Below are 65,395 nucleotides of genomic sequence, written 5' to 3'. Positions count from 1 at the left end.
TCTATTAAATTTAGTATTTACATTCACCTTATGCTCAGATAGATTAAACCGTTTATTGACAAATCGTGAACTTTTCGTTTAATAGATAATATTTCATTTTAGACGACGGGAGAACATTGGTCGAATTTCCTTTCTTGCTCTTTTGAGAGAATATATACTTCTACAATAGCAATCGCGTTCGGAAACCGTGAAAAAAATGACTTGTTTTTGAAAGACAGACAAGCTTGGTAGTCTAGCTTGCTCGCGATCAAAGTGACTCACTCACGCTATTCAAGGCCGCTTATTATCGCAAAACACTGTGGTTCGATGCACAGTGTCTGCACCCAGCACGTTACAAGTGACCAGAGTCGAATTTTAAAGAGAATCTGAAGAATGGTAGATTTCATCAGAGGCGGCTAGGTAGGCACCAGCTCAACATGCAATAGTTTAAGTGATAATTCCTGACAAACATAAAACCGTATTGAATAATTATTGGGATAGTAATACGTGTATCCGCTCCTTTTTAACAATGTAAGCTCGAAGACAATCTGTATTCCATTTATTTATATTGGCAACTTGGTCAACCGGAGGTTATTTTATCGCCTTCGATGATCGAATTGTCTGATCGATTATTTTTTGTTTACATGCCCCATAGGAGATTTCCGAGACCGGGTTACGCTACTCACTCGTAGCTCCCCAATTTCTTCACGATGGTGGGTTTCTAACGGTCCCATACACAGGCCGAGAACCTAGAGAGTGAGCATAGGCGGACTCGAATCCATGCCGTCCTGCAGTCCGAGTCCAAAGCACAGCTCCTTTGACCGCACGGTCACGGAGGAGGACTTTTCTTATCTTACCTTTGGCTAATCGCGACGATGAGGATGAATTATGAATAGAAAAATAAAGAAAGTCACGCACAAAGTAGAGGACGATCTTCAACCTCTTGGGATGACGAGTTCAAGCCCTTAATATGAGGATTTTAACCTTAGACGACCTCAATTTCAAAATTATAAACAAAATGCCTACTTACACTAAACTTCTCATCAAGGCCAAAATAGTTTGTAACTGTGAAACTACCCCTGAATACAAATTGACATTTTTTTTCCATGTGAGTAAGAATTCAATGTGTGGCATACAGACATAGATGATACCTTTTGAGAAACAAGTAACCGTACCCTGTCCCAGGATCTCTGGAGCAAAGCCGCGCATAGCGGAAGAGAAGTGGGGAGAGGGGATCGAGTGGACAGAGCGAATCAGTGCACGCTGCTGGGAAGGCTGGTAACTGCAGTGGTTTTCCTCCCTCCACGCAATCCCATTCCTCTCTCACGTGTTCATCGCTGCTCAGATACTTTTTTTCGTTCACCTGCTCCAGAGATAAGTGGGACAAAGTGTAGTTCGCATACATGTAGCAAGTAACGTATCCCAGAATGAAAATTCCACGTAGTTTTAAAACGTTTGTTTAAGCAATGAATGACTGGAAACGGATCACACATAATTCCCTTGACAAAATCTAGTGGTCGAAAATTAATTTCAAGACATTTCATATCTATTCACCATATTCCAAGTTATAAGGAACTATTTCGTAGATGTTCATGAAACCGTTATATAATATAATATATAAAATATATTCACAAGCTTAGATATACCAATACGAAGAAAGAAATTCAGAGTTAAATTTCAAATGCATGTGTATAAAGTAATTCTAAAAGTACAGAGCTATATCTGAGTATTTAACTTCTTTTTTGCAGATAACGTTTACAATATTGAGGCGACAGAATAATTAGGAACTGTAGCTCCAAGAAAACAAAGGGCGTAGTGTATTGGTTAGAGTTCTTGAAAGCATTGCGGTCCCACGTTCGATCCTCCATACTAGATGTTCCTTAAAAAAGAATCCCTTCCATTAAACAAGAGCATGGTAACATTATTTGTAAGAGCAGTATATAGTGGCTGCATTGTTCTGCATATGAAATTTATAAAAAAAATAATAAACAAATAAATGAATTGACACACGTTCAACGGGATATTTTTATATATAAGATCGTGAATTATGCTACTCTAACGATAATTGTGTACTGCTTCAAAGACATTGACAAATATTAATGAAATAACTATTTATATGTGTGGCAATTCAGGACATGCTTATTTTACCCCTTTTCCCACTTGAGTTCAATGCAAGGATACCTCCGCAAATATCGAATGAAAAGTTCTCACCATGTGCAATTCTCCATTAAATGTTTTCGCCGAGTCTTACTACTTTCGTTTTCATTGTTACAAACAATACTTGTTTGCACGTTACATGCAGGAGAGTTGCATCTACATTTCACATTGGTTAGCTACTTCTACCTGGCTTAAGGAGTGAAAGCTTGTAGGGTAGTGGCTACCGTTCAGGATTGTAAATCTGATGGTCGTAGGTTCAAACCCTTCCGGTGGCAGAAAATTTTCGTAAGTTTTAGACATATCCCATTGTGTTCATTGTCCACGCCGTGTGAAACGGAATGATTCAGTTTGGAATTAACGATGGGGGGAGGGGAAACATTGAATTACAAAATCTCAATTTCAACGAATCGAGAAGTGGAGAAAAATTGAATAATTCTTATAAATATTAAAAATTACGTTCATTTGTTTAGTGGTGTAATCGCAGGTAAAATCAAAGATCTTACATGGAAGATTTTAATTTGCTCTGAACTCAGCCAAAAGGCATTTCGCACCGATCTAATATATTCTCCAATACATTTCAAAATGTTATTGAATGTTTCATGTCGATAATTTTACCAGTGCATCCATTCTTGACGCTCAGACGATAATTTCTGCAACTACCTCTTCTCTCAAGTTCCTTCTCCTTCTTCTCTCCCCTCTATCTGTTCTGCTTTTATCTCATATCGCCTTCCCTACTTTTCTCGCATCTTATCTCCATCCCACTCTTCTTCACTCCTCTTATCTCCTTTCCTGTCTTAGATTTTCGACTCCACTGCACTCTCTTTTTTCGTTCTTCTCTTTTTCTCTCCTTTACTCTACTCTCCACTTCCCTCTTCTCGTCTCCTCCTCTCCTCTCGTTTTCCTCCTCTTTTCTCTTCTTTGTTCTTTTTCCTCATCTCTCCTCGAATCTTTTTCCATTCTCCTCACTACATCTCCTCTCCTCGTCTATCCTATCTTTCTTCTCTCCTCTACCTTTCCTCTTCTCCTTTCGCTTTCTCTTTCTCCTCTCCTTTGTAACCTTTCGTTTCCTCTCACCTCTTTTCCTTGCTGTAGACTCATCAGCGATAACATACTAGAAACCTATTTTTTTCTTTCAGAAAGAATTTTGTCATTTGCGATATAATAGTGATATTTTTAATAATTTCATAATAATTGTTTATATTTCTTTCGCGTATTTTATAAATACCTATTGTGCACGTGGCAACCCTGAAATTGAGCCTAACTCTGCATGCAACCCACCAACGGCTTATGTAAATTGGGTTGCCTAGTTTAAAATGTCGTTGTCCTAAAACTTTTGAGAGACACTGTACAACTTTGCTTTTAAGCAAACTTGGCATAAAGTAATATTTCATTCTCACAGGCAGTGGCGTGCCCAAGGGGGAGTTGGTGGGGGTTATAACCCTGCCCGTTGGCCTCGTATTCCTAAAAAGAAAGGACGTCAAATGTAGGAAAAGATGGCAAAATGAGGGATGACTACCAAAAATAGTGTACGTAACTCCTCCCTTTCGAAAATCCTGAGCACGCCACTGCAGTCTCAGGTTAACATGCAAGGGCACGTGTTTTCCACCTTTCGATGTGTAGTCTTTAATTTCTGCAGTAGAAACCAAGTGTGGCTTCTTACCGATGTGTAAAATGATTAATACAACTTTCGTGTCGGTATTTTATAAGCACAACATATACACGAAGTTTTGTTCAAAGCTAAGTTGCGTTACTGCGAAGCCGTAATTAGATTTTGATCAGCTGTAGGAGTTTAGCTTAATGGTTTAATTTTTGCTTTGTAACTTGGCCATAAGGTAGAATTCAGATGCAGAAGTATTGTAGTTTTTAATATCGCTTATACGTTCTATGAAATAAATGTTAATGTGTCTGTAATGGTCTTACATAGTAGTAGTAGTATACATTTTAAGAATACTTCAGTAGTAGTATAATTGATGCTACAATAAGGACACTTATAGCGTAGAAAAGAAGAGCTCATATAATTAAACAGCCTGATTTGCCCACACTTAAAACAATGACAAGAGGGGCATATACCCCAAATTCTTCAAGTGTGATATGCTCTTAATCCCAAGAATCTTGAATCCTTGTGTAGAAAAGAAGAACTCCCCTCAGACAGATTTGCCCATGTGTGTAAAAGCTACATTTCTCAGTTTGTTGTCCATAAACTTGACAAAAATATGCCTCTTCTTGATATTGTTTTGGCTACACTTAAAAACTAAGGCAAAAAGTCACTCTCACCCACCCACACCCATTTATATTTACTTCCGGTCCGGTAATAAGCAGAGCTCTTCTAGAATTGCTCTGTGACTCTCTCATTTCTTACATCATAAACATATGATTTTTCACCTATGAGAATAACACTACATATGATGTCATCAGGGAGTGTATCGTGGAATTCACAGATAATTTTAATGTTTGTCCTGTCATTAACCACAACTTGTTTCCTTTTTGAAGTGTTGATGACAAACATGGGCCTCTGTGCTTTGAATTCATCTGGTGTGTAATACATGTCAGTATTGCCAGTAGTGACCCTTTTGTATGCTGAAAATGCTTCATATAATTTGAGGAAATCATCCTTGGACATGTCTAAATTATAATTTTCTCTAGGAAATACCTCATTTCTGCCATTTTTAAGATATATGTTCTTGATGTTGCAGTTATCAAATCTACTTGAATTTCTTTCCTGATTATTGTGTCTTCCAGTCTGAAACAGTACCACCACAAAATCTGGCATGTCATATTGTATACTGGAGAATGAATTTGTAGCATCAAACTCATAATAAGTACCAGTGGCAGGCTTCTGTACACATTGATATGTATAAAATTGTAAAGGTACTTGTGGATTTTTTATTATATCTGCTTTGTATTTAAGAGCATAACTGGCTTCATATTCAACAACCGGGATTCTTAGCTCCATAGTCTGAATAATGCATTTGTCTTCATCAGGTAGGGTATTAGGCATAGCTTCCCCTGTAGAGTTTATTGCACTGTACCTCATCAAAGCATTATTATCATTGGCAGCTCTTCTAAATGTGATTCTTAAACCACCCTTCCACATAATATCTTTGTAATCTGAGAAGAATCCTGGCAACAGGCGCATAGGGAACAGCACTGTGTGGCTCTTAGATATAATTTTATCACCAGCCTCAAATCCACCTATTTTGTAGTAAGAAGCCTCGGTTTTGGATAATTTTAGTGTGGCCAAAGCTGTGGAGGTAATGCCGGGATAATCCACTCTGTTTATAACAACACCATGCTTTCTGATCTCAATTTCAGAGAACAGATGCGGCACAAAATTGTCTACCAATCTTATATTTGAATTTGCCGGATAATCTGTTCCATCGAGCTTTACAACATCAAATTTGATGTATAGATCTGCTCTGTGGGTGTGTATAAAGCCATCCCCTACATCAAGATCAACCTCAATCTCTGTGTTGGGTTGATTTAAATTTGCAAAGGTCCTCCTGTTTGGGGGGGAATGATTGTAGCTCATAACTCTCAATATTTTCCATTTTTTTCTTGTATGTATTTTTATTTAAATATTAATCTCTATGATAGCAGTTGTTGTGGCTCCAGCAAAATCAACTAATTCTTCTTTTTCATTAGTGACCATCAATTCAATATTATCTATTCTATTATGGCACACAGGAAAATATAATGTTGGGGATGGAGTGTAGATGATGGGCTCCATAAATTCAGAGTTAGGTTTGAATGTTGCAATGATGCCAGTTTGTTTGTGAGTGCCTATGCCATTTGATTTGGTGATCATACCCTCAGCCACATTACAGTGAATATTCAGAGTCTCTATGGCTAAGAATTTAGGTATATTAATAGCAGTGTGTTTGATGGCTGGTTCAAGTTTTGTGTTGTTCTCAAAGCCTAACAGCTCTCCTATAGTACCCAGATCCACTGTTTCTGTAGCAGATACAATCTCTACTCTGTGAGTGACAGAATTTTGAGTTAATACTATACCTCTGGGTAATTGAGCATTTAGAGTGGACAGATTATACTGCCCTGGAGTGATGACAATTTTTTGATCCCCTACTGCAATTTTGTTGTTGTGGTGTGTAATATTAGGGATCAAGTACATGCCATAAAATGCTCTGAGAGCTATTGTTTTGGGATACACTATATCATCATGTAATTTGAGTTTCAATATTGAATTTTGGCTGGTGAGATGGAATACCCCTATGATGTTTTAAATACCACAAGGCTTTTTGAAAATTTTCAATTGATGGTTTATTTATTTGAGACATATATCTAAGAACAGATAAACACAAATGTCCACAATTAACATCTTTGAAATTTTGAACACGGGCATTATTGTAATAAAGATTAGTTGATTTTAGATATTTTACTAAATTTTCAGGTGGAACACCTCCAAATGAATCAAACACAAATGCCTCATTGTTTAAATATTTAAGATAGCAGATCCAGTGAGTGCCCTGATTTTTGTACTTATCCAAATTAACTATGCCACACTCTTTGTTGAGTGGTTGCTCTGGTAAAGAATCAGACATGTACACACCTCTAAAATTTTTGATGCCCAGTGGCTTGATTAAAGCTTCAATATCTTGGTTTGTAAGCGGCTCTTGTTTTTTTTAAACTTATTCATGGCTCTCTTAACACCTTTGCCTTGTTTCTCAATGGCCAGGTTATGGCGCCTCTGCTCATCTAATTCTGCCTTATTCTTCTTGGCATCTATTACTGTTTTTGCTATGGCGGCTGATTCCCCAGCCAAGCTCCCCACAGCCCCGAGTGCTGCTAAGATGGCAGGGATAGTAAATATAAATCCACCCACATGTGATTTTTTCCTGGATTGCTGTAATTTTTTTAATTGGGGGTACTAAGTAACAATTTCATACCATGGCCCTTGGCAAGACAATAATTTTTTTTCTTGCGCTGCTTTTTGGTTAGAAGATTATTAATAGGCCCAAGAGATTTAAGACCTGCATAAGGTATTTGATACATAACACCCTTGGCCTTCATTGTAGGTTTATTATATATATATTCACAAACCCCACCCCAATTTTTGTTTGGTATTCATAGCTATGGTGGTCCCCAATGCTGTTCTTTTTTCACTTAAAGAAGCATCTTTGCTTACAAATCTACCAAATGCAGCCTCTTCTAATTTCTTGTCTGCAACATGTCTCTTGTCAAGATCAGAATGTGTGTTGTATGCTATGTCATGGTCTCTACAAGCAGCATCTAGGGGATTAACACCAGGATCACCTCTGTTTAATCTATGGTCCAATTTTGTACCTGGACCACAATACTGATAGCCTGGAATATGTAGTTCAAATGGCAGCTTGTTTATAATGTCATTAACCAACCCCCGACCCTCAGAAATATTCCAAAATTTAGGTGGTAGAGTATTAATAATTTTTATAACATATCCAATCCCCTTAGTGTCATTCACTATAAAATTAGACAATTTTGTGCTTATCATGTCCATAATTCCAACCTTTTCATTGTAAAAATTGTGGTTGCCAGCATTTTCCTCCCCAGCTATCACCAATAACCTATCTACAAGTTTCCTGACATCATCAACCCACACAAATTCTTTAGGCAGGGTGTTGTATTGTTTGATTCCACTGCCTGTCTTAATTTGTGACCATATGGGCTTGATTAAATTGTTGTATTTTGCTGCACTGCTATACTTGACTCCTTTTTGTGTGGGATCATTGTTCTGGTATAGAGCATCTGATTTTATTAATATTTCTTTGTAATGCTCATAATCTTGATCTGTATAGCTGCCAGGCCTTTTCCTAGTCATCAGTTCCCACAATCCAGGTGTGCCAGGATATTTAACAAAACCACCTTTTTCTCCAAGATGAGATTCTGAATATACAATGAGATCATCTCCCATAAATGTTACTCTGAAATTGCCAATTCTATGTATGATGCTACCATCACGCTCTGTGTCAGCATATAAGCCAAAGACCTCATCTTTGTTGTCTTTAGGTGTGCTTAAATATTTTTGAGCAAGAAGACCCAATTCAATAGGATCCAGAGTAGCTTCAATTCTTCGAGGAGCAACAGGACTAGGTGTATGAATACTAGAAAGTGGGGTGATTGGATAATCTAATATGTTCCTTGCAGCTACAGGTACAAGCTCTGTGATCAAATTTTGATTTTGCTCTGTAACAGTTTTGATATTTTTACCTAATTCACTAATAGCATCAATAATAGGCTGTTCTGTTTGTTTGTGTTGTTCATAAATTCCTCGGTTCTCTGATTTCCATCCCTTAAATCTTTTTACAAGATAATCTCTTAATTTAAGATCATCAATGATTGGCCTTTTCATGGTTATTTATATATGTTTCAATGTCTAGAAAATTGTTGATTTTATTTCTGTATTTGCCACTATTGGGTTTTCTTGTCATATCAATTGTGACAAACCCATAACTGTCCTGGTTCCAGCACCTACTTCAAAACTTGGAAAAATCATTGTAGCTCAAGTCCCCACCTACATATTCATCATGTATGTGTTTGAGGTTGGTATGATCTTGATGAAACACACATATAAAATTGCTGTTGTCTCGGATCAGCTGCTTGGGTATTTTTGAAAACGTCTATGCAAGGTAGAAGCAATCAATGTTTTTGTGTCGGCCCTGTGTAAAAAAATTTCTAACCTTGTTTTGATTATCCAGTATAATGTCATCAAACACAACAACAGAATTATCGAGACATTCATGGAGTGGCTTAACATCTGATTCAAAAGTAGCAATATCCAATCCATCATATAGCTTCATCAGCTGCTGATATTTTAATTGTTCCAAGCTCTTAGAGAAGATATACAAGTGCCTGTTTTTCCAGTCTAACCAGTTGGGTGCCAATAAAAAATTATCAATCATTAGTGTAGTTTTACCACAAGCTGATGGCCCAACAATAAGACATCTAATATTATCAGGCAACAACTTGCCATTTCTCTTAATCTGCTGTTCAGGTTCTGGCAGCCTTTTTATAACATCCCAGGTGCTCATATTATCACTTTGTCTGCATCGATCCAGCTGTGTTCTGGAAGTCCTAGCCATTTGACAAATAACTTGTTGCCTTTTCTGCGGATGATTTTTTCTATGAGATATGTGTCAGGCTGTTTAGTTTTGTTGAGTTCTTCTTCATAGAATCTGCCTTTGAGAATTTCTCCTCGGTGGTCTTTTATTATATATGTGTTAAGGGTCCCAGGTTTAACTTGAACCACTGTAAATAATTCAGTGCTCCAGTTTCTTGTAAAGCCTCTTTTGAATAAGTGCTTATATTTGCTGATTCTTACTTGATCACCCACCTTGTATTTGGCCTTTCTTCTTGTTGGCTGGTATCTAGGATAATAAACAGTCCTGATCAATTTTTGCTCATCAGATGAAGTTACTTCAGAGGGTTTCATGTTGATTGTGGAATGGACCGAGTTGTTATATTTATGTAGAAGTTCTGGAAGAATATTAAGCCATTTATAATTACCTTGAAGTGTAAATTGTTTATACATAAGATTTTTTAGGGTTTTGTTGAATCTCTCTACAATTGAGGCTTTGAGATCACTGTAACTCGAATAATGTTGTATTGACTGGCTTTTAATAAATTGTTGGAACACAGAATTATAAAATTCTTTGCCATTATCTGTTTGCAAATAGCGCGGTGATCTTCCACTCTGATTGATGATTGTCCTGATGGCTTCTGTAACACATTTTCCAGTCTTGGATTTGAGTGGCACAGCCCAGGCAAATTTTGAAAATGTGTCTATGACAGTAAGTAGATACTTGTAGCCCTTGTTGATTTTGTCTAAGTTTTTCAGCTGTCCACTTGCCATCTCAATCAAGTCGCTCTGCCATAAATCATCTATGCCTTTTGTAACTACTCGCAGTCTCTTATAATTATGTCTGGCTTGTCTGTGTAATTCAACAATAATTTCTCTAGACATAATATGAAAACAAGAATATTGCAACTATGGGGTGTTCAGCAGCTGATACTACAGGATTTTCTAAATATAATTTGTCCCCTATTTGTATTTTAAATTCCAGAGAGCCATCATCTTCAGCATAGGCTGTTTCTAATGTATTGGGGTCTGTAAAATCCTCTAAATCTACACTGGTGATTTTTACTTTGTTATCAGCATTTGTTATTGATAAGGTAGGGTAGTGGTGTGCCTGTGGTTGAAGCCAATATTTGATCTTGATTGGTCTCAGTGTGCCCCCAACAAAAAACTGGTAATAAAATTGTGCAGGGGACAGCATATATATTTTGCCACCTGGTGTAAATGGTGAATCATATTCTTTGTTGGGGATGCTGTACAATTCAAGAATTACTGTATGTTTTGGATTCTCAATTATGCCTGTTATTTCTTTTTCTGCTGTAAGCAATCTGCTTGTTACAGATTCAAGATGCTCATTGATGGTCCTAACAACATCATCATGGCCTGGCTTGATTTTTATGTCCACAACAAGTTTTTTGTATTGTTGCACAATCTCTTGAAGCTGGGTGGCAAAAACAGACAAAGCATTTGCTTGATTGGATTCCATGGTCCCTAGCTGTTGCTTGATATTAGCTACAATTTGTTGCAAATTTTCAATAACTGCCAATTTTGAATTTTGAGCAGTAAGATCATGGACCTGTCTTCTGATATCCTCAAACAGGGCATGCAGTTCATTAATATGTTGATTAGTTGATAGAGTTGCCACTGTCTGAGTGAGTTGTTTGATCTCTGTCTGGATATTCTTGATATCCTCTGATTTCAATATGCGATTCACTGCTCTCTTAATATTTTTAAGTTCCTGTGATGTAGGCAGATTTGTTACAGCATTTTCCAAAGATTCAAGTGCCAATTTCACATCATTTAATTCAGAAGCATCAACCACACCACGCATAGCATTTTGGAGCAGAGCTATATCTGCCTGAGTGGGTGTTGATTGTTGTAAAATTTCAAGTTTTGTTTGGATATCATCGATCAAGTGATGAAAATGAGATAGCTCAGATTCAGTGTTGAGGTTTTCAAGCTTTGTGATCTGTTGCTGGACACTTACAAGAGTGTCTACAATACCGGGCAGGCGGGATTCTTGTACATTTGTCAAATCACTTTGTACTGCTGCTATTGTACCCTCAAGATGGGTTATGGTACTTTGAATTTTTCCAAAATCTTCATATGTTTCAAGTTGCAGCTTAATGTTGGCAACACTCCGAGTTATTGCACTCATAGCATCAGAAGATGGCAAGTTGTTCATAAAATTTTCAAGTGTCTCAATTTTTTCTTTAACCTCGGCTATGGCATTGTTCAAGGGGTCTAGATTAGGTATTTGGAGTGATTGAATCTGTTCTTTAAGAGTGGAAATCACTAGATCAAAATCTTCTTGTGATTTTATGCTTTTGACAATTGTTTGGAGCTGTGTCTGGACATTATTTATCTGCTCTTCCAATTGCTGTTTCAATTGCTCAGAGTTGGTGGCCTGGGTCTTAAATTTGGCTTGAAGAGCTGCTACAGCTTCTTCTAAACTTTGAAAATTATCCAATGTGGCCAAATCAGTATATTTCTGAAGCAATAATTTGAGTTCTGAGTCAATTTTAAGAAGAGGGTCCATGCATTGTGATTGTAAATTTGTAATTTCTAGTTGAAAACTGGCATTCAGTGTGGTTTGTAAAGCTTGCAAATCACTTCTTAATTTCTTGACTCTGACATCAAGCATCAGAATCTCATCACTGTGATCTTCATGCCTTGTATGGCCAAATATATCATTAGGCATTTTTGTTTTAGCGGTTATTTATTATTGAATATCTGATTCTTAATTCTATAAAAAAAGGTATAAGCTTCTCATATGATCCAGGGACCTCTATATATAAGCAGTCACCAGCAGAAACAGTATATACAGTGCCAGAAACCATGTTTGAGTGCTTAATTCTATAAATATTTCTCCCTATTGAAATCTTGACATTACCGTCAGGGATTGTAATAAATTGCAATTGACCACCTACAGGTAACTGGTAATGATTTAAATTATTGTTAAATATGTACAATGTTTTACCTGTTTCATCATCAACATCTGTAAGTATGCTGTTCAGATGAATAATTAACAAAGCACTTAGTTTAGATATCATATCAGAAGAGGGTTGTGGTGTTGGCAGGTCCATAATAGCCTGTTTTTTGAACCCAAATAAGTTCATAGGCATGTTTATTTATTTCAAATCATGCTCTGTAATTGGGCATTGTTTGCCACTTTTCAAATCACAATGACCCCATGGTAGAGTATGTATGCCACATGATAAAATGCATCTCTTATCATCATGTGGATCCAGAGCCACTTTTCTTACAATATTTGTAGTCAACAAGTGATCCACACTCTGAATTCTGGATTCTGATGTTCTGATTGTGCTACATAATTTGAGGCAATTTTTGTAATCTTCAAATTCAAGCTCTTTGTCTACAGTCACTCTGCCAATGCCCTTGGCCTTTTTGGCAACAGCGCCACTACATGTTTCAAAACTGTACATCTTGGCCCTTAACCCAGCAAATGCCACAATAACATCACCAAGTGTCTCATCTTTTAACTTGCCACGCACCTTTTTGTTGTGGGGTTTAATTTTTGAATGTTCAGTGGTATCAAAATATTTAAACAATTCAGGCTGTGCCATATCTTGATAAACATCTTCTGTTTGAATATCAAGAACAAAACTATCTGTGTCCATGTACATCAGTTTTACACGATCCTTATAAAAAGGCTTCAACACATCATAAAACAATTTTAACATGTGTAATTTGGCCAATTCCAATATCACAGCCCCTACATAAATAGGCTTATCAAACTTAATCTTTGTTTTTTTAATGTTGAAAAGTGCCATATTCTCATCATAAATTCTTCTGTAATTGAAGTTGGGCTTTGCTATCAATTTTTTGCTCCGGCTGGGGTCAGTAATTATTTTAACATCAATATGTTTTCTAACATTTTCAATTGTTTTGCCATACACTGAATTGACCATCAATTTAAACAAGGTCTTATCAAATTGGCTCAATGCAGATGTTCGAAGCTCTGTGTTTGTATCAATATATGGCTTCAACCATCTTGAGTGCCTGAACCTCAAAACTTTTCCAACTTTGGTCACTTGAACACCATGATTCATCAGGAACTGGAGGTTTTTGTAATATATGACATAATCCTGTTTCGGCTCTAGAGTCATCATCAATTTCTTCTGTTTAGAGCCAGGTGAACACTCAACCTCAGGAATTGGGGGCAGATCAGAAAATGTGTTGTGTAAATTATCAGGAATTGTCAGATCAACCTCTAAGAACAGGCCATAGTTACTGTCATCAAAATCTTTAAGATCTTCAATATTGAAATTTTCAACCCACTCAAGCCCTGTATATGGCAATTTATCCATCATAGCATAACCATAGAGGCTGTTTGCATCTACATACAGTATATAATTTGATGGCAATGCTGGATCATAATCAGGAATATATTTGTTATTTGCTCTGGCATATCGCTGAGAACATTGCACCATGCCTCCTCTTATACATTGTTCCATAAACAGATACATATCTTGATCCTGGATCAGATCCAATTGCATTTTAGTGTTTAAAAACATTGCAGACCATGCTAGGCCCGGAGCACTGTAAAAATACATTGGATCCAGCTTATAATTTTGCATGGAAGATTTTCTAAATGCCTGAAGTATATCAGCTAAGAGGGTCATATTAAGTTTTAAATAAGCCTTGTGATAATCACCAAATGTCTGGCATTTTAAATTGTTCCACATCAACTGGGCATGGTGATAATCTTCATCAGTGATTCCAGATCCTCTGATTTTGCTGTAAAACTCTTGTTGTGGTGGCAGAGAACACTCATCAAATTTAGAAAAATCTGTAACATAATCATATGGATATACACCCTTCCGCCTAATTAATTTCAGGTCCTGATTTGGAAACAAAGCACATGTGATTTTGAATTGATCATCAGATAATTGAGTGGCCAGTGTGGCCAGGCTAGCAGACAGAATTCTGTATGAATCAAGAAATCTTAAGTGAATAGGAACACCATTAACTTTAATTATTTTGCTAATGGCAATATATTTCTCATTATTTTCAGCTAAAATATTTAAATTCTGCTTGTCAAACCCCTCGTACCTGATCAAATGATGAAAATCATAATTGGATGCACCATGGCAAAATATAGGGACAAATTTTGGTCTCTGGATCTTAATATTGCAGCTATTACACAGGGCCATTAAGAATTTACCATCTGTATGAGAATGGTGATGAACCTTGATATTTGCGTCTGAAAATTCAGAATCACATACCGGGCATTTTTCTGCATTGTTGAAATCTTCAATCTGTTCCTCTGTTAAAGGCAACATGGGTTTTGATTTTAATAAGATATTAGATGCTATGTCATGGCACTCATTTTCTATTCTATGTGCAAATTCTTTGATGGCATCTGCTCCCATGTATAAATATTCTTTACTAACAACACCATCCTGTACAATCACATAATAAAAACTAGAAGGTTCATGTAGCTGGTATGATGTACTTGAAGATTCATCAGGATCTGGGCTGCAGAATGCAAGAGGTTTGAGGTTTGATTCAAAATCACAGACTATATATGCTGGGTGTTCCAACAAGGCTTCAAATTTTTTGAATTTGGCATTTTCACTTGGATTGGGCATCACCATATGAACAGGTTTATGGTTGCCACAGTATTTCAGATGCTCAATTAACTTGTTTTTAGCAATTTCTGCATTTTTTCCACGAATCCCATTTACCATTTTTTGACCATCAAATACAGTTAAACATCTTCGGCACAACTTAAATGTTCTTTTAAATTTGTCTAGTTGTGTTCTGACTAAAGCTTCAAGAATATGTATCAGAGTATAATGGCGTGTATCATCCCCTTCAATTAAGAGCAGATCAATCGGAACAGCAGAATCATCATCAAGTGTACTGATTCTGAGAGGATCTATCAAGCAATTGCCACGGCCAGTAGAACAAATAAATACATTAATAGATAATTGTTTACCATTGATATTCCTGGCCTTTTTTTCAAATTTATCAATATTCTGAACAGACATTGGATATTCTAAACCCTCCATTGCTTCATCAAAATCATTTTCATGTTGTTTATAATAACTTATTCGCTCAGGATGCCTTGAAACTGGATACAAAGCAGCTAAAATACACCACAAAAGCATTTCTGGTCGGTATTTTCTATATTAACCACGGCTCTTTTGTTTTTAATATTGGCAGGTAATGGCAAATATGTAGATCCTTGTAATGGGCTGAATTCAGAAATATTAACATAGAACTTGTGTGAAGTTCCGCATAGGCTCCATCCTGATTCTTTTGCAGCAAATTCAGAGTGTTTAATATTCAATTGATCTATCAAACTGCTTATTATTTTGTCTGAATTTGCATTTGAATATACCGGTACAGTTTCTGTTATGTGGGGCTGTGTAAATTTTGTGCCATTTGGCTTCTTATATTGTGTAAACAATTTGAGGGACAGCTTATAAGAGCCATTTTGTGCATTTAGAATTGCTTGCACATCTGGTTTTATACTGTTCAAAAAATTCTTAATATCACATTTTGGCTCTGATACAAACCGGTAATCCCTAAGTTGGCCATTAAAACTGCTATGGATAGGTGGTGCATAGCGTGTCTGCTTTGCCGGTCCAGCATTAACAGGTGTTTCATGCTTCCTTTTCAGACCAGATGTAGATGGTTGTGGGGGCAATGTTGATGAGTGTTCATAACAAATACACTTATGCCATTTGTAATAAGCCTTGCTTAATATTTTATGGCATCTTGGACACATTTTTGTAGCCTTTCTGCATTTCTTAGGGCCACAAATATGGCGATGCCTAGACCAATTAGAACTAGATATATTTTTATTACACTGATTGCAATATTTTTGATTTGGCATTTTTGTTGTTTGTTTATATAAAATTTATTGGTCCAAAAAAACAGAACTATGGACAATATGCCAAAACAATTATAACAGCAGTTAGTGGCTGAGCTGGTGCTTTTATACCCAGACAACAGCAATAACTAGGCTCTGGTGATCCCCAATATAAAATAGTTTTGCTCTTTTATGCTGTTGTACAACACACTTTACCAGGTTTCAAACCTCAGCTGTATATCAGCTAGCAGTAAATATTCTCAAAATCTCACGTGTGGAGATATTATTTTGCCACATGTATTTCAATCTTACATATTTTATCAGGACTCAAACCCAGAGCTCTTGTTTACAAGGCAACAATATTAACACTTTGCCATCAGAGGAGACCTCACATTTTACCAGGACTCAAACCCAGAGCTTTTGTTTACAAGGCAACAATATTAACACTTTGCCATCAGGGGAGGCCTCACATTTTATTAGGACTTAAACCCAGAAGCCTCTTGATTACAAGGCAATAAAAGCCATGGGGCTATGCACCACACTCTACTGGGTCTCAGAACCCAGGAGTTATTGAGCTCTATATCAGCTAAATACAATTCAAAGTTGGACTTTGAAATGTGGAATAAATATTTCTGTAAGTCTCTCTCGGGTAAATATTATCAGAACAAGGCAAAACTTGAATCCAATTCATGCATATATGTCAACATGCATAGAGGCCAATGTTCTTTTTACTAGGAATTTCCCTTGGAGTTAATGACATGATGGCATGCATAGAGAATTTTCGCTGAAAGAGCACAGTGTAGATTTTATCTTATGCTTGCATGCATGAGATAAAATCTCCCAGGCGTGCATAATTTATTGCTGGCCAGGACATGTGTCTGATCAAAGATTAGAAAAAACATGAAACCAATTAGCTTGCCTGCCCGTGTTGTATTGTATTGATTTGTAAGTTGTAGAGGATAAGAATATAAGCATTTTTGCCTTAGTTTTTAAGTGTAGCCAAAACAATATCAAGAAGAGGCATATTTTTGTCAAGTTTATGGACAACAAACTGAGAGATGTAGCTTTTACACACATGGGCAAATCTGTCTGAGGGGAGTTCTTCTTTTCTACACTAGGATTCAAGATTCTTGGGATTAAGAGCATATCACACTTGAAGAATTTGGGGTATATGCCCCTCTTGTCATTGTTTTAAGTGTGGGCAAATCAGGCTGTTTAATTATATGAGCTCTTCTTTTCTACGCTATAAGTGTCCTTATTGTAGCATCAATTACACTACTTTCAGTGAATTGAACACGTTGCCACAAATATTTAAAATACTATTACTAATTTGTATAATACATTTTAAACTTCTGCTCTATAGAATCCTTCAAAATGTCACCAATATTTTTTTCATACAATCAAAAGAACATCACGTTATGAATCTCCTGCATGTGATTGCAGAGCAATCAAACAAACGCCAAATTATCTATTCTTCCATTGCACGTTAAGGAACAAACACAGACACGCCCTTTTTTAACAGACTACACAGAGACAAGATACCATTTCCTGTATCATACACTCCCTGTTATCGTCTCCCCACCCCCTCGTACAATGTGGATACTATATAGTTTTGCCCGCCAGATTGGTATTTAATTTTAAAATTTGTGTGTATATGCAAGTTTGTGATCAGTGTTACAGGTCAGTGAAGTGAAGTATAGTATTGCGATATCTATATTACCACAGCTACTACTACGAATTCAATTCTATGGTACTCCTGCATAATTCCCAGTGTTGTACACCTTCTTGACCAAGACTGCCAACATACCCGGCGGTGAGGGTCACAAAGGAGAAGAATTACAAACGCTGTCTTGACTTTTTTATATTGTTTAATCAGCACTATATGCCTTAACTTTGTTGAGATGTCAAATGGGAGAGGTCTATGATGCGCTCCTTCAAATAATTGGCGACAATAAAACTGTCCAAATGGTCGCACATGAGGCTCGGTGTATTGCAAACTAGTTGTGTGGCTTTACATTTCTTTGCTCACTAGTTATATGGTACGTATGACTTCTTATTCCACGTAATGTAATGAGCAAATGCCTTCAAAATATTAATCTACGATGTGTTTGATGATTTCATTTCGGCATTTTGAAAAAAACAGGAGTGATGAAAATTTCAAAGTTTCTTAGACGCCACTTGGCAGCCTGGTAGGACTTCCCTCCCTCCACTCGTGGAGACGTCGGGTGGGGGAGCGAACTTTGAGTCCAGGTTGATGAGAAAGAATTGGCATCGAATTTAGATATATATGATCCAAAGATAGGCAACACTGTACAGGGCCGAAATCGAAAGGAGAAGCAGTTTCAGTATGATGAAACTGTTGAACATCCACTAAAGCGGTACAAAGTTGATATTTATTACCAGGCCGTAGACGATTATTTTAGCTCTAAGAGAAAAATTTGAGCAGCTTAAACATCATAGTGAATTTTCCATTTCTTTTATGATATTAGTAAGCTTAAAGACATGCAATCTTATCTTTATTTGAAAATTGTAGAAAACTCCCGGAATGTTAACACATGAAAGCTACTGAATTAAAAGATGAACGAAAAACGTTTTTGGCTATAAGAAAACAATTACACGAAAGGAGACCTTAAACTGATAAAGAGTCATGATTTTGCACCTAATGTGAGTGTAGAACTTCGGATTTATTAACTTTGTCGGTAAACGTGGCAAGTGGCGAACAAAGTTCTTCTTGGAAATTAAGGCTAATAAAAATACTATCTCCTATCAGTCATGTCTGAAACACCCTTGTTTCTATTTTATGCAAGATAGCTTTATTCGAAGAAGAATATTAAATGCAAGGGTAAAGTTCCCTGTGCACATAGCACCATGTCATGAAGGCACGTTTAGGGGATGTGGGAGTAGGCCCACACACATTCTCGATCTCAGCCATTTTAGAGGTGATGTGATCAGCACCACTCTTCGGCCGCCTTTACCTCCCAGGGTTGCCCCCATGGTACACCCATTCATTTGAGGCTGGGTGAACCTCAGAGCCGCTTTATGCGGTGAAAACGCAGGAAAGAGTTAAGACCTTAGATCACCCACATTTTAAAAATCCAATCATGTATCACAGACCTACAACGTTAAACATATGAAGTCAAGCCTTCATTTCTTTCCTAATACTTGTTACATTTAAGATACATTTAAAAGAAAGAGAGAGTTTTCATAAAGTATAATAATAAGTCTAATATAAAATTAGTGTTTAACTGTGGTCGAGTGAGATATCCTTTTTTGGTTAATAGTATAATAAAATTATTTATTTTATAGTTTGATGTTTTACTTAGGAATATATTAATTTTCAATTTACCGTTGCTACGTAATGACGGGAGGAAAGGGGGGGGGGGATTTCGAGAGGGAGCGGCATCTGCCGCTACCTACCAGGGCGGCAAAATTACTAGCGCCGGCCCTGGTGTACACTGTATATAACACACCTTATTACTGACTTCCTTGGCCCTGGATGTACAGGGTCAAGGAAAACAAAGAAATGAGCATAATTTTCTCTACGGAGAAGATATTGAACCTATACCAAAAAGAACACAAATAATAAACTCGACAATGTAAATTGATGAGATTTAGTAAATAATTTAATGAAGTGACTAATCGCAAAGGACATAATCAGCTCAGATCCTATTACTTCTTCATGGTATGTGACGTAAAGTTCCCGCCCAACCGTTTGACGGCGTTAGTGGCTATCACATCTCCTTTTCCACAGCTTGTAGTACACATCCTCATCTAGACATTGTTCTTGTTCTGGTGTTTAATATCTGCATACTGCAACACTGTCGTTTTGTCATTTCACGTGACTTTACATTGAAGTGATGCATTCACTTGGCCGGTCACACGTCATCGCAAGCAAAAACTTCGACCGTTGCCATGGTTTTGGGCCAGGGCTGCGAAAATCCAGCGTTGTTACTGGATTCATTACGTAAGGTAAAACAACGGCCAATTTGTAGTATGGGATACGCTGCTGCAAATGACGTCTCACTTTAAACCAAATGCTCTTTCTTTTGTACTTATTGCTTCACCTTTATGGTTAACTTTTTGCACCAGTAATCATTTCCCATAAATTTGGCTTCTTTCTTGCATGCGAATTGAATATATTTTACTTGCATTTTTTTTTAGAAAAAATAATATAACATGGTAATGTATATTTCTAAGGTTTGATATAGATAGGAGTGTATTTGAAATTTGTTTGTAGATTTTATGTAAATTGTACCTTATGTAAATAAAATATACAGGGTGATTCAAAAGTCGCGCGACATAGGACAACTCCGTTATTTGTGCAGATACCGAAAAAACGATAGAGGGCATAAGTGTAGGAAATACATTGTTGGAAATCATGAGCGTAATTGTTGCGACAGCAGATGGACCATTTATTGGTCTGCTTGAAATCACAAACAAAACAAAACAAAATGACTGTCAAAATGGCAAACGGAAAGAAACACAAACAAATCAATGTCATAGCCGTACTCCATTTACGACCGAACAACAAAATTGACAATCGCAATAGCAATAGCAACCGCACTGAGTGGCAAACTGATACAAAGGAACGACCTGAACTGACATGTACAGCAGCTGCACTGCTGGGACACTACCGGAGGAATTGTTCAAGGTGATTGCCATCCTGTTGACGGCACATCCGAATACGGTTCACAGAACTCTTGCGCATATTACGTAACACCATAGGTGTTATTGCTGCACTTGCTCCTCTGATGTTTTCCTGAAGTTCCTGCAGTGTTCGGGGCCTGTTTCCGTACACGACAGATTTCAGATGGCCCCAGAGGGAAAAGTCAAATCTGGTAACAAATCTGGCGACCTAGGCGGCCATTCCACGGGACCCCTGCGACTTATCCAACGCCCAGGTAAAACTTCATTCAGCAATTCGCGAGTTGTTAGTCCGAAATGCGGCGGTGCTCCATCTTGCTGAAAGAAAAAAAAACCGTCGTTTTGCTAGGGGTAGATTATCCAAATAGGGCAGGAGTGTCATCTCGAGATGCTCTCTGTACAGTTCAGCAGTGAGCTTGTTGTTAAGAAATACGGGACCGATGAGAACATCCCCGCGTATGCCACACTACACATTTAACCTTGGGTCAGTCTGATGATGAGCATCTACAGCAATGTATGGGTTCTCGGTTACCCAATACACAGCGTTATGTCTATTCACTGTTCCGTTCAGATGGAAACAGGCCTCATCGCTGAAAAGAATATCAGCTTCAAGGTGTGGCTGCTGCATTTGTCTTTAAGTAAACCACTCACAGAACTGCACCCGTCTATCTGTGTCATCTCCATGCAGTTCCTGGACAAAATGCACACGATATGGATGGAAATGATTTCTGGATAGTATCCTGGACACGGATGCTTGACTGATGCCACATTCTTGACCCACTTTTCGTGTTGACCGTGTTGGACTGACTGTCAGCTTAGCTAGTACGCTAGCTGAGGTTGCATGATCTGTTGCTGTACGTGGCCGCCCAGACCGTCGTTTGTCATGGATACTGCCTGTTGCAGCTCCAGTAAACGACCAATGGTTGCATGATGTGGCGGTGGTTGATCTGGATGCCGTCTGTGATATTCCTCCGCAGCTTCCCGTAGACTCATCCCTGCAACATGGATAAGAACCATTTCCACCCTTTCCTGAATTGTGTACTGGGACATTGTTGTTGATTACTGGAAAGAAAAGAAAAATTCAACATTACGGCCATGATTTAAAACGTATTTTCCAACAATTTTGTTCTTGTTTCCTGAAAATAATACAAATGCAACATCACGGTCATGATTTCAAACATATGTCCAACAATTTTGCCCTCTATCGTTTTTTCGGTATCTGCCCAAATAACAGAGTTGTCCTATGTCGCGCGACTTTTGAATCACCCTGTATAATGGGAATAAACAGCCATATGCAATGCTGTAAGTCCAATAACTATTTTTTTTCTGACCCTATCAACTGACAGTCGATTTTAGTCATCAAATATATCAATATTAATAACTATATTGATGATGATGATCAAAACAAAACAAAGAAAGTTCATAAATTTATTGCGGTTGGAAACTTTGACAAGCATCCTAATAACGATTTTTGTTCCGCCAAATATAGTGCACTTCGTAAAATAACTTGTTGACATAGCAAGGCAAGATAAGTGCGAACATTTTGTAGGAATATGCATTGCAACTTTCAATGAGCTTAGAGATTTGTGTACCTAATGATATTTTATAACATTTGTTATTTTCTAAAAATAATCATGTGAACAGCAAGGAAGTAGTGCCACTTTCAACATGGCGAGTTCTATGCGTGCGGGAAGGTCTCCGTGTTCAGTGATACATCGAATCGGTGAGACGGTTTGTTTACAGACGGTCTCAGGGTTGGTGATTAACACTTTAGAGCATTGTTCCCACGAACTGGTTCTCGTAGTTACAAAAATAGGTGATAGATGGCAGCACAGAACGGTGTTTCTGCCGTTGTAATCTCCTTGTACTACTAGATGTCGCCACCATAACTGAGCTCTTGTTTTCCAATTACATTTCATTTTCGTTTTGATTTATTTTGATTTAGTTTATTTTACTTCGCGTTTTGTGCATCTTGGCTAATTTGCGAAGATGGGGATGAGTGATGAAATGATGAAATTGATGAATGGACATTCACAAACAACCAAGCCCGACCGGGATACGAACCCGGGACCCTTGGCGTCGCAGCGCGATGTGCTAACCACTCGGCCACAGGGTCGGGCATTTCATTTTCGTGAAAGAAATAATACAAGTGTAGAGATGAACAAAGTGATTGGCCACAAAACTGGGAAATATTCTTCAATTTTTGTAAACAAACAAGCATAATAAATAAATAAGATATGCTGCTAATGTTTTGAGGAAAAAAACCCACTGGAAAAACAACGTTGCTCAGTTAACACATAATTGACGTTCAATTTTACACGGACAACGGGTTGTTATCATTATAGTTATTTTTATATTTTAGTTAAATATGACATATGCGTAGTGCGGTTCGGTCGATTATATTATTCGTCCATTCGCAGAGAACATCGTTTCATGCTTGTAGAAAGTATCAAGTGTGTGTATTTATAATAACGTTATAAGTACAAATTCTTATTAGTAATATTAACCGAAAGATATTTAATTTAATAATTATTTTACTTCTAAACCTAGGTTTGTCGAGCTACACTCTGTAAAGAAAAAAATAGCATCGCAGTATTCTTATTACAAATGTTGAAATATTTTTGATTCGCATCTATTCATCTTTTCTACGTGTATATATATATATATATATATATATATATATATATATATATATATATACGCATGTATGTATGTATGTATGTATGTTTGTACACACACAGACACACACATGTGTATCTTGTTGTGTATTTGCCATGATTAAAGTTCGATGCCTTGTAATTAAGAGGTCCTGGGTTCAATACCCGGTGCAGGCAATTTAAACTGTAGGTCCAATTTCGATTAGCCTTTTTGTGCATAAAGTGGACTTAAAACAAACTCAATAATATACTATGATTATACACATCATACTATATGTAAGACCTTTGTTCAATATTTCTACTTGCAAGAATTAGTTGTGTGCATACACTTTCCACAAGCAATATTTACTTTAATTTTGTTATTAGTTTTGCAAAGTGCTCCATATACTTAACCATGGTGAAAATAATAAATATATATTACATAGATATAGTATTTTTATAAATTGTTAGGCAAGTAAATCATCGAATGAAATCAATAAAATATCAGAGAATGCAGGAGCGAAATTCTGAAAACTAAAAATAATGAAGTGATCCTTTTTTGCTTTACAAATTATATATGAGCCATTTCATGTGAAAGTGGACAAACAAGGTTAATTCATTTTTATTGAAAATATTACTTATTATGTATGAAATTAAAGAATTTGGAATTATTAATACATACATTAGTTTCATGGCCAAGCTATTACTTTTTATAGTAGAAATTGGATTTTATGTGTGGCGTTTCCACTTAATTTAGTTTCATTATGATACAGTATTATACCATAAGAAAACTAAAATAATTTTAATTTCGTTCTAATTGTCTCATTTATTGTTTATATATCTTAAGCTCTGAAGTATACTGTTTCATTTCTGAAACAAACCTTAGTTTGAAGAATATATTTATGATCATTTTCATAGCCCTTGCATTGTTCCCAGGCCCGCAGCCAGGCAGGGGCCAGGGGGGCTCAGCCCATCCTGACAAGGTCGCCAGCCCCCTTGATATTAGGTAATACTATTTTGTATTGTAATTTGTTTGAGGTGAAGAGTGAAAATGTAGACAGAATATATTATTTTGTTCACAACTTCGTTCGTTCATCTTGTTTATGAGCAGAAGTTTAAGCAGCGGCAAGTTTTAGAAGATTCTCTGGACTTTAGAAAGATCTCTCATAGGGCGCCTTCTTGATCTATACCATCCCTGCCGCTGTTGCAGCCTCTCGTTTGACAGAAATCTCTGACTTTGATATCATTACCCACATTCCTTCCGCATCTGCGTCAAATGTCAACAGATCCCATGTTTTATTGCTTTGGCCGGGGGTGGAATGTACTGTAGGCAATATGATTGAATTGAATATTGTACATTTTAGCATGTATGATATAAATATCTGTATCATGAAAAATAATATGGAGTGTGTATTAAGGGATGGTGTCAGTAGCAGTCATGAGCACTTCGAGATGTTTTAGAAGATACAAAAAAACTGTAGTATTTGTACATGATATTTCTAAATTTTATATTTTAAAATAATTTTAAATAGCGGCTCGTGCCTAAAATAACAGGTGAAGAAGTATATTTATAGGCAATGAAAACAAATAGTAAGTGCCAGTGCCCCCCCCCCCATTTAAAACGTATTTTTTGTCTTCATCCGTCCATCTGGAAAATGGTGTCTGCAACAAATTACACACTAAGTCATTTACTGGGTTCATTGTAGAAACCACAGCTCAACACATGAACACAACACACGATAGGAAACGCGAAACACACACGCGGAACAAGATCTCGCGAGAACGCGAAGATTTTGCCACAAGCACTGGATGCGATGTTTTCTCCGACGAGAGAACTGCTTCATCTAGAAGGCGACACCCGTTCAAGGCCAACGCTAGGTGACGTCACCGTTGCCATGACAACCGGCTAAGTTTTCCGCAACCTAGCGGTGTTTGCTCTTGGGTTGGGACGAACTCAATACGTGCGTAGCGCCGAGCGGCGTGTTATTTGAGTATTATCGTGTGCGTTCTGCTGGGAAATAGTTTAATTTAACAAGCAAATGAAAAATGTCAATATTAATTTGAAAATTAGGTGAAAACATCTGCACTTGTTGCACTTGGCCAGCCGCCACTGTATTTAAATTAACTTAATGACTCCCTACACACATAATTTACCTTCATTTAATACTATTAAACTTTTGAAAAATGGACTTGGTTTACAAAGCCCCCCCTGATATCCCGTGAGCCCCCCCTGGAGGTCGGTTCTAGCTACGGGCCTGATTGTTCCATAATCCTACATGTGCATGATGTTACACCCGTCACAGGCAAAAAACGTATATAAAAAAAGTATGTAGTAATATTATTAGAAACTAAAAGCATTTAAATGTCGAGTGAAGTTCACTTTGTGAAATTATAATGATTTTTCTTCAGTAAACCCATACACAGATATTTCACATAGTTTTCTGAAAAGCTGAGGAAGGTCCTAAAGTCAAGTCTCAGAAGTGTCACAACCGTCACAAGTAAAGAAATGTATTTTCTGTAGCTGAAAATTAAGATGGGGGAGGAATATTCTGCAATTAATAACTTTCATCAAGGAAAATGAAATTACATGAATTAATAGAATTACATATTTGAAGGTGCTAAGAAAATAATTGAAAAATGAATGTAGGGTAAATTTGTCTTCATGTCACACCCGTACCGCTATGGAATTGCCCAATATGTAGTTTCAAATATATAAGACCCAATTTTTAGGTACAATAATATTATTTTCATGATTTTTATAATCTATCATTCGAGAACGAGACTGAAATATAAATATTGAGACGAGAGCCAGGCGCTTCTTGATATACAGTTTCGTCTCTGTGTCATCCATATCCCACAGACATACAACCGCTTCAGCATAGGCACGTCGAAGAGGGTTATTGGGAGTCAGGCATTCTCCCATTGGGCTCATAGGTTACTGAAGAAAATAGGCTAATGAATTAATCATTAGTTCATCATGAATTAATCCCTAATTAGGCTACAACTATACAAAAATAATTTTCGATAGTTTAACTCCTTCCTAAAATATTTCGAAATATGATTACGTCTAGCCAAAGTGAACAACGTACATTTTTGATTGCTCTGATTCTGTGCTTTCCAAGACAATATTATTCACATCCATTTTGAAAACGTTATGAAGTAATTTTTAATTTAGATCAGACTGAACTTTCCTTAGGGGTTATTGTTTGTGGTGCTAGTTAGGTGTTGTAGGGACTTTTATTTTATCAAAGATCTAATGCTGATTCCAAAATATAGTGACCAAACGTTAGAGCGTGAAAATTCCTATAAGATAGGATATTAACTTTTTGCAAACTCCCATAATGCTGACGCTATTGCATTTTCTCCCACGTAACATCAAATTCCATGTAAACTAATTCCCAAATTAAGAAGAGGCCAGTGCGCCCCTGGCCCCTCTGCGTCCACATTACACATTTTGTGAAAGATGTGGGTACGTGGGTCGTTCAATATATAAGTTTCCGTATGCTGTAAAAAATGTTATTTTTAAGATACATTAGAAAACTATATATAAATGTGTAGGAGGATCCTTCCTCACTTCTCCACATAATCCCCATACAGATTCAGACATTTGTCCCACCGTTGCACCAATTTGTCCATACCCTTTACAAGAAAATCAGGGCTCTGGCTATTGAGCACTATTCTCACATTACGCTTCACTTCTTCATCTGTTTCGAAACGGTAACCTTGCAATTCAGACTTTAACACCGGAAAAAGATGGAAATCACTCTGCGCTAAATCGGGCCTGTATGGAGGGTGGGGCAGCCGTTCCCATCCCAATTCTTCAATTTTGTGTTGTGTTTGCACTGCTGACTGGGGCGAGCCTTATCATCAAGAAGAATGACACCAGCTGACAGGAGACCTGGTCGCTTATGTCGAATTGCGTTTTTCAGTTTATCCAATGTTTGACAATAACGGTCAGCATAAATTGTTCTTCCTCGTTCCAAAAAGTCCATAAGTAGAACGTCCTTAGCATCCATGCTTCTGAACTCCTTATGACGCGAGCCCGCGTTTTCCGAACAAGCATTTACTTTTCGCCCTTGAGCGCATGCGCCTTCACGTCTGATAACGAGTCGATTATTGTTCCTTGTAGACGAAGGATGGCGCTTGTCAACAATGTGCTTCTTTTTAGTGGCATTGCTTTATACAATATTTTATAGCACAGGGAAACTTATATATTGAACGTCCCTAGTATGTTATACAGAAACACACTCCACCCATATCTATAATTACTGCTAGATTTAAATAAGTTAACATACATTAACAGCTGCCTAAGTCTAAGTCACCAAGGGCTTTGAGCAGTCGATTCGCGATCTCGTCATCAAAGGTTCAAGGTTCGAATCCCGGTGTGGATATGAATATTACTTTGTAATAACTTCACTCGTTGTTGTGACAATAAACTTGACATGAGCAGATTACGTCATACTGTGTGACACACAGCGATACAACAATTTGTAATAGCTCACAGTGAAGCCAAACCTGTTGTTAAGGTACATTTAGTTCATATTTCTCATCCTTCACTGAATCGCTTTCTCTTCATTATACATTACAAATAAGTAGCGTTCTGTACCTGGATTCCTTTCTTTGATAATAGATTTCAATAGCATGTTTTGAAACAACCATGTTGCTTGTTTGTAGCAACTCCTCTCGAACTTATGGCACAACGGTAACCTGTTTTACACCGAGGCCAGACCTGCAGTCCTTTGCAAAACTCGCAACGCGCATGACTGAAGGTGGTAGCACGCGCGCTGACTGTGCGAATGAAAGCACTAGTAATGCACGCCAGAAGAGCGAATCTGTTTTCTCTCGTCTTATGTTGCAAGCAGCGGCAGAACGAACACAGACCGAAATGTGTTCATGGCCGAAGTCTACCCAAGACAGAGGCAGGCGCTGCTGAAACAAATAGCAGGTGAAGCTGCCTGGGAACATTTGATGTTTTGAAGGAGATGGTGTTCAATGCGGCATATGTACCATTTTAATATATTTCCTATAGTAACACAATACAGCTAATGTAAATCAAGATAGTGGTAATTGATAGATAGCATAATGACATTTGTAAAACAATAACACACCACTGTTCACTTCGTCTTATTTTTTGAAAATTCCCTCAGGTAGTTAGCCACCATTCCGTGCTGTACACTCACGGAGTCGACAAACAAACACTACAGACACCATCATTGCGGGTAGAATTGGCTGGACTTCTTCCTAATTCTTCTCTTCAGGGTCTCTAAGTTAGGGATACGTGTTCAAAAACTCGGCTCTTGAGGTACCCCCACAGAATGAAATCGAAGACAGTCAGTGTGTGCTGTGCAGCTACCATACAATGCAACATACATTACTTTCAAAATACCCCTCAACCACAAAAGCAGAGTGTACAAGGATTCAATTCTCCATTGCTACAGAAATGGCGTCCCCCGTGCTCTTACCTAGCATGCGGGGTTTCATCCCTACTGCGGGGCCGTAGGGAATACCAACCGTTGAAAGTGGTACTTATATATATTTGGATGTGCACGTGCGAATAGGCAGAAGCCGCTACTGACTCACGGATTAGGGAATCACCGTTCCCCTGCTACTTTTTATTGACTGTTTCTCTTTGTTGTTTCAATTGAGTCTACCAACATTACAAAAAGAATGTAGTCAACAATGAGATAGGAAACTACAGAAGATAAGGAAGAATTATTTTCATATAACAATGATTGTGTTCACATGGACAAACAGCAACAATGCAAATCTTCTTCAAGGTCTCAACAATGCTTCGGTTATTGCTGGGAGGTGAGAGGTTTAGGCGGCAGGGAAGATGGAGTGTGATCGCGAGTATACCGATGCGTTGCAGGATACGATAGAAAGGTTCCCTAAGTTAAAGAAAGAAAGCGCGTGGAGGGATATCGTCCCGTATCTTGTTAAGCCGAAGGATCCTGCTGGTGATGGACAAATTGCACTTTCTTCGACGCCCAGCAAAGGTTTCGCCCCTACGGAGCAGCTCGAGGAGACCAAAAGTGTCGCAACTGGAAGTGCCTCGACCGGTTCGGTGTCACAGCCGCAGTCAGTGGGGAGCGTGAAAGGTACGAAGCTCCTGTTCGACCGCTTCGCGCGCAGAACGGCGGAGAACGGACTGGTTAAGGCAGAGACAGTTCGAAGCTTGCAAACTCGCAATCCGCAAGAAGGTGGAGACGTTCCTGAACGCAGCTCGATCCTCGAACAGAGCGAAAAGGTGTACGAGGCTATCAAAAGGATTATGTCGGACGAGCAAAGCGTAGCTTCGAAAGTGCCCGTCAGATCCCGTTTCCGCCACGACGAGGCGCCTAGCTTCGGTCCGCTGACGCAATGCAAGTCTTCAACGGTGCAGGACTCCACTCGTCGACAAGCAGCTTCGACGCAATCTAGCAAAGTTGTTCCGAGCACCGAGGGGATTCAGACAGGCTGCAGCTCGGACGAACTGAGCGTGTGTGCAGCTTCGATTACCTTCCCCCCTTCGGCCATTGACAAAGTGAGGAAGGGTAGCGTTAAGGGAGATTGCAAAGTAGAATTGGGGAAAGGTTTTAGCAGCAAAACACTAACCGCTAGGTAAGTATTGGGTTATTCTTAGACATAGGTAAGACCATTATTTAGAAGTAGACAGTTCACCATTATGTAATGCGACTTTGGGACCATACTGTGGCTTAATTAATGTTGCGGACATTCATGTTGGTATGGGTTCATGACTAGACTTTTGGCAGTTGTTTTCAAATTTACGTCTCCTTTCGAGTGATCTCTATGAAATTTGAAAAATTACATCTGTTTAGAATTCCGGTGTAATTTCCCCCAAAATTCGCGTTGTTATATTAACACACTTTTCTGCGAGATATGCCTATAATTATACCATCATGATGCTTTTAAACTAGTATTTTAACTTGTAGTTCATGGCCTACACCTGTTCATAAGTTGGAAACGAGTTATGTGGAAGTTAATTTTCATTATTTCTCGCTCAGCAAAAAAGTGCCGATGTCACGGCTCCCATGTGACGGTAAGTGCGCACTCGATCTCCGCCAAAACAGCGCCGCTTCGATCGGTAACTCATAAGGTTTCTCGTGCGACAAATACCGATGTTACGGCACCCGTGTGACGGTAGGTGCGTACTCGATTTCCCATCAGAACCCCGCCACTTCGCTCGGTGATGCAAAAAATTCCGATAGAGGGTGACTAATCGTGGGAATCCTCTATTTACATGTAAATTTGTGTAGCTGTCGGAATTATCCCATGGATAAAACGCACCATAGTTTTTTCTTGGGGAGGAGGGGATACAATTTTGAGAGACGTGCGCCTTATACACTCGTAAATATGTTTATGTTTCTAAGCCTAAAAAGCAATATTTTTCGTTTCTTAAGCACAAAATGTGTTCAAATTCGCTAAAAGATCACAATTTATGCCAAATTCGCGATTTCGCACATACGTAAAGTGTGTTTTGAACATTTTCCTAATTTTTTTTTTTGCAACAACTAATATTTTCCGCCGTCTTATTGCATTTGCGAAAAATCATGACTGATTCCAATACACTTTTTTTTTTCTATTTCAGTGATTCAGGCAGTGCGAAGAAAATATCCCAGTCACTCCTCTGCGACATTTGCAACAAACTGGTGGGTCCAGAGATTTTCACGTGCAGGATCGGCCACAAATTCTGCCTCCGGTGCTCCAGGAGCGTGACGTGGTGCCTGAAGTGTTCGACGGGAGAGGCGATCAGAAGAAACGCTTACGGCGAGCAGCTGTACAAGACCATCCCCTTGCCGTGTCGGTACTTATCCAACGGCTGCCTGGTCAGGATGACCTTCGACGCGCTGGCTCTGCACGAGACGGACTGCAACCACCAGCCAATGCCGTGCGCGGTTGACCAATGCGGCGCTCGTCTCTCGTCGAAGCCGTCCGAAGTGCTACGTCACGTCACGAAGGACCACGCAGGCGCAGTCCACACCCACCACTCCGTTCTGGATAAGGAATTAACGGGCCAAGATGCGACCGACGTTCTTGTGGCGCACGACAGAGCCTTCTGCGTGAGGTCTGGCGTCTGGGATGGCAAACTCTCCGTTACAGTGATGCTCTACGGTAGCAGGGTGGAGAGTTCCGAGTTTAAAGCCAGGCTGACTCTCGACGGACGTGCTTCCGTGGAGGCGGTAGGACATGTGATGTCGATGATCGAAAAGAAGTTGATTGAAGCGACCAAGATGACCAGTTTCAACTTCTGCCGAGACACGAAGACCAGTGGTGAACCAGGACCAAGCGTACACTTCAGAATGGAGATATTCGACCAGAACGACGGAAACTAAGCCATCTTTCAGAATACCAGATATGAACCAAATGGCTACAGTTTGAATTTGTTTCCTTCACAAAAACTTTGTTTACGGTTAACACTTTCCTTAAAATCGTTACAAGTAATGTAAGACTCTGATTATAATTAAGTATGTGGGATTTTTCGGTGTAATTCAGTAGTAATATACAACTAACCTGTTCATTCGCGCCTGTTTCTGTATTCAATGTGTACTTAAAGTGTACCCCCTGTGTGCTGCAATATGCCGCAAGGGTATATCAGGGGATGTGAATCTAGGGGCCCACGTATTCACCATTTGTGGAGATGATGTGATGAGCACTACACTCCTGCTGCCTTTACCCTCCACAGGTGCCCATTTCTTTAGAGGCTGGGTGAGCGTCAGTGCCCCTCTATGCACACATACGCATCTACCCACCCAGACATATATTATACATACACAAACACATTTATTGTTACATAAAATGAGGCATTTTAGCCATCAAATTGTCATCTGGAAAGTTTATATTGGAGAGAAGGAAGTTACTCCCCCCTCCCCGCACGGAGAAATGCCTTAACACTCTAGATCGGCGTCTTTAAAAGGAACTATGAATAAGAGAGAAAGGAAAGAAGAAAGAAACAGCAGGAAGACAAAAGAAGATACAGAATAGGAAGAGCAGAAAATGGAACAGTATAAGTAAGTATAAGACAGAACAAGGACGAAATGACAGTAAAAATCATATAAATGAATGGAGTAAACAATCGACAACAATAAACATAAATGACCGTTAATGCAATAAAAATCATATTTGGGAAATATGCCCTTTTAGGTTGAGATTAATTTTTCCCTGGAGGGGGGCACATACCCCTTCTAGACGTCCATGATTGGATAGAAGTGGAGGCAGTCCAATTTTTTCGTTTGTCCAAGGGGAACTTCGACGGCCCTCGGGTAACGAACATGGTGCCATCTATCAGCCCAGTCAACACACTAACGTTGCCACAACGTTGTATGTATGTTGTTTGATTGAGTGATTGATTGATTTAGTTTATTTTACTTCGCGTTTTGTGCCTCTTGGCTAATTTGCGAAGATGAGGATGAGTGATGAAATGATGAAATGGATGAAAATGGACATTCACAAACAACCATACCCGACCGGGATTCGAACCCGGGACCCTTGGCGTTGCAGCGCGATGTGCTAACCACTCGGCCACAGGGTCGGGCGTATGTATGTTGTATTTATGATGAATGTTGTATGTAGGGGAACAACGTTGTGATAACGTTGCCACAACGTTGTATGTATGTTGTATTTATGATGAATGTTGTATGTAGGGGAACAACGTTGTGATAACGTTGCATCAACGTTACAAAAAAAACATTCCACAGAATACGCTTTAGTTTGGATGGTCACCAGCATGAGCGCCGCAAGCGTCAGATCGGAGTGTTTCGTTTAATCTGAATTTGTATGTGCACTGACCACCAAACCTTATATTTCCTACAAGCATACACTTGATGGCAGTGCGACTCAAATGCAAAACAAACATAACTTTTAGTAACACAAATAAGGATAACTTCAATTGTAATTAGTGAAAAAATGTGTTTTATTATCCTTCGAAAGATGTGTGAATATTGAAGTTGTAAGGAAGATCAGAAAATAAAATATGTTGAATACAAGTGAAACTCCCATGATAAATATTTTTATCCCAGACTATATAATCAGGAGCTAAGTGCTGCAAAACCCATCAGGTATAGGTAATCGTAAGTCGGTCTCTCTTGTGTCACGCATCGTGGGCCAATTATTCCAGGTGGAAGCCGTAAGTCTGGAACGGACAAACGGTACCAATTGTGCCTATACGGTGGTTAGGTGATTGCGAGGAACCTTTTTGGTTGAACACGTTGAGTGGAGCAGACATACGACTTGCACTATTTTTTGAAACTGTTTTCCCTTACTACCTTCATCCTTCCTCTTCTTTTGTCTTGGGCTCTACAATTAGTTTGGAATTTGGATTCGCTTCATTGGATTGAGTTGTCAGTTGGTTTGAGTTTGTGCCTCTTTTCCCATAGGATTTGCGTTTGTTCTATTGGATCATATAAACAACTCACGGTTGTGGTCTTCTGATATGCATCATGGTCTTCCTGCAACGCTGCTACGACAGCGAGAAGGGGTGAAAACCTTCACCGGAGGTACTAAACGGACGGACGGTCCAAACTCCGAGACGATGCTCGATTCACGAAGTACCAATGATCCAATGCAAACGTACAGCTATTTCACAAAACACCGACGTCGCAATTCCTACGAAGGATTACCTCAACGTCAACGATCTAGATCACCAATTAAACGAGATACAGGAAATACAGCTCATGCAACCCAACTAAAATCCAAACAACAGGATACCAGCTTATATAACTTCCTGCTCACCAACAACGACACCAAATTCAACACAGCAAAACATGTGTTCCAGCAAACATCTAAGTATGTACCAAGGGCACAAATTGCACAAATACTGTTCACCCGTAATGGCATCATATTGAAATCACCAGATCCAGACTTTGCAAAACTAATTAGAAACAAAGCTTCTTTTGAAATCTATGGAGCCAAAGCAAACATCCAAACACTAAATGCTTCCATTCAAAAACAACCACCACCACCACATAAATCCCCACTACTATCAGTTGTCATCAGGGGTGTAGAACCTAGTCTAACAGACCAAGAGATTTTTGAGGAACTGGAATGCGAAGGTGTACAAATCCGCAAATGTGGCCATATTCGCAATAACAACGGACCCACATACATGGTACGGGTCCTAACAGACTCACAAAATGCTGTAGACACCCTACTACACAGTGGAGCATACATATACAGACGCAGGTACAAAGTTGAACCATCCCGTTCTCAACAACCTCTTCCATTGCGGTGCGAAAAATGCCAACAGTATAACAAGCATACTACTGCTGCATGTCCAAACCGAGATAAATGCGGATACTGTTCAGGACCCCATTCAACCAGAGAATGTCAAAACCAAACTGCTGCACCAAAATGTGTCACATGTACGGAAAACCATCCTACATACAGTTACAAATGCAAAGCCAAGCCAGATGCAATACCTGAACACCCTGATCTAACAGTTCCCCTGCGCACCAATAACACTGCTACAGAACCTGACAATTCACTACGACATCCAGTAACAGTGGAAGATCTAATACGTTTCTTCACCCTGACTCTCCAAAATGTGCACCCATTTTTAAGAACGCACATATTAACCCAAGTAACAGCATCAGCAAAAACAATTTTCAACTTGCAACTCCATGCAACATACTCTGGTCCTCATGTGCATTTCCACATATCCCACTTGGAAACTGCGGTTTAAGGTTTTGAATATGGCAGTACGGAATATGTATAATTTTCTATTTTTAAATATCCGATCCGTTTCTAAACGAAAAGCTTTATTGCAACACCTGCTTTTGGAAGAATCTGTTCACTGCTTTGCGCTAAACGAAACCTATCTTGCTCCAAAAATGATCTGTCATATTCCACCATATAACATCTTACGCCACGATGGTCCGCCGGGCTTAAGAGTAAACGGCGGCACAGCAATTGGAGTAGATAGAAAATTACCATATCGAACAGTTACCTTCCCACCAAACTTCCACTTGCCAGAACATACTGCTAGTACCATCTATTTTCCATCCCGGGTCGTTACTTTTGCTACCATCTATGTAAGACCAGGGGAGACTATTCCATACCAATTCTTTCAACATATCCAAACCCTTAGCAAACATTATATCATAGCAGCGGACATCAATTATCATAGTCGTACCATGCAAGACAAAACAAACTTTTTACAATTTCTGGAACAAAACACTACAGCAGAATTCCATGTACTGCCCAGAGCCACACGTCCCATAAGTAACACTACCCCTGACGTTGTTATAACATCAACATCTCTAAGTGCCTGCTTGAACATATCTGTGCTGGATTCCATCGGCAGTGACCATGACCCAGTGAAAATTACCTTAAATCTTGGTAACCGCAATACGAGCAGTAAAATACAACCTCGAACAATCTGGTGTTACAACAAAGCGAACTGGGAGGCATATAGTGAAAAGCTACAGAATGCTTTTTCTCACCCGCATCCACCACCAAACAATTCAGAGGAACTCGATACGGCGGTGGAACATCTTACTGCTCAGATTACCAGTGCGGCAACCACTAACATACCTACGACCACTCTGAATAGTTACAAACCAAAGCTACCTCCGCAATATCTTCACCTAATCACAGCATCACGACGAGCATACAGGGACTACCTCCAGACCAGAAATCCTGAATCCCTTAACTTACACCGTCAATGGCTGCGTACCGTACAAAACTATATAAAAGCTTATAAACAACGTCGATGGATTGAAACGTGCAACCAATTGAGTGATGAAAGCCATCCCAGCAAGTATTGGAAACGTTTCAAGGTGCTCACTGGACAATCCAGTAGTACTCCTTATCCAATAACAATCAAGGACGCAGCCCTAAACACCGACACTGAAAAAGCTTATGCCTTCGCAAATGTCTTGCAAGACACTTTCACTCCAACACCACAATTAGCTCCAAATCTCCGCCTCCAGACCAAAATTGACAGTCACCAACCCCAATAACAGGCAACTGCAACCCAGCAATACGCACGATACTGATCCTAATAATGCTCTAACTGTTCCTATTACAACAGACGACATTATCAATACTGTGCGTAGGAAGAGAAACACCGCTCCCGGCTTGGACAATATCACATACGTATTGATCAAACAGACCCCGCTTGCATTGCTGTCCTTTCTGGCTATTATCTACAATTTTATCCTCCGCACAAAACACTACCCGACAGACTGGAAGATTTCGAAAGTTCTAATGTTTCCAAAGCCACACAAAGATAGTACCAACCCCACAAACTATCGACCTATTCAGCTCACATCAACATTTAGCAAAATACTCGAACGCATCATTGTTCGACGCATACACATGCACTTACAAGCACACAGTTTACTTCCGTCGCACCAAGCAGGCTTTAGACCTCAACACAGTGTCCTTGATAATTTGTTAAAACTAACGACTCGCATCACAAATCACTTCAACACTTCCAAACCATCCTGTCTAGTACTATTCGACCTGGAGAAAGCATTTGACAAAGTATGGCATACTGGACTCATTTACAAGCTCCATAAATTCCACCTACCGCTTTCCTATGTCAGATTAGTACACAGCTTTCTAACAAATAGGGTCGCTTATGTCACTGTAAATGGAGCGATGTCATACCCCATTTTCCCTTACTCTGGCGTTCCACAGGGTGCTGCTTTATCACCATTACTCTACATACTATACGTTGCCGATATGCCAAAACCCCCACAAGTTTCTATCTACCAATTCGCTGACGACACCGCATTTCTCGCCTGTTGTTCAACCATCCAAGCTATAAACAAAACTCTCCAACCAGCTATAAACTCCTTCCAAAGATGGTGTGACACATGGCGTCTCACAATAAATGCTCTCAAAACACAAGCATTGGTGTTTCTACTGACAGGCTGTCGCTCGAAGATCCAAAGGAACCCAACGTTATTAAACATCAAAATACGGGGAACGCCAATTCTGCCTGCCACCACTGCAAAATACCTAGGAGTCATATTTGACTCCAAGCTAACATGGAAACCTCAATTGCTCAACATCGTCCAAAAAGCTACAAATCGTCTGAGCTTGCTCAAACGGCTAATTGGAACATCCTGGGGACTCAACTGCCAGGTTGTCCTACATACCTACAAAGCTTTCCTTCGACCAGCAATAATTTACGGCCACACTGCATGGATATCAGCGCCAGACTCATTCTATCACAAACTACAAGTTCTGGAAAGACATGCTCTTCGTTTGGCCTTCAGAGTAGTCCTACCAAGTCCTACACGACTACTGTACGAGCGAATAACCTTCCCGGAAATCACAACCCACATCGAAGCCATCCGTCACAAATATATAACTGGTCGAATGAACTCGCACCATCCACAACTTCTCAGCACAATGTACGAAGATGCTCTACACGACTGTCTTCCCACTTACCACTGCACACCATTACAGCATCTCTTAACCATATATACCTTCCTGATAGACCCACAGCATCCTGATTATCAGCTGTACATAATCCATCATCCTCTGGAACTACGGCACGTGATATATCCAACACATGCCGCACCATAGCAAATTATTACTTTCCTAAGAAGTAATTTTCCCACTACTGAATAAATAACATCTAAGTGAACTACCCCCAGAATAAGTAAATCTGTACCACTTCAATACTGAAAACACACTTAGACCATCACCTTGCAAGAGAAAACATTTATGAAAACAATTCACTTACCAAAGAGAAGGTGTAGCCTTCTAAATGGAAAACGAGGAAAAAAAAAAAAAAAAAAAGCTGCAAAACATCATGGCATCCGGGGAGGCCCAATCCCCGAGAATCAAGGTGGAAACCTAACGATGACAACTGAAGCCCTGATTGTGCATCGCGAACTGTGCTGTAATCCACGTTTACAGCACTTTGTATTCTGCTTAACTGGAAGCGAACTGTGCTGCAATCCACGTTTGCAGCACCTTGTACTTTGCTTATTTTGCAACACCTGAGATAACTCTGTCTCCTAATTGTCTCGTCTGCGAAAAGGATTACTAGGTTGCCTCCCTTCGCTCACCATGCATAAAGGGCTCCCCCAACAAGTTGGGGGTGCAAACTCTCGAGACAGGATAATCCAAAAACAAGACCGAGGCAACTCAAGAAGCACTTCAGCCGATTCAAAAACATCCAGGGATCGCTCTCGATCTCCTCTTCAACTACCAAAGAAACAAAAATATCAAGAACAAACACGCAATCCAAAGTTAAATCCCAGAGATACCACACAAATTAATGATCGAACTGAAGAAAATTCCACTGTCTACAACTTCCTACTACAAAATTACGACCCCAAGTACAGAACTCCTAAGTTGCTCCTTCAACAGTTACAAAAATACCTCCCCCGAGCACAAGTAGAACAAATTATATTCACCAGAAATGGCATCATTATCAAATCCAGAGATCCGCAATTTCTATACACTTTGAGAAACAAAGTTTCGTTCGAAATTTTTGGACCACAGGCTGCTCTATCCCAACTAACACCCAAAACCGCCAAACAATCACCACCCCCAAACAAACCACCTCATATGTCAGTCGTTATTAAAGGCGTAGATCCAGAACTCGCTGACCAAGAAGTATTAGAAGAACTACGGTTGGAAGGGCATGAAGTTATAAAATGCGTTCGAATCCAAAACAACAACGGACCAACTTACCTGATGCGAGTAATAACAGATTGTTCTAGCACAATCGATCGCTTAGTTCATGAAGGGGCTTATATATATCGCCAACGACATAGGGTTGAACCATCGCATTCAAGGGCACCTCTTCCGTTACGATGCGAACGCTGCCAGAAATACAACGTCCACACTACGGCAAATTGCCCCGAAACACCTATCTGTGGCTATTGTTCTGGCCAACACACAACTAAAGAGTGCACAAATCTGAATGCACCACCCAAATGTAACACGTGCAAACAGGCTCATCCCTCATATAGTTACCGTTGTGCTGCACGCCCAAACCCCGAAGCCTCACGCCCTGACCTAACTGTACCATTAAGAACTATGGACTCTACAACTCCACCACAGAACTCTCTGAAACAACCAGTGACTGTTGAAGATCTACTTAGATTTCAAACATTAACCCTACAAAATATCCACCCATTTCTACGCCAACATATATTACAACAGATAGTACAGACAGCTAAGACTCTTTTTCGTGTCCATCTGTTCGCTACATATTCTGGTCCACATGTACATTTTCAAATTGTACCACTGGAAACTGAAGTTTAGAAACCTAACTGTTATTTATATAATTATGGCGGGCTATATACAATATAATTTTCTATTTATGAACATCCGTTCTCTACCGAAATATAAAGCTATATTCCAGGAACTTCTCCTGGAAGAAAACATTCATTTCTTTGCACTGAATGAAACCCGTATCCCCAAAGCCACACCCCTCTACATACCCAGGTATTCCTTGCTACATACACCTGGTCCTACAACGGCGCAACGATTATGTGGTGGAGTAGCCCTAGGGATCAAACCAAAATTTCCCTATAGAACAAATATATTACCACCTCAATTTCCATACCAAGAATATTCTATTGCCACACTTTATCTCAAAAGTATAAATGTGACATTGGCTACTGTATATATACGACCCACTAGCCCTCTACCTACGGAATTCTTTCTTTATATCGCTACTACATACCGTCACTACTTCATACTAGCTGACATTAATATACATAGTCGAACAAATGCAGAACGAACAGCTTTCCACACTAGCATCGATAATAATACTACAGGTATATTTCAAGATTTACCATCTGCAACTCGTCCAGAGAGTAACACAACCCCCGATGTAGTTTTTGTATCACCTTCCTTAGCTGACAAAATTAACATAGAAGTCCTTGCACCGATAGGAAGTGATCATGCACCAATTAAAATAACTCTACCAGTGCACCACTATACTCAACACAAACAGGTTCCTCCAAAGCGGATCTACGATTATAACAGAGCAAATTGGGAAGGTTATCGAGAAGATCTCTCCACTGTCTTTCAAAATGTCACCCCTCCAACGAACTCTAACGAATTAGATAAGGCTGTAGAAAACATCACGTCAGAAGTCAAACAAGCAGCAACTACACATATTCCACAGATAACTGTGAACAGTTTTAAACCTAAACTACCACCTAAATACCTTCATCTAGTAACTGCATCACGTCGTGCCTATCGGGAATACGTACAAACAAGGAATCCTGAATGTCTGCGAGTTCACCGTCAATGGATAAGAACTGTCCATAACTACATAAAGGCACACAAACAACGTCAGTGGATCGACACTTGCAATCACCTTGATGCTGAAAGCCATCCTAGCAAATTCTGGAAACGATTTCATATGCTTACAGGAAAACATACAAGTACTACGTATCCTCTTCTCTCACAACAACAAGCTCTTACAAATGATTACGAAAAGGCAAATGAATTTGCACAGATTCTCCAAGACACATTTACTCCTCCGCTTCCGCTTGCTCCTAATAGCAGATTAGAATCTCAAATAACAAGGAAGGTACATCCTGAAAATAGACAACTGCAACCCAGCCCTCATCATGCTATCAACGCAAATCACCCTCTTACTACTTTAATTACCACAGATGATATAACAAACGCAGTCCGAAACAAAAGAAACACTGCCCCAGGGTTTGATTCCATAACATATGTTTTGATAAAGAAAGCTCCACTAGCAATGTTGTCATTTCTCGCCTTGATATACAACTTAATCCTTCGCACTGGATATTACCCTGTCGAATGGAAAGTGTCGAAGGTACTCATGTTTCCGAAGCCTGATAAAGATCGTACAGACCCAAAATGCTATAGACCAATACAACTAACATCAACACTCAGCAAAATCCTTGAAAAATTTTAGTCCGCCGATTACACTCTCACTTATTGTCAAATAATTTTCTCCCGATACACCAAGCCGGATTTAGGCCACACTTTAGCGTCTTGGATAACCTACTAAGACTCTCTAATCGAATCTACAACCAGTACAATACATCTAAACCCTCTTGTTTAATACTATTCGATCTTGAAAAGGCATTCGATAAAGTGTGGCACACCGGCCTCATATATAAACTGCATAAGTTTCGCCTTCCTCTCTGTTACATTCGTTTAATTTTCAACTTTCTTACCAACCGAATGGCATATGTAACAATAAATAACAATATGTCTCACCCTATCTTCTTGAACGCCGGAGTACCGCAAGGATCGGTTTTATCTCCACTGCTCTACTTACTTTATGTCGCAGATATGCCAACATTCTCTCAGGTGTCAACATACCAATACGCTGATGATACAGCTCTACTGGCTTGTGGTTCTACAATTCAAGCAATAAATCGCATTATGCAACCAGCTATTAATGTATTTCAACGATGGTGCGACACTTGGAGACTCACCATCAATAGCGCAAAAACTCAAGCCATAATATTTCTTCCTACAGGATGTCGCTCACGGATACAAAGAAATCCAAGTCTGTTAGATCTTAAGATCCGTGGCACACGCATAATACCAACCAACAGCGTCAAATACCTTGGTGTCATATTTGACACAAAACTAACATGGACACCACACCTGCAGAATATCAAAAAGAAAGCCAAAAACAGACTACAGCTGATGAAGAGACTTGTCGGCACGAATTGGGGACTTCGAGCAAACATCCTCCTAAATACCTATCTGGTCTTTCTTCGACCCGTACTTACGTATGGACACACAGCATGGCTCTCAGCAGAGGACTCGTTCTATGAACGACTACAAATCATAGAGAGACATGCAAGTCGACTGGCATACAGAATCAAACTACCAAGTCCAACTCGACTCTTATACACACGAATAAGTTTTCCACATATAACACTTCACCTAGAGGCATTGCGAAAAGAATATATAAATAACAGAATGAACAAAGAACACCCACCGTTGGTTCACACAATCCGTGAAGATGCAATACACGACTGTTACCCGTACAGATTGTATACTCCATTACAACATCTTTTAACTCTGTATACTCTGACCATCGGGCCCAGACATCCTGATTATGAACTATACACCATTCATCATCCACCACAATTACGACCACATTTATACCCTTCATATTGCAACTAATAATCAAACTACAAGAAAGGGTATTTATTTACTAACATAAGAATGAAAGTAGGGTGTTATATAATATAGCCATGAAAATCCAAGGTCATTTCAAGACCAGGTTAGTGTTCATCTCATAATCCCAAAAATAGAAAAAGTGCACTTAGCCTATCTATTATTATTATTATATATTTAAAAGTATCAGCACGTACCGAAGAGAGGGACATAACCCTCTAAACGGATGAACGAAAAAAAAAAATAGCTGCAAAAAACATCAAGGTATAGGTAATCGTAAGTCGGTCTCTCTTGTGTCACGCATCGTGGGCCAATTATTCCAGGTGGAAGCCGTAAGTCTGGAACGGACAAACGGTACCAATTGTGCCTATACGGTGGTTAGGTGATTGCGAGGAACCTTTTTGGTTGAACACGTTGAGTGGAGCAGACATACGACTTGCACTATTTTTTGAAACTGTTTTCCCTTACTACCTTCATCCTTCCTCTTCTTTTGTCTTGAACTCTACAATTAGTTTGGATTTTGGATTCGCTTCTTTGGATTGAGTTGTCAGTTGGTTTGAGTTTGTGCCTCTTTTCCCATAGGATTTGCGTTTTGTTCTATTGGATCATATAAACAACTCACGGTTGTGGTCTTCTGATATGCATCATGGTCTTCCTGCAACGCTGCTACGACAGCGAGAAGGGGTGAAAACCTTCACCGGAGGTACTAAACGGGCGGACGGTCCAAACTCCGAGACGATGCTCGATTCACGAAGTACCAATGATCCAATGCAAACGTCCAGCTATTCCACAAAACACCGACGTCGCAATTCCTATGAAGGATTACCTCTACCTCAACGTCAACGATCTAGATCACCAATTAAACGAGATACAGGAAATACAGCTCATGCAACCCAACTAAAATCCAAAGAACAGGATACCAGCTTATACAACTTCCTGCTCACCAATTACGACACCAAATTCAATACAGCAAAACATGTGTTCCAACAAACATCTAAGTATGTACCAAGGGCACAAATTGCACAAATACTGTTCACCCGTAATGGCATCATATTGAAATCACCAGATCCAGACTTTGCAAAACTAATTAGAAACAAAGCTTCTTTTGAAATCTATGGAGCCAAAGCAAACATCCAAACACTAAATGCTTCCATTCAAAAACAACCACCACCACCACATAAATCCCCACTACTATCAGTTGTCATCAGGGGTGTAGAACCTAGTCTAACAGACCAAGAGATTTTTGAGGAACTGGAATGCGAAGGTGTACAAATCCGCAAATGTATCCGTATTCGCAATAACAACGGACCCACATACATGGTGCGGGTCCTAACAGACTCACAAAATGCTGTAGACACCCTACTACACAGTGGAGCATACATATACAGACGCAGGTACAAAGTTGAACCATCCCGTTCTCAACAACCTCTTCCATTGCGGTGCGAAAAATGCCAACAGTATAACAAGCACACTACTGCTGCATGTCCAAACCGAGATAAATGCGGATACTGTTCAGGACCCCATTCAACCAGAGAATGTCAAAACCAAACTGCTGCACCAAAATGTGTCACATGTACGGAAAACCATCCTACATACAGTTACAAATGCAAAGCCAAGCCAGATGCAATACCTGAACACCCTGATCTAACAGTTCCCCTGCGCACCAACGACACTGCTACAGAACCTGACAATTCACTACGACATCCAGTAACAGTGGAAGATCTAATAGGTTTCTTCACCCTGACTCTCCAAAATGTGCACCCATTTTTAAGAACGCACATATTAACCCAAGTAACAGCATCTGCAAAAACAATTTTCAACTTGCAACTCCATGCAACATACTCTGGTCCTCATGTGCATTTCCACATATCCCACTTGGAAACTGCGGTTTAAGGTTTTGAATATGGCAGTACGGAATATGTATAATTTTCTATTTTTAAATATCCGATCCGTTTCTAAACGAAAAGCTTTATTGCAACACCTGCTTTTGGAAGAATCTGTTCACTGCTTTGCGCTAAACGAAACCTATCTTGCTCCAAAAATGATCTGTCATATTCCACCATACAACATCTTACGCCACGATGGTCCGCCGGGCTTAAGAGTAAACGGCGGCACAGCAATTGGAGTAGATAGAAAATTACCATATCGAACAGTTACCTTCCCACCAAACTTCCACTTGCCAGAACATACTGCTAGTACCATCTATTTTCCATCCCGGGTCGTTACTTTTGCTACCATCTATGTAAGACCAGGGGAGACTATTCCATACCAATTCTTTCAACATATCCAAACCCTTAGCAAACATTATATCATAGCAGCGGACATCAATTATCATAGTCGTAGCATGCAAGACAAAACAAACTTTTTACAATTTCTGGACCAAAACACTACAGCAGAATTCCATGTACTGCCCAGAGCCACACGTCCCATAAGTAACACTACCCCTGACGTTGTTATAACATCAACATCTCTAAGTGCCTGCTTGAACATATCTGTGCTGGATTCCATCGGCAGTGACCATGACCCAGTGAAAATTACCTTAAATCTTGGTAACCGCAATACGAGCAGTAAAATACAACCTCGAACAATCTGGTGTTACAACAAAGCGAACTGGGAGGCATATAGTGAAAAGCTACAGAATGCTTTTTCTCACCCGCATCCACCACCAAACAATTCAGAGGAACTCGATACGGCGGTGGAACATCTTACTGCTCAGATTACCAGTGCGGCAACCACTAACATACCTACGACCACTCTGAATAGTTACAAACCAAAGCTACCTCCGCAATATCTTCACCTAATCACAGCATCACGACGAGCATACAGGGACTACCTCCAGACCAGAAATCCTGAATCCCTTAACTTACACCGTCAATGGCTGCGTACCGTACAAAACTATATAAAAGCTTATAAACAACGTCGATGGATTGAAACGTGCAACCAAGTGAGTGATGAAAGCCATCCCACCAAATACTGGAAACGTTTCAAGGTGCTCACTGGACAATCCAGTAGTACTCCTTATCCAATAACAATCAAGGACGCAGCCCTAAACACCGACACTGAAAAAGCTTATGCCTTCGCAAATGTCTTGCAAGACACTTTCATTCCAACACCACAACTAGCTCCAAATCTCCGCCTCCAGACCAAAATTGACAGAGTCACCAACCCCAATAACAGGCAACTGCAACCCAGTAATACGCACACTATTGATCCTACAAATGCTCTAACTGTTCCTATCACAACAGATGATATTATCAATACTGTGCGTAGGAAGAGAAACACTGCTCCCGGATTGGACAATATCACATACGTATTGATTAAACAGGCCCCGCTTGCATTGCTGTCCTTTCTGGCCATTATCTACAATTTTATCCTCCGCACAGGACACTACCCGACAGACTGGAAAATTTCAAAGGTTCTAATGTTCCCAAAGCCAAACAAAGATAGTACCAACCCAACAAACTATCGACCTATTCAGCTCACATCAACATTTAGCAAAATATTCGAACGCATCATTGTTCGACGCATACACATGCACTTACAAGCACACAGTTTACTTCCGTCGCACCAAGCAGGCTTTAGACCTCAACACAGTGTCCTTGACAATTTACTAAAACTAACGACTCGCATCACAAATCACTTCAACACATCCAAACCATCCTGTCTAGTACTATTCGACTTGGAGAAAGCATTTGACAAAGTATGGCATACTGGGCTCATCTACAAGCTCCATAAATTCCACCTACCGCTTTCCTATGTCAGATTAGTACACAGCTTCCTAACAAATAGGGTCGCTTATGCCACTGTAAATGGAGCAATGTCATACCCCATTTTCCCTTACTCTGACGTTCCACAGGGTGCTGCTTTATCACCATTACTCTACATACTATACGTTGCGGATATGCCAAAACCCCCATAAGTTTCTATCTACCAATTTGCTGACGACACCGCATTTCTCACCTGTTGTTCAACCATCCAAGCCATAAACAAGACTCTCCAACCAGCTATAAACTCCTTCCAAAGATGGTGTGACACATGGCGTCTCACAATAAATGCTCTCAAAACACAAGCATTGGTGTTTCTGCAGACAGGCTGTCGCTCGAAGATCCAAAGGAACCCAACATTATTAAACATCAAAATACGGGGAACTCCAATTCTGCCTGCCACCACTGCAAAATACCTGGGAGTCATAATTGACTCCAAGCTAACCTGGAAACCTCAATTGCTCAACATCGTCCAAAAAGCTACAAATCGGCTGAGCTTGCTCAAACGGCTAATTGGAACATCCTGGGGACTCAACTCCCAGGTTGTCCTACATACCTACAAGGCTTTCCTTCGACCAGCAATTATTTACGGCCACACTGCATGGATATCAGCCCCAGACTCATTCTATCACAAACTACAAGTTCTGGAAAGACATGCTCTTCGTTTGGCCTTCAGAGTAGTCCTACCAAGTCCTACACGACTACTGTACGAGCGAATAACCTTTCCCGAAATCACAACCCACATCGAAGCCATCCGTCACAAATATATAACTGGTCGAATGAACTCGCACCATCCACAACTTCTTAGCACAATGTACGAAGATGCTCTACACGACTGCCTTCCCACATACCACTGCACACCATTACAGCATCTCTTAACCATGTACACCTTCCTGATAGATCCACAGCATCCTGACAACCAGCTGTATAATATCCATCATCCTCCGGAACTACGGCACGTGATATATCCAACACATGCCGCACCATAGCAAATTATTACTTTCCTAACTGAAGTAATATTCCCACTTCTGAATAAATAAGATCTAAGTGAACTACCCTCAGAACAAGTAAATATGTACCACTTCATTACTGAAAACACTTAGACCATCACCTTGGAAGGGAAAACATTTATGAAAACAATTCACTTACCAAAGAGAAGGTGTACCCTTCTAAATGGAAAAAAAAAAAAAAAAAAAGCTGCAAAAAACATCTCTCGCGGTTGGTCCCCCTTGACACATTCGCTGTGGGTTTGATTTCAGCACGTTTGGAACGGACGGCTGTAGGAAACTGAATCCTATACAGTGGTTTGGTGTGTTCGAGGTGCCTTCGGCAGAACGCATTGCTGCGAAGGGACATACAACCATTACTGCTTACTTTGGAGCAACTGTTTGCTAATCACGTTTGCAAACACTGGTGAGAACTCTGCTTATTTAGAAGCAAACTGTGCTACAATTCTCGTTTGCAGCACTTTGTACTCTGCTTAATTAGAAGCAAACTGTGCTACAATTCTCGTTTGCAGCACTTTGTACTCTGCTTAATTAGAAGCAAACTGTGCTACAATTCTCGTTTGCAGCACTTATTTTGAAGCAAACTGTGCTACAATTCTCGTTTGCATCACCTTGTACTTTGCTTATTTTGGTTGCAATACTCTTTTGCAACACCTGAAATAACTCTGTCTCCTAATAGTTTCGTCTTTGAAAAGGATTACTAGGTTGCCTCCCTTCGCTCGCCATGCATAAGGGGCTCCCCAAACAAGTTGGGGGTGCAAACTCTCGAGACAGGATAATCCAAAAACAAGACCGAGGCAACTCAAGAAGCACTTCAGCCGATTCAAAAACATCCAGGGATCGTTCTCGATCTCCTCTTCAACAACAAAAGAAACAAAAATATCAAGAACAAACACGCAATCCAAAGTTCAATTCCAGAGATACTGCACAAACCGATGGTCGCACTGAAGTAAATTCCACTGTCTACAACTTCCTACTGCAACACAACGACCCCAAGTATAGAACTTCTAAGCTACTTCTTCAACAGTTGCAAAAATACCTCCCCCGAGCACAAGTAGAACAAATTATATTCACCAGAAATGGCATAATTATAAAATCAAAAGATCCACAATTCCTCTCCACTCTGAGAAACAAAGTTTCGTTTGAAATTTTTGGACCACAGGCTGCTCTTTCCCAACTGACACCCAAAACCACCAAACAACCACCACCTCCAAACAAACCACTACACATGTCAGTGGTTATCAGAGGCGTAGATCCAGAACTCGCTGATCAAGAAGTATTAGAAGAACTGCGTTTGGAAGGCCATGAAGTCATAAAATGCGTTCGAATACAGAACAATAATGGTCCAACTTTCCTGATGCGAGTCATAACAGATTGTTCCAACACGATCGATCGCTTACTTCATGAAGGGGCTTATATATATCGCCAACGACACATGGTTGAACCTTCACATTCAAAAGCACCCCTTCCATTACGATGCGAACGCTGCCAGAAATACAACTCCCACACTACGGAAAATTGCCCCAAAAACACCTATCTGTGGCTATTGCTCTGGCCAACACGCAACTAAAGATTGCACGAATCTAAATGCACCACCCAAGTGTAACACGTGCAAAGAGGCTCATCCCTCATATAGTTATCGATGTGCTGCCCGTCCAAACCCTGAAGCATCACGACCCGACCTGACTGTACCATTAAGAACGAGGGACTCCACAACTCCACCACAAAACTCTTTGAAACAACCAGTGACGGTTGAAGATCTACTTCGATTCCAAACACTAACTCTACAAATAAACCACCCATTCCTGCGCCAACATATATTACAACAGATAGTACTGACAGCTAAAACTCCTTTTCGTGTCCACCTGTTTGCTACTTATTCTGGTCCACACGTACATTTTCAAATTGTTCCACTGGAAACAGAAGTCTAGGAACCTAATTGTTATTTGTATCATTATGGCAGGCTGTATACAGTATAATTTTCTATTTCTAAATATCCGATAATTGCCTAATCGAAAAGTTATATTGCAACACCTCCTTCTGAAAGAATCTGTTCACTGCTTTGCTCTAAACGAAACCTATCTCGCTCCAAAAATAAGCTGCCATATACCACCATACGATATTTTACGCCACGATGGTCCGCCGGGCTTACGACTAAATGGCGGTACAGCAATTGTAATAGATAGAAAATTACCATATCGAACAGTTACCTTCCCACCAAACTTCAACCTACCAGAACATACTGCTAGTACCATCTACTTTCCATCCCGGGTCGTTACATTCGCTACCATCTATGTAAGACCAGGGGAGACTATTCCATACCAATTCTTTCAACATATCCAAAACCTCAGTAAACATTATATCATAGCAGCGGACATCATCAATTTTCATAGTCGCAGCATGCAAGACAAAACAAACCTTTTACAATTTCTGGACCAAAACACTACAGCGGAATTCCATGTACTGCCCAGAGCCACACGTCCCATAAGTAACACTACCCCTGACGTCGTTATAACATCAACATTTCTTAGCGCCTATTTCAACATATCTGTGCTGGATTCCATTGGCAGTGATCATGATCCAGTAAAAATCACTCTAAATGTTGGTAACCGCAATATAAGCAGTAAAATACAACCTCGAAAAATCTGGTGTTACAACAGCGCAAATTGGGAAGCATATAGTGCACAACTACAGCAAGCATTTTTTGACCCACTTCCGCCACCAAACAAATTCAGAGGAACTCGATACGATGGTGGAACATCTTACGGCACAGATTACCAGTGCGGCAACCACTCACATACCTACGACCATTCTCAATAGTTACAAACCAAAGCTACCTCCGCAATATCTTCACCTAATCACAGCATCACGACGAGCATACAGGGACTACCTCCAGACCAGAAATCCTGAATCCCTTAACATACACCGTCAATGGCTGCGTACAGTTCAAAACTATATAAAAGCTTATAAACAACGTCGATGGATTGAAACGTGCAACCAATTGAGTGATGAAAGCCATCCCAGCAAGTATTGGAAACGTTTCAAGGTGCTCACTGGACAATCCAGTAGTACCCCTTATCCAATAACAATTAATGACGCAGCTCTAAACACCGACACTGATAAAGCTCATACCTTCGCAAATGTCTTGCAAGACACTTTCACTCCAACACCTCAACTAGCTCCAAATCTCCGCCTCCAGACCAAAATTGACAGATTCACTAATCCCAATAACAGACAACTGGAACCCAGTAATACGAACGCTATTGATCCTAATAATGCTCTAACTGTCCCTATTACAACAGACGATATTCTCAATACTGTGCGTAGGAAGAGAAACACTGCTCCCGGCTTTGACAATATTACATACGTATTGATTAAACAGGCCCCACTTGCATTGCTGTCATTTCTGGCCATTATCTACAATTTTATCCTCCGCACAGGACACTATCCGACAGACTGGAATATTTCGAAGGCTCTAATGTTCCCAAAACCAAACAAAGATAGTACTAATCCCGCAAACTATAGACCTATTCAGCTCACATCAACCTTTAGCAAAATATTCGAACACATGAATGTTTGACGCATACACATGCACTTACAAGCTCATAATTTACTTCCGTTGCACCAAGCGGGCTTTAGACCTCAACACAGTGTCCTAGATAATATGTTAAAACTAACGACTCGCATCACAAATCATTTCAACACTTCCAAACCATCCTGTCTAGTGCTATTCGACTTGGAGAAAGCATTTGACAAAGTATGGCATACTGGACTCATCTACAAGCTCCATAAATTCCATCTACCGCTTTGCTATATCGGATTAGTCCACAGCTTCCTAACAAATAGGATCGCCTATGTTGCTGTAAATGGAGCAATGTCATACCCCATTTTCCCTCACTCTGGCGTTCCACAGGGTGCTGCATTATCACCACTACTCTACATACTATACGTTGCTGAAATTCCAAAAAAACCACAAGTTTCTATCTAGCAATTCGTAGACGACACCGCATTTCTCGCATGTTGTTCAACCGTCCAAGCTATAAACAAAGCTCTCCAACCGGCTATAAACTCCTTCCAAAGATGGTGTGACACATGGCGTCTCACAATTAATGCTCTCAAAACACAGCATTGGTGTTTCTACAGACAGGCTGTCGCTCGAAGGTCCAAAGGAACCCAACATTATTATACATTAAAATACAGGGAACTCCTATTCTGCCTACCACCACTGTAAAATACCTGGGAGTCATATTTGACTCCAAGCTAACCTGGAAACCTCACTTGCTCAGCATTGTCCAGAAAGCTACAAATCGGCTAAGGTTAATCAAACGGCTAATTGGAACCTCATGGGGACTCAACTCCCAGGTCATCTTACGTGCCTACAAGGCTTTCCTTCGACCAGCAATTATTTACGGCCACACTGCATGGATATCAGCACCAGATTCATTTTATCATAAACTACAAGTTCTGGAAAGACATGCTCTTCGTTTGGCCTTCAGAGTAGTCCTACCAAGCCCTACACGACTACTGTATGAATGAATAACCTTTCCCGAAATCACAATATAACTGGTCGAATGAACTCGCACCATCCACAACTTCTCAGCGCAATGTACGAAGATGCTCTACACGACTGCCTTCCCACATACCACTGCACACCATTACAGCATCTCTTAACCATGTACACCTTCCTGATAGATCCACAGCATCCAGACTATCAGCTATATAATATCCATCATCCTTCGGAACTACGGCACGTGATATATCCAACACATGCCACACCATAGCAAATTACTACTTTCCTAAATTAAGTAAATTTCCCACTACCGGCACTGAATAAATAAGACCCGAATGAACTACCCTCAGAATAAGTAAATATGTACCACTCCAATACTGAAACCACTTAGACCATCACCTTGCAAGGGAAAACATTTATGAAAACAATTTACTTACCAAGGAGAAGGTGTACCCTTCTAAATGGAAAACAAGGACAAAAAAAAAGCTGCAAAAAGAAACTTATTACCAGGTGTAGTTAGAGATTTGTTAATTCATGAAAATCTCCAGACTAACAATTGTCTATTTTGGTGGAGCAGGAAAAGTTTCTATAATATGTAAAGAGAAACTGTGACGTTGCAAACATGAGTTTTTCCTGTTACACATATATAGTATATAAAAAAATGGCTTACCATGTGAAATAACCATATTTTAAATGTGCATTGTTATATTCGTAAATTACACAGGCAGCAAGGTAATGTTGCAAAAAAGTTGTGGCAACGTTAACCCCTTACATACCTAACGTTGCTACATAATGTTCAGCATATGTTGAGACAACGTTGTCAACCAACGTTGCAGCAACGTTGAAATAAATGACCCTTAAACGTTGACACAACTTTTTCACAACGTTGTATCAACATACATTCAACGTTGTAACAACGTTAGGTATGATAGGGGCTAACGTTGCCACAACGTTGTGGTAACATTATCTTGTTGATTGGGAGCGTACGTACGTACTAAAAAGAAGGGAAAATAACTATGACACGGCATTGCTCATGGAAGCAACGCGCAGGTCTTTGATATTGCAGACAATTCCAACAGAAGATTCTGTACAAGACATTTGCACAAAGAACAAAACAATAGTGTTTGATGGGCGGGTATTGCAGTGGACTAATATGTTATTGTCTTCTGCAGACAATCGTCCGCAGACAAACCTAGTTACCTTGAGCAGCGTTAAGTACCCAAACAATGGGCCTGTTATGAGATCATGCACCGAGGAGCAACGCTCCCGTAAAAGACCACTCCAGGCAGATTCTGTTCACTTGGTTTCATTGTTGTGAAGGACTTGCTGGAAATTTTAAGCGATTGCTATGTATGCTGCGCTGCAAGCTCATTCCTCTAATCTTTTCCAGCACCAGGAGCGTTGCTATCTCCTGGGCCCACCTTTCTGCTAGCCCAAATATCATACAGTAGACATTTTCTGAATCGCGTGTAGTTAAAATCAGAATGCACACAATGATACAGACGGATAAACAGAGAAAGAACGAGAAAAATAAAAAAGAATTTGATAGAAAGAGGTAGAGAAACATAAGAAGAAAGAAGAGAGAAGATAATGGAATGGACGAAGATATATATATGAGAGAAGAAAGAGGTAGGGAAGAAAAGCAAGAACATGTAGAAAGAAACTGGATAAAGAAACAGAAGAGGAAAGAGATAAAGAAAAAGAGGAGAGGAAAACACAGAGAAATGTAGAAAGAAAAAAGGATAGAAAACCAGAAGAGAAAAGAAATGAAGAAAAGTAGTACAGGGAAACAGGAAAAGACAGAATGAAGAAAGAAAAAGGGTAAAGAAACAGAAGAGAAAAGGGACGAAGAAAAGGAGTACAGGGAAACAGGAAAATATAGAAATGTAGAAAGATAAAAGTAAAGAAAGAGAAAAGAAAAGAGATAACGATAAGGAGTACAGGGAAACAGGAAAACAGAGACATGAAGAAAAAGGATAAAGAAATAGAAAAGAGGTGATGAAAAACAATAGAGAAACAGGAAAATAGAGAAAAAGAGGGGAAATGTAGAGTAAAGAGAGAAAAGCTAATGAAGAAGGGTAGAGACAGAGGAATAAAGAGAGAATAATGGATGGAAAGAATTTTTGTGTTGTCTTCAGATAAAAGTGTCTTGTCTCAGAACATGTAAGCACGAAAGCCTTTTGTAGTGGTGCACGCATGAGAGACAAAATTAAAATACTTTTTCTAAGAATTTATACAAGATGGGGCAGAAACAATCAGACGATTTAAATTTGTAGGTGGCGTAGTGCTTGCGTCGACGCCTTGTAATCAAGGGGTACCTACTGTAATGGTTTGCTGTGGAACGTTCTTTAGAGACAATGAATAAAAATATTCAGTCGGAGAAGAAAGACGTCATTCCATCTCACTGCTTTATTGTATTGAAGGGCACTAAACAGGCGCGTATATAGTGTGTGCGTTCGGACCCACCGAAAATCACTATATTAGAAGAATTCAAGCTTTCATGGCACAAACTTTCTCTGTTTCCCTTTATTTTCCTTGTCTGTGGTTCAAACTAATTGACATATACGTAAACATGATTTCGTGCAGCAGATTCAAAGCAACTACACATAATGTATTCATTTCCAACGTGACCAATTTATTCTGCGACTATATAGGTGTAACATAATTAGGCTAACAGGTTAACAGATAGGGTAGCCCGGGGCTATTTCGACCAAGGGGCTATTTCGATCGATGAAAAAATAGTCGATTCTAGCGCGTTGTTAATGTTCGGGTTGGCGAACTGCATGGCATCAGTGGAGAAGGAGAACTTACACGGTTGAGATGCGCACGACACTGCAGCTGTTTGTAAATTGATGTGCCTGTAAAAAATTGGTTTTGAAAACAAGGTATGTACTCTGCATGTGCATTTTCGCGTAGTTAAACAGATAAGTTTTAGAACGTAAGCTGTACCAGCCACATTATTATGAGTAAATGAGTAACTATATATGTAACAATAGGGTAGATCTATTAGTTGTTAGTCATACACGTTCGTGGCGCCAAAGTTGTATAGCGCAGTGTAGCCAACCAATGAAAGAAATTTTGTCTTTTGGGGCTTTTACGATAATTTTTTCCGGGGCTTTATCGATCAGCAGATTTTGTGCTATTCCACTCCAAAAATTACTTACGATAACTTCTGTTATCCTTGCAGATGTTGCGCACGTACAAGTCGAAAGGGATTCGAACGAAATGGTCGGAGGAGAATATGAATAGGGCTGTTTCAAGCGTAGTGCGTGGAAATGTAAGTTTAGGCCTACGTGCTGCGGCGGGCCTCTTCAACGTGCCATATACGTCATTACAGAATAGGGATTCCCAGTGCTAGACGAACCTCCACAACCTAATGATAGGCCTAGCCCTAAGTCTGTCCCTTCTACTGCACCATCTTCCCCTCTCAGGGGGCCTCTACAAATTTACCAAGCACATCCTCTTCCACTTCACCATTCCCTGAAATAATCCCATCTCCCACCAAACAGCCAGAAAAGATAAAACGATGTAGAAGAAAAGTGGGAGCATTCCATTTAACATCTGGCGAGTATACGCCTGTAGGGAAGAAAATGAAGAAACGACAGTGATGCGTTTGACAGCTTCAGAAAGTTCCAACTGTCCGTAAGCCATTTGAAGGTCAATTACCGTAAAGTATTTACACCTGGCCAACTTAGAGAAAATATCCTCGATTCTAGCAATGGGAAACTTGACGTTTTCAGTCATTTTATTCACCGTTCCTGAGAAGTCAGTGCAGAGACGAAGTGAGCCATCTTTCTTGGTAACAACGACAAGTGGTGAGGCCCAATCAGAATATTCGACCGGTTCCCATAACCCTACTTTCACTAGATTTTGAATAGAATCCTGAACACGGTCTCGAATACCGTAAGGAACTTCGTAATGTCTACGGAAAATCGGTGCAGAGTTGGATCTTAGTGGTATATCGACCAAATAAGGTGCAACGGGTTTGGACAAATCACCATCAAAGATTTTCTCGTATCTAGAAGAAATTTCTCGCCTTAGGTCGTCGGCACCAGCGTTAATAATAGTACCTCGTACTGTGTTAGTTGAAAGAACACTGGCTGTAACTAATAATCGCCTCCAAGATGGTTGAATAATGTCCAACCATGTACGACCGATCAATGGATATAAAAGTTTCTCCTGGCAGAGAAAGACAGGTAAAGTATAATCCTTATTGTCTAAGTATAGTTTGACGGATGATTGTGCTGTAACACGTACATATCCTTCGTTTACACCTCGTAATCGTAGGCTGGAATTAGATTTAACATAGTGTGGAAACAACTGGTCAAAATACTTCTCGTTGAAAAGAGTAACAGCAGACCCAGTATCTACTTCACATTTAACAATACACTTATTGATCTGGAGATTTATTATGAAGCTATCCGAACTGATTTGGTGCTCCAAAATGTGTTGAGTAGAAGTAACCAGAGTGGAATGATGACTGAGTGCATCAGTGTTGAGATGGTTGAAGCTGAACGTAGACAACTCATCGGGTGTTGTGCTCCGTGAGGTTGAACTGGACGTTCTATTCACAGCTCTATCTTTCTGCTTCTTTCTGCATCGTATATTACAATGGCCTTGTCGTTTGCAGTAGCTACAGATTGTGTTTCTTGCCGGGCATAGACCTTGTGGGTGATTCTTTGTGCAGTTTCCGCACTGGGAGTGAGGATTTTGCTTGGTAGCAGTTGAGTTCTGAGGTTGATTGTAGCTCTTCTGCCTCGTTTCGCCCGAGCGTGAACTCGTTGAAGGGCCTGTGTGGCGATCTGGATTCATCCGCGTCAAATTTCTTGAGCTGGTGGCAAAAGTCACAGAATCTGCATTGTACTTATTCGACAATAATTTAACTTCTCGTTCTAATAACTCACAATGCAAAGCAATTTCTTGACATTTAGCAAAGGAAAGATCACTTTCAGACAATAATCTTTTCCGAGCAGAATCTGAATGTATACCAACGATGAATTGTTCAACAAGTGCCTCATCTAAATACTGCTCATACACACACTTGGCTGCTTGTTGTTTGATTCTCACTACGAATTGAGCAATTGATTCTCCTTGAGACTGAAAACATTTTCGAAACTTGAACCTTTCTGTAAACTTGTTTGTTTTGGGCCTGAAGTGCTGAACCATTTTGTCGTAAATGATAGCATATGTTAGATTATATGGCATTTCAGGAGCCGTAATATTGCGAAGTACTTGGAAAGCCTTAGCACCAATGACTGCTAATAGAACTGCTGCTTTTCTTTCATTTGCCACATTCTGGGCAAGGCAGAGTTGATCAAAACGCATGAAATAACTCTCGATATCTTCATTTTCTTCAGCAAATTCGCTGAATGTAATGTTGAGAGCCATGTTGTTGAAACGTCAAATTACGTTAACTGATGGAAATAACTGGAAAATATAAAAGTTACGATGTGTAACTGAAACTTGTTTTTGCTTAAGCGTGAACAATGTTAGCAAACTGAATGTTACCTGTAAAACACCGTCTTGTTGATTTACTACATGAAATCGTACTTGCCACTATCCCGTGCCGATAAAGTCATAAAGTCATCCTGACGATACGATTATAATTCTTCAAATTTTCTATCCGCAGCGCCAAGTTGATAGATTCGGAGTGAAGGACATGGTAATGTAGATTAATATAAGTTGCACAAGATAAAAACCAGACGGTGAACAATTAACATATTTAATATAAACTGGACGTTATGTCCGAAACATTCAAATACATTGAAACCATTATATAGCAAGCATTACACAGAATATATCTGCTTATGATTTATCTTCTTCTGGCCGTGAAGACCAAGCCTTGTAGCCATACGCTTAATACCTGGACCGTACCTCAAGACAAATCACAATTACGTTCCTTCATCGGGATGATCAACTTTCATCGAAAATTTGTACCCAACTTAGCTTCGAAACTTCACTTTTTGCTTTCTTTACTCAAGAAAAACGTCTCTTGGAACTGGGACGATAACTGTCAACACGAGTTCGACAGCATCATGGCGGAACTTCGACAGGTAAATCCTATTGTACCTTTCGACCCAACAAAGCCAGTTGTACTTATCACTGATGGATCTCCTTTCGGCTGTGGCGCGCAATTGTGGTGGGGCTGCGTCATCGAGTTGATAGCGGTCTACAGACCATCGCCTGCTCTTCTACAACTTTCAGTGAGACGGAGCGGAGATACTCCCAGGTAGAGAGAGAAGCTCTAGCCATAGTTCACGGTATCAAGCGATTTCACAAATTTTTACTCGGATCCAAGTTCGAGATTGTTACAGACGCACGTGCTGTAAAGTTTATATTTTCTCCAGATCGAGCCATTTCAAAACATTCATCCAATAGATTGATGAGATGGGCTCTACTTTTATCTTCATACCGATATAATATAATTCATTCCAGCAAGGTAGAAGTAGCTGACATGCTAAGCAGGTTGCCTACGCAAGCACGTGACACAATACCAGCCGGAGAAGAAGAACTTCATGCATATTTCGGGTCCATTGAAGACGCTGTAACTCCTCTTTCTCGAGACGCAATACAGAACGCCACTTCAGAAGACCCACTGCTCTCATTAGTTGTCTCCTGTGTAGTAAATGGTTGGTCAGATCAACACGACACGTCTACCGAACGGAAGAAGCTCGCACCTTTCTTCGAAAGAAGAGCTCACCTTACGTACGAGCAGGGAACGCTCATGTGGTCGGGTAGACTTATCATTCCCACAGTTAAACGGAATGAAGTTTTTAGAGCTTTACACGATGGATACATAGGTTCAACTCGTATGAAAGAGTTGTGTCTTTCCAGATTTTGGTGGCCAGGCATGTCAGCAGAGATTACGGATTTTGTAGCGAGCTGCAATACATGCCGAGCTAATGCTCCTAAGGTCCGCAACGGGCCCGATTCTTCATGGCCTCTCGCTTCGTACGTGAACGAGAGATGGCATATAGACCACTTTTTCTTTGCAGGGCGTAAGTTCCTACTGATAGTAGACGCCTTCAGCAAGTGGACAGAAGTATGGCCTGTACACACATTGGACACAAAGGAAACGATCCGCTGGCTTATGCAATCTTGCGCCACGCTAGGGATACCAAATACTATCGTATCCGACAACGGCCCAACGTTCACTTCTCTCGAATTTCGTAACTTCTGCCTTAAGAATGGCATCAAACATGTTACTTCGCCGCCTTATCACAGCCCTAGCAACGGCTTAGCCGAACGATACGTTCGTACTGTCAAAACCGCTCTTGTCAAGCTTATAACTGACAAACCCAATCTGAGCACGCTTGAACTTGATATGGGGATCGCCCAAGGTACCTTTATAAGGTATGCCATTCCCGAGGTTCCGAGATTTATTCCCATGATGCTGTGCGCGCTATGACGTCATTAAGCGGACAGAATGGAATTTACTTCGTTAGCGTTTACGGAAGCTTGCCATAAATGTATTGATTTTTATGTGTACGCACCTTTTCTTGAAGTGCCCGTATAATGAGTAGAAATCATCTTGTCTGTTCTGTTGCCACGTGCAAAAATAATGGAAGGAAATCGTCTGGAATAAAATACCATTGCTTCCCAAAAAATAAGTTGCTGCAGCAGGAATGGGTGAATCGTTGCAAACGAAGAGAGAAGTTTAACGTTAACAATTCACGTGTATGTTCAGTTCACTTTTTACCTGAAGATTACAAAAGAGACCTGAAAAATGAATTATTAGGGTTGCCTTTGAAAAAAGAACTTCGAGCCGAAGCAGTTCCAAATCAGCACGTTCCTAATTGACACGGAACGCCAAGCACATCACAAGAATCTGTAAGTAATGCATTTCTATAAATCAAATCAATGTAAAGTTAAGTTTAGATTGTGTAATGGTTCTTTGCCCTTACCCGTGTGAGATAGGTCAAGAATGGTCATTACAATTTTATTGTTACATACTTAGTGTTGGTCTTAATACTGGGTTGGAAATGTTATGTTTAACAGCCTTATTATTATCCACGCTTTTAAAATGCCTTAGACAGCAGCAACTTACGAGTTGCACAATTAACTTTTCATAAATTATTCAAATTAAAGAGGTTCAATTTGTTTCTCCAAACTTCAGACTTATTTCCACATTACTCCAAACGCCCTCCACATCATCACATGTGTAACTTCTAAAAACCACTACACGATCAAAACTCAGTTTCTGGTTATTTATTTACTAAATATTGAGAGTAATATAGACCCTTTCAGCTTTGAAGCTCAAACATCACCGAGAAATAAATACTTTGATTATCCCGTGGATAGCCAACACTAATTTTAATTTACACTTGTATTCACATTGTGCTCGTTTGTAGACAAATTTGTATTATACAATTAGTTGAGAAAATTTAATATACGACTTATAAAACAGACGTTTTGCCCTTGCACATCCTTTGAACATTCTCGTCAAACATTGAGGTTGTAGATAATAGCTAAAGAAGCGAATCATTGTAATGCATACGTATCAAAACGAATAAAGTTCTATCAATGATATTTTAATTATAATATTATAACACAATATATTGTCATGGGAAGGCGAACAAGCACCAAAAACGTAAAGAGTCAGTCACATTACAATATATATTTATCATAGCATAAATAAATATATAATTTAAAGACACCATACAAAATCTAATACTTTGTGTTTCTGGATTGAATTGAATTTATTTTATATAAGCTCAAATGAGCCACAGTGGTCCAGTCGGTTAGGCGTCTGACTGCCACGCTGAAGACCCGGTTTTTCCATCTTTATACCGAAGTTCCAGAGTTCAAGTTCCAGCGTGGGCATGAGTGTTCTTTGTGAGTGTCTCTTCATCAATTTAATATAATCACCACTTATCCTCATCCTTAGCCAAAATGGAAGGAAAGAGATGCTAAATAACAAAAACACAATTACAAAATCATCCTAATCGCAATCAACTTGGAGAATCTGAAGAGTAACGTAAAATAGCTAACATACAAATACATACCATCTGTATGAAAGTGTTAATAAACTACAGAGTGGGTGAAAAATAACTCATAATTAGAAATATTTAATAACCATAATATTAATTGATCGATTTTAATGGAACCAGTTATACGTCGCACAGTAGAATGGCACAACTTTACAAGTGCTAGAAGTTCACATAGGCACAATTGTTAAAATTCCACATGTGCCAGAACATGCCGAATGCAATTCTCCAACTGATCCAAAGTCTTTGGCTTTGTTTTATAAACTTCTTCCTTCGCCCACTTCAACACTTAAAAGTCACGTAGGGTGAGGTCAGGGCTTCTTGCTGGCCATTCATGTGGACCGCGACAACCCAGCCAACGTCCCGGTAATTTGATGTCGAGTCAGTCACGAACAGTGCGTGCAAAATACGAAAGGGCACCACCTTGCATGACTATGACTTCATTTAAGTTTTAATAGAGAGTTATTTCTCACCCACCATGAACTTAGCAATTATTGTGATACTTACAATATTGTCTTTTTTTAGGTTGAAGCAAGAAGACAGCGCCTTCAATCAAGAGAGATAAGAATCAGGGCAATGTCGAAGCTAAAGGGACTCTCACCAATTAAACTAAAATGCAGTCAAATGACTAATACTCAACCTATCATAAAGTTACAGGAAGTTACTGAAGCTCGTGAGGAAATTAACAAATTAAGATCTGGAATCGAACGTTTAAAGAAGATTAATTCAGCGAAAGACACGGCGTTAAAGAAATACGATGCAGCTTTAAAGAAAGCAAAATATTTAGGTTCTGTGAAGAATGCACGGAAAGTGCTATTGACAAAGACTTATAAAAACAAGGTAGTGAATAAGGAAGTATACAAAATATTGTCCAGGTGTTTTACAAAAGGGCAGGTTAAGTGCTTGTTAAGTGAAGGGAAACGAGTGAGGTGGAATTCAGAAGACATTGCAAATGCATTAGCTTTGAGGGCTCTCTCAACAAAATCATATTCATTTTTGAGAAAACGTAACGTTCCACTTCCTGGACGTTCAACTCTTCAAAAGTGGACTAAATCATTTAAATGCAGACCTGGAGTTTTAAATGAAGTATTATGTTTATTGAAAGCTAAAACAAGTGATTTTAGCGACATGGAACGCCTTACTGTACTTTCGTTTGACGAAATGAATATTGACTGTCGCATCTGCTACGATTCGTGTGATGATAAAATATTAGGACCACATAATAATGTCCAAGTAGTCATGCTTAGAGGTTTGTGCGTTCAGTGGAAGCAACCTGTGTATTATGATTTTGATATAACCATGACAAGTAAATTGCTTCAAAATATTATCGAAGAATGTGAGAAATCAGGATTGAAAATTGTAGCAGTCACGTGTGATATGGGGGGAAAGAATGCCAAGGTGGCGAAGGAATTGTGTATTGATACATCGAAAACTTTTTTTTCGAACCCTGTTGACTCTAACAGGAAGGTGTGGTTTTTCTACGACGTCCCCCATCTTCTAAAGCTTTTGCGAAACCATTTTTTAGACGAGGAATTTATTTTACCCAGTGGTACAGTAATAAAGAGAAGTCTCATAGAAGAACTTCTGGAACGCCAGGCATCAGAACTGACAGTAACTCATCACATAACAGATGCTCACATAAATGTGAAAGGTCGTGCCCGTCAAAATGTAAAAATGGCTGCAAGATTATTATCTCGCCACACAGCATGCGCCATACAACATGTGTTACACAAAGACCGTGAAGCAAAGTTCTTCCAACTAGTAAATGATGCCTTCGACGTATTAAATTCTAGACGTCCTTACGACAACAAAACGCCATTGCGTAGTGGTTACGGTCTTAATATCCAAAGTCAAGAAAATACCATAAAGAGGTTTGCAGAAATTTGCTCACAATTGCGTGTCGGAAAGAGAAGTAGCATACTTCCATTTCAAAAAGGTTTCCTAATATCAATAAAATCTGTGATTGGTTTATTCGAAGAAGTCAAAGCATTCAACGTACCATATATTCTTACCTCCCATCTGAACCAGGACTGTTTAGAAAATTTGTTTTCACGAATCCGAGGTCTTGGCATTTTTCATAATTGCCCGTCACCTTTCGAGGTGCGCAATAGAATTCGGTTGCTCATTATGACAGGAAATGCTTACGACATTCCCCTCTCTACAAGTGCTCCAGTTTCTGCTTCTGAAAAACGCCAGGAATGTGCAGAAACTACCGAAGATCAAGAAGAAAACTTAAAAGATTTTATAACTAATGAACTTTTTATAGGAATTGTTGATGAGAAAAATGTAACATCTTTTCAGAACACGTCACAGGTTACAGTAGATCTAGACTTACTTTCACATGAGACCTTACATGCAGACTCGACAACTTTACAATGTGATCAAGACGTTAATTTGGATGCATTGCGTTATCTTGGTGGATATATCGCACACAAGTGTCGCCATATCAACAAACATTTGGGAAAGCCAGGCACAACATTTCCAATTCCTGACGAAAGTTCCAGTGACAGTGATTGGATAGCCATTATATCTCGTGGAGGGCTTACAGTTCCATCAGATCAATGGATGGACACCATAAAACAGTTTGAGATTGCATTTGCACTTTTCCACGGAGAAAGATATGCAAATGCTCCCAGCGTTATGACTTCGTTGTGCAAGATATTAAAGGAAAAATTCCAGGATATTCACGAGAAAGTTATATCAGAATATGTCCGGACAAGAACTTTCATTAGAATTAGACATTTAAATAAGTCTCTCCAAACAGATGCAATAAATAGGTCAGCAGCAAAGAAAAGCCGGCAGTGGACTACATCGACAAGAAATCACGCAAAATAATGTATGATGAAATAAAAACTATGCATTGTTTTGGAATAAATGTATTCTCCTATCGCGTATTTCATCTCTTGTTATCAAATTAAATTAACAGTTTTGGTCAGGCACGTATTTAAACATTTATTTCGGGGAGGGCGAACCAAGTGTCTCAGAAATAATAATAATAATATAAATGCTTAAATTAAAATAATTATATTATTATTATATTAAATTAAAATAATATTAATTAATAAATATTAAATTAATATTGTAGGTAAAAATCGGTGTAAGAATAGAGATATAAAAGCATGTATTCATTATCTAGCCTACGTGTAATTAAGATCGCTAAATTTGTATAAAAGCAAATGCCCTGGCAAGGAAATCAGGTTCGAATCCCGGCCTGGGTATGGATGTTTGTGAATGTCCATTCATAAATTTCATCATCACGACTCGTCCCCATCTTCGCAATTAGCCAAAAGTTGCAGAAAAGTGAAGTAAAATAAACCAAATAAAAAAAATAGATTTAATATTTCATATTTGTGTTGATTGATTGAATTCGCGTTTTAAGTCCGCTTTTTGCACAGAAAGGCTAATTGGGACTGGACCTACAGTTTAAAGTTGGATCCGAACCACTATGTGCCTACACCGGGTATCGAACCCGGGACCCCCTTGACTACAAGGCGACGGCGCTACCACTAGGCCATCGGGGAGGCCATATTTGTGTTGCTTCACAAGACTTATTTTCTAATTGCGCACTGTATTATTAGTAAAACACATTTTATGTGTGTGTTGGATATGGTATGAGATTTAATTAGGAAAAGCGATGGATAATGTAATATTTATACAAAGTAAATTAATGTATTATGTTCTTACAACAAATGTAACTATTGCAGAATAGGAAGCCAGTGCCAAAATTCCTTTTTTTTTTTAATTCCTCGCAGTAGTAAATATTGTTACAAATAAAATTTAAAAATTTAGATCCTCAACTCAGGTGGATAAGAGACCAAATTATAATTCTCAGCTTGCATTTACCTCCGATTATTAGAAGTATCATTCGACCGAAAAGCAATCTCTGACTGTTGGCTGGTAAATGCAACGTGCCTAAAATACAGGAAAACGTAACAGCATAATCGTTCCATTATTTTTTTTTTGTATTTGTATTACTTTTGTTTTATTTCAAGTATAATTTACCTCTTGGCTAATCGCAAAGATGAAAATGAATGGTGAGTAGATGAAATGGATGAAGGGATGATCACAAATCCATGTGGATCACAAACAGCACAGAGTAATACACAGATTGTTGGTTGTTGATTGTTGGATTGTTGTTGATCCCTTCGGCCCTCGACCCGAACTAGCACTACACTGAGGCTCCGGAAGATCCGCTGTCGTCAATGTCTTCAGCTTTGGACCCCAACTGGAACTAATAGTAGACTTCGTTACTTTACGGTATTTAGTCCATTTCATCTTAGAATCACTAGATCTTATAAAGCCACCAATGGACACTGACGGATCACCAATCGACAGTATGAATGAACTGTCACACTTACCTTTGAATTCTCATTAACAGATTCTGTTGTACAGATCAACTTGGAAATTGAAGCCACGTATTTTAACCTCATTATATTCTAGAATGTTCCGCAGATAAAACGATTCGTTAATGTTACCAGTATTTCGACTCCTTCTCTTATTCATGAACTTTCCCTCTCGCGCTTTCCAGAGATTAAAAAATTACCATGAATCGCCCTACGTGTGGCGCTACGTTTGCAGCTTCCAAATGCTGACAAGTCTTTACATAGTGCAGCGACAACACCGAAAGCTCAAAAAAAGTTTTAATGCAATATTATCAACAACAGGGTTATAGAACAGTCTCCGTATTGCCTTGGTAAGTATTTCTC

At 39.5% G+C, this 65,395-nt stretch overlaps 1 protein-coding gene across 1 annotated transcript; it reads left to right on the top strand.

The window, feature by feature from the left end:
• The first annotated feature begins 29,144 nt into the window (after window positions 1-29,144).
• LOC145981312 (uncharacterized) lies at window positions 29,145-31,827 on the top strand. Its single transcript, XM_083114511.1, has 2 exons — window positions 29,145-29,926; window positions 30,915-31,827. Exons 1-2 carry the CDS (start codon window positions 29,160-29,162, stop codon window positions 31,657-31,659), a joined length of 1,512 nt encoding a protein of 503 aa, XP_082970637.1. The 5' UTR covers window positions 29,145-29,159; the 3' UTR covers window positions 31,660-31,827.
• Window positions 31,828-65,395: the final 33,568 nt, after the last annotated feature.

Source organism: Lepisma saccharinum, chromosome 29 (genome assembly GCF_977018435.1).
Source record: "Lepisma saccharinum chromosome 29, izLepSacc3.1, whole genome shotgun sequence".
In the NCBI taxonomy this organism is placed as follows: domain Eukaryota; kingdom Metazoa; phylum Arthropoda; class Insecta; order Zygentoma; family Lepismatidae; genus Lepisma; species Lepisma saccharinum.
This window is presented reverse-complemented; position numbering and strand designations above follow the sequence as displayed.

Coding starts and splice junctions, on each gene's coding strand:
- LOC145981312 (XM_083114511.1), top strand. CDS start 29,160: ATGGAGTGTGATCGCGAGTATACCGATGCGTTGCAGGATACGATAGAA. Junction 29,927..30,914: donor AGCAAAACACTAACCGCTAG/GTAAGTATTGGG, acceptor TTTCTATTTCAG/TGATTCAGGCAGTGCGAAGA.